Raw genomic sequence first — 55,000 nt, 5'->3', positions numbered from 1 at the left:
AAGCACTTGGCTGGGAAACAGGCAGTGACGCACTCAGAGCGGACTGTCTCTCGCTAGCGTTACAATTGTCCATGCCAACAAAGCAAAAGAAGGCGCTCAAAAGTACAGTAAGGCTCTACTTTTCAAAGTGCATTAACTCAATGCTAATTTACAATCGATTAGCATTAGCAATTTTACATGGCGAATGTAACACTTTCAAATTGAATAATGAAAACTACAACTAAAATGCTCGTTACAATCAAACAACTGGTGTGTGCTTGTAACACTTTGGAGGACTCAACAACAAAATAGCACTTTTTAAAAAACATAATTATGCATGAAAAACTTAATTGTCATATAACTTGGTACTTGACACATTCTAGCTGTAAGCATGCTAAGTTTTATATAGCTAATTTTGCAGGAATACACTTCAAAGTCATATAACTTGGTACTTGACACAGTCCGTGTGTTAGCATGCTAACTTTTTTATAGCTAATTTTGCATGCATACACTTCAAAGTCATATAACTTGGCACTTGACACATTCTAGCTGTTAGCATGCTAACTTCTTATAGTAAATTTTGCATGCAAACTCTTCATAGTCATATAACTTGGTACTTGACACATTCCGTGTGTTAGCATGCTAAGTTTTTCATAGCTAATTTTGCATGCATACGCTTCATAGTCATATAACTTGGTACTTGACACATTGTAACTTTTAGCATGCTAACTCTTTTTATAGCTAATTTCGCATGCATACACTTCATAGTCATATAACTTGGTACTTGACACAGTCTGTGTGTTAGCATGCTAAGTTTTTTATAGCTAATTTTGCATGCATACACTTCAAAGTCATATAACTTGGCACTTGACACATTCTAGCTGTTAGCATGCTAACTTCTTATAGTAAATTTTGCATGCAAACTCTTCATAGTCATATAACTTGGTACTTGACACATTCCGTGTGTTAGCATGCTAAGTTTTTTATAGCTAACTTTGCATGCATACACTTCATAGTCATATAACTTGGTACTTGACACATTGTAACTTTTAGCATGCTAACTTTTTATAGTTAATTTCTCATGCAAATACTTCATAGTCATATAACTTGGTACTTGACACATTCTGTGTGTTAGCATGCTAACTTTTTTTATAGCTAATTTGGCACGCATATGCTTCAAAGTCCTATAACTTGGTACTTGACGCAAACAACACTTTTGACGGCATAATATTGTCTTCCAGCAAAACAAAGCCACTCGAGTGTCAACAAAGCGGAGGCTGGTTCACCTCTTGCCAAACTGCTGAGAAGGTGATTCCGCAGTGGAGGGAGATGAGAAATAAGCTGCTCGGTGCACCCTGGGGACTCCTCTACGACACACACACCGCAAATAAAGCTGATGGTGTGAATGTAGAACGCAGCATAAAACCTGCAGCTTGCACGGGTATTATTGGGGAGAGCGGCAAGAAGAGATGAGGAGCACAAGAAAGGTGAGGGACGAGCGAGATGAAGCAAGGAGAGAGAGTGAAGAAATAATTACCTTAGGACTTGGCAAAGCCTTTCATCCCAAAACTGTCACCACACACACACACACACACACACACACACACACACACACACACACACACACACACACACACACACACACACACACACACACACACACACACACTCTTGTATTTCTTACCTTCTTGAGACCTGAGAAAAATGCCCCCCCCCCCTCTTTAGGACCAGCCTTTCTAGATATATAAAGATGTGTATTTACAACATTAATAATATATACATACTATGCAAATATAAAAAAGCTAGTTGTGAAAAATGAGTTGGAATTTCACAAGAAAAACTTTGAATTTTGGCAGTATTATAATAAAAGTCGTAATTTTACTCAACGCAAGTCAAAATTTTACAAGAAAAACTTTGTGCAATGTTATGATACAAATTGGGATATCACTCAATAAAAGTCGCGATTTTACATGAAAAGCTTACAATTTTGGCAATTTTATGAAAAGAGTCGTAATTTTACACGACAAAAGTCCCAATTTTATAAGAAAACTTTAAAATGTTGGCAATATTATAATAATAATCGGAATTTTACTTGGCAAAATGATGACAAAAAGTCATAATTTTACTCCAAAAATGTCACTGTTTTACAAGAACAACAAATGAAATTGGCAATATTGTGATAAAAGTCAGAGTTTTATACGACAAATGTCACCATTTTGCATTAAGAAGTAATCTTTTTACTTCAAAAAAGTAATAATTTTACGAGAAAATATTGCAATATTACAGAAGCAGAAAGAATATGAGAAATTGTTCCCGATTTTATAAGAAAAAAAGTCGACACATTGTGAGAAAAAGACTGCTTTTAGTTAAATTTTTTATTATTGGTTTTTAATCTTCATTATTTACTTCAAGTTATTACAGTATGTCTCTATATACATATTTTTATTATTTTTTTCAAATTAATTTTGGCCAAAAGGGGCGCATAACAATTTCTTAAACACACTTGTTATTACATATGTTGACCAGAGGGGGAGCCCTTCGAATTTTTACACACACTTGTTATTTCATATGTTGACCAGAGGGGGAGCACTTTTAAGAGCGACACACAGCCAATTAGAAAAATCCCTCCTTTTTTGGGACCACCCTCATTTTGATAGATGTCACCAGCAGGGGGTGCAAATGAGACATTCTCTATTAGATGCAATGTTATTGTGTCCATGATTTATGTCATCACTTGTTCACACCTCCTCATATGGAAGATACTTTTCCTTCTTCATGTCTCAAGAAGGCTAGAAATACAAGAACACACACACACACACACATTCTTGTATTTGTTACCTTCTTGAGACCTGAGAATAATGCCTCTCTCTTTAGGACCAGCCTTTCTAGATATATAAAGATGTGTATTTACAACATTAATAATATATACATACTATGCAAGTATAAAAAAGCTTGTTGTGAAAAATAAATTGGAATTTCACAAGAAAAAGGTCACAGTTTCACAAGAAAAACTTAAAATTTTGGCAATATTGTAATAAAAGTCATCATTTTACACAACGCAAGTCAAAATTTTACAAGGAAAACTGAACATTTGTGCAACATTATGATAAAAGTTGGAATTTTACTCAATAACGGTCGCAATTTCACAAGAAAAGCTTAAAATTTTGGCAACTTTGTGAAAAAGTCACAATTTTATAAGAACCCTTTAAAATTTTGCCAGTATAACAATAATAATCGGAATTTTACTTGGCAAAATGATGACAAAAGTCATAATTCTACTCAAAAAATGTCACTATTTTACAAGAACAACAAAAACATTGGCAATATTGTGATAAAGGTCAGAATTTTATACGACAAATGTCACCATTTTGCATTAAAAAGTAATAATTTTACGTAAAAAGAGTAATAATTTTACGAGAAAATATTGCAGTATTACAGAAACAGAAAGAATATGAGAAATTGTTCCCAATTTCATAAGTAAAAAGTCGACACATTGTGAGAAAAAGACTGATTTCCGTTCATTTATTATCATTTTTTGTTTGTAATTGGTTTTTAATCTTCATTATTTACTTCAAGTTATTACAGTATGTCTTTTTTATTTATTTATTTATATTTAATATTTATTTTATTAGTTTTATTAATTTTGGCCAGAGGGGGCGCATTTCAATATCTTACACACACTTGTTATTACATATGTTGACCAGAGGGGGAGCACTTTTAAAAGCGACACACGGTCAATTAAAAAAATCCCTCCTTTTTGGGACCACCCTCATTTTGATAGATGTCACCAGCAGGGGGTGCAAATGAGACATTCTCTATTACAGGGGTCACCAACCTTTTTGAAAGCAAGAGCTACTTCTTGGGTACTGATTAATGCGAAGGGCTACCAGTTTGATACACACTTAAATAAATTGCCAGAAATAGCCAATTTCCTCAATTTACCTTTAACTCTATGTTATTATTAATAATTAATGATATTTACACTTAATTGAACGGTTTAAAAGAGGAGAAAACACGAAAAAAATGACAATTAAATTTTGAAACATAGTTTATCTTCAATTTCGACTCTTTAAAATTCAAAATTCTACCGAAAAAAAGAAAAGAAAAACTAGCTAATTCGAATCTTTTTTAAAAAAATTAAAAAAGAATTTATGGAACATCATTAGTAATTTTTCCTGATTAAGATTCATTTTAGAATTTTGATGACATGTTTTAAATAGGTTAAAATCCAATCTGCACTTTGTTAGAATATAAAACAAATTGGACCAAGCTATATTTCTAACAAAGACAAATCATTATTTCTTCTAGATTTTCCAGAACAAAAATTTTAAAAGAAATTCAAAAGACTTTGAAATAAGATTTAGATTTGATTCTACAGATTTTCTAGATTTGCCAGAATAATTTTTTTGAATTTTAATCATAATAAGTTTGAAGAAATATTTCACAAATATTCTCTGTCGAAAAAACAGAAGCTAAAATGAAGAATTAAATTAAAATGTATTTATTATTCTTTACAATAAAAATTTTTTTTTTACTTGAACATCGATTTAAATTGTCAGGAAAGAAGAGGAAGGAATTTAAAAGGTAAAAAGGTATATGTGTTTAAAAATCCTAAAATCATTTTTAAGGTTGTATTTTTTCTCTAAAATTGTCTTTCTGAAAGTTATAAGAAGCAAAGTAAAAAAAGTAATGAATTTATTTAAACAAGTGACGACCAAGTCTTTAAAATATTTTCTTGGATTTTCAAATTCTATTTGAGTTTTGTCTCTCTTAGAATTAAAAATGTCGGGCAAAGCGAGACCAGCTTGCTAGTAAATAAATACAATTTAAAAAATAGAGGCAGCTCACTGGTAAGTGCTGCTATTTGAGCTATTTTTAGAACAGGCCGGCGGGCTACTCATCTGGTCCTTACGGGCTACCTGGTTGGTGACCCCTGCTATATTAGATGCAATGTTATTGGGACCATGATTTATGTCATCACTTGTTCACACCTCCTCATATGGAAGATACTTTTCCTTCTTCATGTCTCAAGAAGGCTAGAAATACAAGAACACACACACACACACACACACACACACACACACACACACACACACACACACACACACACACACACACAGACAATTGTATGTACTCCTATTTTTACCCCTCCCCAAGCCCGTGTCCTGCATATAAACTCAGCATCTGCACAGACTAACACATGTGCCTTTATCTCTCTCACACACACACACACACACACACACACACACACACACACACACACACACACACACACACACACACACACACACACACACACACACACACACACACACACACACACACACACACACACACACACACCCACACACACACTGAGTGCTCTCGTCAAACAAATGCAGTGGTGATGAAATATTAAAGGGTGCACTTCTAATGGAGTGAAAAGAAAGAAAGACAATGTCTCTGACAGAATGCAACCTGCCAACAGAGGAGAAGACACGATGAGAGCAAACACGTTGACGTTGTTTTAAGAATCATTACAAAGTTTGTGTTGTGCACAAACTCTTGCATGGACTCACTTTTTAGTCAGCATTTAAAGCGGTCATATTATGATTTAAAACCGTAACTTGTGGTCTACATCAGTGGTCCCCAACCTTTTTGTAGCTGCTTTATGAAAATGTGTCCCAGTTTTTCATAAAGAAATACAATCATGTGTGCTTACGGACTGTATCCCTGCGACTGTATTGATCTATATCGACATATAATGTATATATTGTGTTCTTTATGTTGATTTAATAAAAAATAAAAATATTTTTTTTGTTTTTTTTTTATTTCTTGTGCGGCCTCGGTACCAATCGTTCCGCGGCCCGGTGGTTGGGGACCACTGGTCTACATGACATGTCATGGAGCTTCTTCATGATGTTTTACAGACCCCCTTTTTGACCGTCTATTCAGGACGTCCTATTTACGTGCCTCCACTTCGACAGTGCCTTCTCCCCGCCATATGTACCGAGGATGTCGTTGTGGCTTGTGCAGCCCCGTGAGACACTTGTGATTTAGGGCTATATAAATAAACATTGATTGATTGATTGATCTTTGTTGTCGTTTTTTGGCGCTTCCATATGAAGTGTACTGACAGATGTAAGTCCAAAATATACACTCATTCATGTTAAAAAATGGAAACAGTGAAGGGGTATATACACACATATATGTATGTATATATGTGTGTATATATATACTACATATATGTATATATATATACATATATGTATATATATATATATATATATATATATATATATATATATATATATATATATATATATATATATATATATATATATATATATATATATATATATATATATATATATATATATATATATATATATATAGAGCTACCAGCTAACATCCATCCGCAGTCAGCAGTGTTTTAGCTACTTCTAAATCACTAATCCTCGCCTCCGTGGCGACAAATAAAGTAAGTTTCTTACAAGTATCATTATCACTGGAGGACGAGGAATAGCTAAACATGCTTCACTACACACCGTAGGAGGATACAATAGCTCTCAGGCGTCACAATGTAAACAAACGCCATGGGTGGATCTACACCGGACATCCACCGTAATGATACCAAGTACAAGAGTGTATCTAGTCGATGCTACTATGATGACATGGATATTTTTTATCGTCACCAAATTTTCAAATTCATATTATGTTCATAAAGTCAGGAAATACGTCCCTGGACACATGAGGACTTAAATTATGACCAATGTATGATTCTGTAACTACTTGGTATCGGATCGATACCTAAATTTGTGGTATCATCCAAAACTAATATAAAGTATCAAAGAAGAGAAGAATAAGTGATTATTACATTTTAACAGAAGTGTAGATAGAACATGTTGAAAGAGAAAGTAAGCAGATATTAACAGTAAATAAACAATATTTTTTTTTACAGTTTGTCCTCTATAATGTGTACAAAATAATAGGTGTATAAATGACACAATATGTTACTGCATACGTCAGCAGACTAATTAGGAGTCTTTGTTTGTTTACTTACTACTAAAAGACAAGTTGTCTAGTATGTTCACTATTTTATTTAAGGACTAAATTGCAATAATAAACATGTTTCATGTACACTAAGATTTTTTGTTAAAATAAAGCCAATAATGCCATTTTTTGTGTTCCCCTTTATTTAGAAAAGTATCGAAATACGGTACCAGTATCAAAATATTGGTATCGACACAACCTTACATTCTAGCGTGCAATAGGATCCTCTGGGTATAACTGCTGCAACATTGCCATCTAGCGGTACAACCAGTAAACTGCAGCTTACACTCAAGCTCCTGCCTTGTGAAATCCATGTTCATTATTGAATTAAAAAAAATACCTGCTTGAATGTGTAGTCCACACAAACTATAGTATTACATGTAGTCAACTTTAATAATAGTATTTATGTTTACACAATCATCTTTTACAACAATGTTTCTCTATTTTCTGTCACTTTAAATCACTATTGAAAACAAATAGTCCTTTTCCAGTTCATTCCGGTCCCAAACGTCTCCATTTTTACGCCTTTTAGCGCTGTACACAAGGGCTGCTGTGTACTTATATAGCTGGCTTAGATTGAGACCCGCCACCCGAACAGCTGCTGCAACAATCGGTTTGTATTAACATTGAATACCAGCGTGAAGACCCAAGTGATGAAATACTCCCCTGCTGCTCGCATTAATTGAGAAACACTGATTTATAAGAAATTATTCAGCTTCTAAAATCAAAACGGTTTGTTCTGATGAGACAGAATACTGTATGATACTTCCTGTACGTGCATCAAACACTACCCCAACATCAAAGATTTTCAGGTTAATCCTACAGTGATGACACTTTCATTTTCCCCGTGTGCTCAGAGAACATATTACACAAAAACAAAAATAAACCAACTTCCCCAAAAAAGGTTATTCATTGATAACGAAAGACTAAAATGAGGAAGAGTCGGTGGGGGTCGTAAATTGAACGATGACACAGCAATATTTGGACACAAGGATAGGGATGATGTTCGAAACCGGTTCTCCCGGTTGTTCGATAAGAAAAGAACCGTTCGATAAGAAAAGAACCGATTCCACAGACTCGAATCCCTTTTTGAGAACTGGTTCCCGTTATCGAGGCTACTATAGTAAAGAAAAAGAGTTGGTTCTTTATTCGAATCCCTGGGAACGAATCCTGTCCCACAAGAAATGCCCTGTGGGACATCACAGGAAATGACGTAGCTCAGTCATTAGACTGAGCTACGTCATTTCCTGTGATCAGGGCCGGCCCGTGGCATAGGCCGTATAGGCAAATGCTAAGGGCGCCGTCCATCAGGGGGCGCCACGCCAGTGCCACAAATGTTGGAGAAAAAAAATTAAAAAAAATAAAAGTTGGTACTATTATTTCTAAATACAAAAAATAATCCCACGTTATTTAAAATGCAAAGTAAAGCCTATTTAATAGAAATATTATTTGTTACAACATTACGGTGCACCCCTCCCTTCCCGTGTCATGACTCTTTTTGGACTCACCACGTCAAAAAATCAACACAAGATGTCAAAACGGCCAAAACTGTCAGGTACCTAGGGAAGAAAAAAGAGAAAAGAAGAGGAGAAACGAGAAAAAGACAGCGGTAGCAGGTAGGTAACGTTAGCCTACATTAAATTATTTGTCTGTTACAGAATTGGATAGTAACCTGGCTTTTTAGCATTAAGCTAATGCTACATGATTCGGCACTTGCTAATCAATAAATAGCGAGTTCTGTTTTAACGTCGGGTTAATATTGTGGAGGGGGCTAAATTGTTATGGAAAATAATAATGTAATGTTAGGTAATTACAGTACTACCACCTTACATTCCTCAGGGACATTTGTATTAGATCTTTTAAGCAGGTGTTTTTTGTTGACATTGTTATTGCCTTCTGGTTAGCTAATGTTTGCCCTGCAGGTAATAGTCACTTTTCCACCCCTTTATATATTAGGTATAGTTGTAAGCCTAGTTGTTAAAGTGCACATCATTAATGTTAATTAAGCAATATCACATGAGAGGGAATGCTGTTTTTTTTTATTTGAGCACTGCTGTGATTCGGTTAAAGATAATCCATAACATAACATTCTCATATAATATGTTAATTTGCTTTCTTTAAGTAAAAAAAAAAAAGGTCAAAGACAAAGCTGTTCGGTTTCTTGTGAGTATATACACTTCACTGCCGATGTGGGGGGGGGGGGGGGGGGGGGCGCCACCTAAAATCTTGCCTAGGGCGCCAGATTGGTTAGGGCCAGGCCTGCCTGTGATGTCACACAAGCAGCAAAAACAATGGACCGGAAAAAACCCCTCAAGGCATGGCTATTCACCTATAGTGATCCCGGAGACAGGTTGTTTTTGTGTTACTGTATATATTTGTTTTTCTGAAAAATCCCACTTAATATACTTTGGGTAACAACAGTCAATATTTATTTATTTTATTTTTTTAGGGGGGTAACAGTCAATATTTATTTTATTTTATTTTTTTCTTATAAAATAAAAGTGAGCTTTTGTTAAACCAAATATTGTGGTTTTTTCCCACATACAACCACCTATCTGGATTCGATAAGAGAATCGATAAGGAATCGGTTCGATAAGAGGAATCGATAATGGGCTCGAACTCGATCATTTCTTATCAAACATCATCCCTACACAATGAGGTGACATAAATGGGAAGAACGTCAAGCTATTTTAATTCCTCTCTCTATTACTGTAATAACATTTCAATAGAAGTGATAGGAACTGAAATGGAAAAACGGCTAGAAAGAGGAAAGTACAAAATAATGCTGAATAATTTGACCTGGATATGGGAACTGCAGCCTGGTCCAGACCCCGATGAGGACGACGAGCATGCAGATGAGCTTCCCTGGCACGGTTTCTTTGGTTATGCAGACCAATTGTTGCAGCAGCTGTCCGGGTGGCGGGGTCTCAGACGAGCATGGATGCACCTGCTGGACGTGGAGGTCTTGGGCTGGTGTGTTTGCGGTCGTGAGGCCGGTTAGATGTACTGCCAAATTCTCTGAAATGCCCGGTTTCTCACAGTTTGTGCAGACATTCTTTGGTTATGCAAACCAATTGTTGCAGCAGCTGTCCGGGTGACGGGTCTCAGACGAGCATGGATGCACCTGCTGCATGTGGAGGTCCTGGGCTGGTGTGTTTGCGGTCGTGAGGCCGGTTAGATATACTGCCAAATTCTCTGAAATGCCCGGTTTCTCACAGTTTGTGCAGACATTCTTTGGTTATGCAAACCAATTGTTGCAGCAGCTGTCCGGGTGGCGGGGTCTCAGACGAGCATGGATGCACCTGCTGGACGTGGAGGTCTTGGGCTGGTGTGTTTGCGGTCGTGAGGCCGGTTAGATGTACTGCCAAATTCTCTGAAACGCCTTTGGAGACGGCTTATGGTAGAGGAATGAACATTCGATTCACGGGCGACAGCTCTGGTGGACGTTCCTGCCGACTGCACGCTCCCTCAAAACGTGCGACATCTGTGGCATTGTGCTGTGTGATAAAACCGCACATTTCAGAGTGGCCTTTTACTGTAGGCAGCCTAAAGCACACCTGTGCGTTAATCATGCTGTTCGATGCCACACCTGTGAGGTGGGATGTGTCATGATCGCTGGTCTGGATCATGTTTTTTGTTATTTTCTGCTAGTTTAAGACTCCATTAGTTCCTGTTTTTGTGCACCCTTGTTTGTTTTAGTTTCCATGACGACTTATGATTTTCACCTGCCTCTTGCGTTCGGGTCACACCTGTCTCTAATCAGTGGCATTGCTTGTTTTCTGGAGATACCATAGTTCATGCTCATTGTTTCATGCCACAGTAAGTTTTGTTTGTTTCATGTCCATAGTTCAGGCCAAGTGTTAGCGTATGTTTTCTGTTTGAAGTTTTATGTCCCTTAGCCTCTCGTGCAATCGGCACGCTTTCCTTTTGTTTTAGTTCCTGACTTTTGTCCTGTGTAGGATTTATTAATTAATAAATATGTTCCTACCTACTACCTTTGTCCGGAAAAGTCAGTTTGCTTCCTGGGAGAACAAGCCTCGCAGTAAGTTGTCAAAACCCCCACGTTATGACAGGATGGACTATCTTGGCAAAGAAGAAATGCTCACTAACGCAGATTTAGAAAGATTTGTGAACAATATTTCAGAGGAATAAGTCTGTCAAATTTAGAACTTTGAGTTCAACTCCTGAAAAATGGGAGCAAAAGCGTTTATATTTTTGTCGAGTGTATTTATGATATGTGTCCTGACACTAAATATTCGTATATATCGGCTCATTATGAATTGTATTGGTGACCTTTTTAAATGTTCTTACGATATCAATATTGACTTTTTCCGATGATGACATTGGAGTTGTTGAAACATTCAGGTTTTGTTATTCATGTGAGAACTTGTATTCCCCTATTTGTACATCAACATATGTGAGATTAAACACACTATTTAGTTGTTTGTTCATTACTGTATCATATTCTTATTGAATGTGGATTATTGTACGGTTCATCAGCCTTGTGTATTTAACAGGATTTTTTTTTAGTGGGTGTTTTCTCTCACTGATGACATAAAATTAGCAGAATTAGTATCACGAGACAATTAACATTTTCATGTGGACTAAAGGTCAACCCAGACTAGAGATCAAGAGAGAAAATTCAAACGTGAGTCACATACAGTAAGTATATCAAACTATTTTCTCTTTTTCCTTTTCATCAGTGACTAAACCCTGAGAGGAAATGATTGTGAAGGCGTAACATTACAAAGGAGAATTAAAGTATTAAAGTAGGTGTGGTTTCAGACGCCATTGTTTACCACAGGTTTACAAGCACTACTCGACACAGGAAAGCTCTCTTGTGAGCAAGAGTTGTGGTTATTCACACAGAAGAACTCCTGAGGGTTTGGAAAGACAATTGCAAAAGTCATGCGCCAGACCCCGCGAAGAACTGTAAACAAACCAAGACCCAGTCAGAGGGGACGCAAGCTACGTAACACGAGTGCATATCCCAGGCTTAAGGTTACCGGGATCCTAAGGTTTCCCTATCCTAAGGATTTTAGGATCCTACGGTTCCCGTAACCTAAGGTTTCAGGGTCCTAAGATTTCTAAGATCCTCAGGTTTCACTATCCTAAGGTTTCTAGGAATTTATGGTTTCACTATTCCAAGTTTTTTAGGATACTAAGGTTTGAGTTTCGTAAGGTATCAGTGCCCTAAGATTTCTAGTATCATAAGGTTTCAGTTTCCTAAGAATTCTAGGATTTTACGGTTTCACTATCATAAGACTTTTTAGGAACCTCAGGTCTCACTGTCCTAAGGTTTCTAGGAACCTATGGTTTCACTATTATAAGGTTTCAGTGTCCTAAGATGTCTATTATCATAAGGTTTCAGTTTCTTAAGAATTCTAGGATCCTATGGTGTTACTATCCTAAGATTTTTAGGAGCCTCAGGTCTCACTATCCTTAGGTTTCTAGGAACCTATGGTTTCACTATCCCTAAGTTTTTTAGGATCCTAAGGTTTCACTCTCCTAAGGTTTCAGTGTCCTAAGATTTCTTGTATCCTAAAGTTTTTGTGTCCAAACAATTATAGGAACCTATGATTTCAGTATCCAAAGATTTTTAGGATCCTCAGGTCTCACTATCGTAAGGTTTCTAGAACCTATGGTTTCACTATCCTCAGTTTTCTAGTTTCCTAAGGTGTCACTATCCTAAGGTTTTCTAGGAGTCTATGGTGTCACTATTCCAAGTTTTCTAGGATCCTAATGTTTGACTATCGTTAGATTTTAGTGTCCTAAGATTTCTGGTATCATAAGGTTTCAGTTTCCTAAAAATTCTAGGATCCTACGGTTTCACTATCCTAGATTTTTTTAGGATCCTCAGGATGGTTGTAAGTTTTTTAGGTTCCTAAGGTGTCACTATCCTAAGGTTTCAGTGTCTTAATTTTTCTAGCATACTAAGGTTTTTGTGTCCAAACAAATTCTAGGGACCTATGGTTTCACTATCCTAAGATTTTTAGGATCTTCAGCTCTCACTATCCTAAGGTTTCTAGAACCTAAGGTGTCTCTATCCTAAGGTTTCTAGGAATCTATGGTTTCACTATTCCAGGTTTTCTAGGATCCTAAGGTTTGACTATCGTAAGGTTTCAGTGTTCTAAGATTTCTAGTATCATAAAGTTTCAGTTTTCTAAGATTTCTAGGATCCTAAGGTTACTAGGAACCGGTGGTTTCACTACCCTAAGTTTTTTAGGATCTAAGGTTTCAGTGTCCTAAGATTTCTAGTATCATAAGGTTTCAGTTTCTTAAGAATTCTAGGATCCTACGGTTTCACTATCCAAAGATTTTATCCTACGGTTTCTAGGAACCTGTGGTTTCACTATCCTACGTTTTTTAGGATCCTAAGGTTTCAGTGGCCTAATATTTCTTATATCCTAAGATGTTTGTGTTCAATCAATTCTAGGATCCTATAGTTTCAGTATCCTAAGGTTTCTACTTCCTTCCTTACCTACGGTCTTCAACCAGACGGGATGTCAATTATATACATGTATATGTGTAAAATATAGAAGTGTTCTGCGTGTAAAAATGTATGGTTTTGAATGAAAGGTTTTGGTGTCCCAAATTTGACACCCGGGCCTAACTGGAGACGTTCAAGGTTCCGATCATGAAGTTATCTCAAATAAATAAAACCGATATATAAATAAAAATGTCATGTCATGGTACAGCAGCTATGAATGAAATGATGTCAAAGGTACTTGATGACATGCAAGGAGGAACCACAACATTTACTAGTATCGTCATTACTCACACGAGTGGACGCCGGAGGGAGGAAGGTATGAGGAAATCCCTGCGGTCAGAAGAATATATAATGCCCGAGTAAATGTGAAGACAAGACAAGTTTTACTGGTCCAGGCGGTCAACATTAAAGGAAGCTCAACCCAACCAACGACACGACATGCCCACTGAAGCCCGTAAGTCACATTCTGACCGCAGTTCAGTTCTTCCTCTTTCAGTCCATTCATGCTCTTCTCCTGCCCTCGCAGACACACACTTCCTCGCCGTGGGGGTGATGGCCGCCATGCTGCTGTGTGCCTCAGGAGCCCCGCTTAGAGACACACCCACCGCGCTTCCGTCAGGTGAGGAGGAGATGGAAACCTCAGACCTGATCAGCGCATCCCCCATTTGGGACTCGGTCATCAACGCAGCAAAACAACACCAGAAAGCCGTACGTTTAACCTGAGTTGTGTTTTCCTCTTCGTTTTTGTCAACTGCATTGCTGATTCTTCTTCTTTTCTTTTCAGTTTGATGATGAATTCCAAAATCAGGTCTCGTATCATGTCCTGGAGAACCACAAAGTATCCTCGCTGCCAGCAAAATGCCCCATCTCTAACTTCAGCAAGGTAAGGAAGGAAGTAGAAACCTTAGAAAACTGAAACCTTTCGAGCAGAGAAACATTTGGATACTGAAACCTTAGAATCCTAAAAAAGTTAGGATCTTACAATCTATAGGATACTGAAACCTTAAGATCTTAGAAAACTTAGGATACTGAAGCATAGGATTCTAGAAACGTTAGAATGGTGAAAACCTTAGGATGATAGAAAACTTAGGATACTGAAATCATAGCTTTCTTGAAACCATAGGATGGTAAAAACCTTAGGATACTGAAACCTTTCGAGCAGAGAAACATTTGGATCCTGACACCTTACAGTCCTAAAAAAGTTAGGATCTTACAATCCATAGGTTACTGAAACCCTAAGACACTGAAACCTTAAGATTATAGAAATCTTAGGATACGGAAACGTTAGATCCTAGAAACCTTAGGATATTGAAACCTTGGGATCCTAAAAACCTTAGGACGATAGAAACTTAGGATACTGAAAACTTAGCATCCTTGAATTCTTACGATGATAAAAACCTTAGGATACTGAAACCTTGGGATCATAGTTTCCAGAGGATACTGAAATCTGGGGATTCTCAAAACCGTAGGATACTAAAACCTTTCGAGCAGAGAAACATTTGGATACTGAGACCTTAGAATCCTAAAAAGTTAGGATCCTACAATCCATAGGACACTGAAACCCTGAAACCTTACAATCTTAGAAAACGTAGGATACTGAAGCATAGGATTCTAGAAACGTTAGGATGGTGAAAACCTTACAATACTGAACCGATAGATCCTAGAAACCTTAGGAAACGGAAACCTTAGGATACTGAATCCTTAGGATCCTAGAAACCTTAGAATACTGAAAACTTAGCATCCTTGAAACGATAGGATGGTAAAAACCTTAGGATACTGAAACCTTGGGATCAAAGTTCCCAGAGGATACTAAAATCTGGGGATCCTCGAAACCTTAGGATACTAAAACCTTTCGAGCAGAGAAACATTTGGATATCAATCAATCAATCAATGTTTATTTATATAGCCCTAAATCACAAGTGTCTCAAAGGGCTGTACAAGCCACAACGACATCCTTGGTACAGAGCCCACATACATACTGAAACCTTAGTATCCTAAAAAGTTAGGATCCTACAATCCATAGGATACTGAAACCCTGACACCATACAATCTTCTTGGAAAACGTAGGATACTGAAGCATAGGATTCTAGAAATGTTAGGATGGTGAAAACCTTACAATACTGAAACGTTAGATCCTTAGGATCCTAGAAGCCTTAGGATGATAGAAAACTTAGGATACTGAAAACTTAGCATCCTTGAAACGTTAGGATGGTAAAAACCTTAAGATACTGAAACCTTGGGATCATAGTTCCCAGAGGATACTTAAGTCTGGGGATCCTCGAAGCCTTATGATACTGAATACTACTTTAAGTGCCATAATGACACAAAATGACAGTGTTTTTCTACCCATCTCTCTTTCAGGAGGCCTGCTTTCATAGGTTGGCCCAAGGTTTGTCCTTTTACACAAGTCTGCTGAAACACGTGGAGAAGGACTATCCCAGCAGTTCCATCCTGTCTGAGGCCAAACGCAACACTGTGCTCGCCCTCAGTGTCATCAGACAAAAGGTACGTGTACAATGTAGGATTTCTCTTGAAAAATACACATAACAGAGTGAGTTTATCTGAAGGGTGTCCCGATACTACTTTTTCACTTTCGATACGATACTGATATTGGAGCTTTGAAGTATTGGCTGATACCGATATTAATCCAATACACTTTGTATTTGTAAGTAATTAATTATAATGCAGCTGAGATAGGCTCCAGCACCCCCCGCGACCTCGAAAGGGACGAGCGGTAGAAAATGGATGGATGGATGGATTTGATATGAGTTTATATTGACTTATGTCATGTTTTAGACTGCAATACTGTTCAATTAGGTACACTTAATTATGCATGGACATGCAAAATAAGCTTGTTTGCTTAACTGATGTGTAGCTGCTAGCTCCTAGTAGCCTATAGCCTAAGGTTCCTGGTATCATAAGGTTTCAGTTTCCTTAAAATTGTAGGATCCTAGGGTTTCACAATCCTAAGATTTTTAGGATCCTCAGGTCTCACTATCCTAAGGTTTCTAGGCACCTATCGTTTCACTATCCTAAGTTTTCGAGGATCCTAAGGTTTCACTAGCCTAAAGTTTCAGTGTCCTAAGATTTCTAGTATCATAAGATTTCAGTTTCCTAACAATTCTAGGATCCTACGGTTTCACTATCCTAAGATTTTTAGGATCCTAAGGTCTCACTATCCTAAGGTTTCTAGGAACCTATGGATTTACTATACCAAGTTTTCTAGGATCCTAAGGTTTCAGTGTCCTAAGATTCCTAGGATCCTCAGGTTTCACTATCCTAAGGTTTCTAGGAACCTATGGTTTCACTATCCTAGGTTCGCTAGGATCCTAATGTTTCAGTGTCCTAAGATTTCTAGTATCATAAGGTTTCAGTTTCCTAAGAATTCTAAGATCCTACTGTTTCACTACCCTAAGATTTTTAGGATCCTGAAGTCTCACTATCCTAAGGTTTCTAGGAAACTATGGTTTCGCTATCCTAAGTTTTCTAGGAACCTGTGATTTCCCTATCCTAAGGTTTCGAGGAACCTGTGATTTCACTATCCTAAGTTTTCTAGGATCCTAAGGTTTCACTATCCTAAGATTTTCAGGATCCTGAGGTCTCACCATCCTAAGGTTTCTAGGAACCTATGGTTTCACTATTTTAAGGTTTCTAGGAACCTATGGTTTCACTATCCTAAGTTTTCTAGGAACCTGTGATTTCACTATCCTAAGTTTTCTAGGAACCTAAAGTTTTACTATCCTAAGATTTCTAGGATCCTAAAGTTTTACTATGCTAAGATTTTTAGGATCCTCAGGTCTCACCATCCTAAGGTTTCTAGGAACCTATGGTTTCACTATTTTAAGGTTTCTAGGAACCTACGGTTTCACTTTCCTAAGTTTTCTAGGAACCTGTGATTTCATTATCCTAAGTTTTCACTATCTTAAGATTTTTAGGATCCTGAGGTCTGACTATCCTAAGGTTTCCAGTAACCCACAGTTTCACCATTTTAAGGTTTCTAGGAACCTATGGTTTCACTATCCTAAGTTTTCTTGGTTCCTAAGGATTCACTATCCTAAGATTTTTAGGATCCTGAGGTCTGACTATCCTAAGGTTTCCAGTAACCCACAGTTTCACTATTTTAAGGTTTCTAGGAACCTATGGTTTCACTATCCTAAGTTTTCTTGGTTCCTAAGGATTCACTATCCTAAGATTTTTAGGATCCTCAGGTCTCACTATCCTATGGTTTTACTAGGATCTAAAATCGATTCATAATTTTCAAGAATTGTTTTTATTATTTTTTCTTTTAACAAAAAATGCTATAAAATATATATTTTTAGTTTAAGAATGTTGTAAATTTTTTTGTTTTTCAAAGGTTTCTCCGCGCTTACTTTCTGCCTGTTATAAAACTGTTTTATGATCGTTTTTACACCGAATAATATCTTGAATCGAGACCCATTTTGACATCCCCAGTACTGCAAATTGTGCCTGAGAATAGAAAAGAGCTGTGGTCACGTGACAATTAACGGGCTCTTATTCCGGCAGATGAAGAAGCCAGAACAGGTGAGCGGTCTGAGCAGCAGCGAGGAGCAGAGCCTGCTGGGCCCGCTGGACATCTCAGATACCTTCCACAGGAAGATGACGGCCCACAGCATCCTGCGGCAGCTCTACATCTTCCTGGTGGACGGCAAGCGGGCGCTGAGCCGCAGAGAGCGGCACAAGGGGAGACCGGCCAGAAACGGCGTCACGTCCATGCTTGCCTAAACACGTAGGAAAGTTGTGCAAAACAAACAAAAAAAAACGATCGAATTAGGGAAGTTGCTGCTTTCGTAATTCATTCACTGAATGACGCACTAAGACAGAAGTATTTATTCTAAGGAAAATTATTTATTGCTCACATATGTGGGATAACATGCCTTATTTATTACAATTATTGTATTTATTTTGAAGACCTATTTTCTACTTGACTGTATTTATGCATATTTATTTAAAACCTCATGCCGTTAAAATGTAATGAAAGTATTTTTTTTTATAAACAATGTAATAATAAAACACTTTTGCCAACATGTTTCTGAATGAAGCTCCTTGATGTCAGTAGTAATAAATCAACTCTACAATGCTGGGATCAGAAATCATCCAATAGTTAGAGAAGGGATTCTTATGTGAGTTAATCATTTTGCAATGCAGTCGGCTGAAAATGATGGAAAGCGCCACTCCTAATTCGTTATGTTTCATGTGTCAGGTAAACCGCGACATATGAATCCTCAGGTTTCACTATCCTAAGGTTTCTAGGAACCTATGGTTTCACTATCCCAGGTTTCTAGGAACCTATGGTTTCACTATCCCAGGTTTCTAGGATCCTAAGGTTTCAGTGTCCTAAGATCGCTAGTATCATATGGTTTCAGTTTCCTAAGAATTCTAAGATCCTACGGTTTCACTATCCTAAGATTTTTAGGATCCTGAGGTCTCACTATCCTAAAGTTTCTAGGAACCTATGGTTTCACTATTTTAAGGTTTCTATGAACCTATGGTTTCACTATCCTAAGGTTTCTAGGAACCTGTGAGTTCCCTATCCTAAATTTTCTAAGATCCTGAGGTTTCACTATCCTAAGATTTTTAGGATCCACAGGTCTCACTATCCTAAGGTTTCTAGGAACCTATGGTTTCACTATTTAAAGTTTTCTAGGATCCTAAGGTTTCACTATCCTAAGTTTTCTAGGATCCTAAGGTTTCACTATCCTAAGTTTTCTAGGATCCTAAGGTTTCACTATCCTAAGTTTTCTAGGATCCTAAGGTTTCACTATCCTAAGTTTTCTAGGATCCTAAGGTTTCACTATCCTAAGTTTTCTAGGATCCTAAGGTTTCACTATCCTAAGTTTTCTAGGATCCTAAGGTTTCACTATCCTAAGTTTTCTAGGATCCTAAGGTTTCACTATCCTAAGTTTTCTAGGAACCTATGGTTTCAATATCCTAAGTTTTCTAGGATCCTAAGGTTTCACTATCCTAAGATTTTTATAAACAATGTAATAATAAAACACTTTTGCCAACATGTTTCTGAATGAAGCTCCTTGATGTCAGTAGTAATAAATCAACTCTACAATGCTGGGATCAGAAATCATCCAATAGTTAGAGAAGGGATTCTTATGTGAGTTCATCATTTTGCAATGCAGTCTGCTGAAAATGATGGAAAGCGCCACTCTACATAGCAATGGCCTCAAAACACATTTTAAGATATTTTACACTCTCTGGATAGTGCATACTCCTAATTTGTTATGTTTCATGTGTCAGGTAAACCGCGACATATGAATCCTCAGGTTTCACTATCCCAGGTTTCTTGGATCCTAAGGTTTCAGTGTCCTAAGATTTCTAGTATCATAAGGTTTCAGTTTCCTAAGAATTCTAAGATCCTACGGTTTCACTATCCTAAGATTTTTAGGATCCGGAGGTCTCACTATCCTAAGGTTTCTAGGAACCTATGGTTTCACTATTTTAAGGTTTCTATGAACCTATGGTTTCACTATCCTAAGGTTTCTAGGAACCTGTGAGTTCCCTATCCTAAATTTTCTAGGATCCTGAGGTTTCACTATCCTAAGATTTTTAGGATCCTCAGGTCTCACTGTCCTAAGGTTTCTAGGAACCCATGGTTTCACTATCCTAAGTTTTCTAGGAACCTATGGTTTCACTATTTAAAGGTTTCTATGAACCTATGGTTTCACTATCCTAAGTTTTCTAGGATCCTAAGGTTTCACTATCCTAAGTTTTCTAGGATCCTAAGGTTTCACTATCCTAAGTTTTCTAGGATCCTAAGGTTTCACTATCCTAAGTTTTCTAGGATCCTAAGGTTTCACTATCCTAAGATTTTTATAAACAATGTAATAATAAAACACTTTTGCCAACATGTTTCTGAATGAAGCTCCTTGATGTCAGTAGTAATAAATCAACTCTACAAAGCTGGGATCAGAAATCATCCAATAGTTAGAGAAGGGATTCTTATGCGAGTTCATCATTTTGCAATGCAGTCTGCTGAAAATGATGGAAAGCGCCACTCTACATAGATATTGCCACAAAACGCTGGATAGTGCATACTCCTAATTTGTCACGTTTCATGTGTCAGGTAAACCGCGACATATTAATCCCCTACGTACGCAAAATGTCTTCTAAGGACATACAAACCCAATTTCCATATGAGTTGGGAAATTGTGTTAGATGTAAATATAAACGGAATACAATGATTTGCAAATCATTTTCAACCCATATTCAGTTGAATATGCTACAAAGACAACATATTTGATGTTCAAACTCATATACATTTTTTGTTGTTGCAAATAATCATTAACTTTAGAATTTGATGCCAGCAACACGTGACAAAGAAGTTGGGAAAGGTGGCACTAAATACTGATAAAGTTGAGGAATGCTCATCAAACACTTATTTGGAACATCCCACAGGTGTGCAGGCTAATTTGGAACAGGTGGGTGCCATGATTGGGTATGAAAACAGCTTCCCAAAAAATGCTCGGTCTTTCACAAGAAAGGGTGAGGCGAGGTACACCACTTCGTCCACAACTGCGTGAGCAAATAGTCAAACAGTTTAAGAACAACGTTTCTCAAAGGGCAATTGCAAGAAATTTAGGGATTTCAACATCTACGGTCCATAATATCATCAAAAGGTTCAGAGAAGCCATTTATCAACAACACCCAGAAACGCCGCCGGCTTCTCTGGGCCCGAGATCATCTAAGATGGACTCATGCAAAGTGGAAAAGTGTTCTGTGATCTGACGAGTCCACATTTCAAATTGTTTTTGGAAATATTCGACATTGTGTCATCCGGGACCAAAGGGGAAGCGAACCATCCAGACCGTTATCGACGCAAAGTGTAAAAGCCAGCATGTGTGATGGTATGGGGGTGCATTAGTGCCCAAGGCATGGGTAACTTACACATCTGTGAAGGCACCATTAATGCTGAAAGGTACGTACAGGTTTTGGAACAACATATGCTGCCATTTAAGCGCCGTCTTTTTCATGGACGCCCCTGCTTATTTCAGCAAGACAAGGCCAAGCCACATTCAGCACGTGTTACAACAGAGTGGCTTCGTTAAAAAAAGAGCGCGGGTACTTTCCTGGCCCGCCTGCAGTCCAGACCTGTCTCCCATCGAAAATGTGTGGCGCATTATGGAGCGTAAAATACGACAGCGGAGACCCCCGGACTGTTGAACGACTGAAGCTCTAAACCAGGGGTCACCAACCTTTTTGAAAGCAAGAGCTACTTCTTGGGTAGTGATTAATGCGAAGGGCTACCAGTTTGATACACACTTAAATAAATTGCCAGAAATAGCCAATATGCTCAATTTACCTTTAACTCTATGTTATTATTAATAATTAATGATATTCACACTTAATTGAACGGTTTAAAAGAGGAAAAAACACGGAAAAAAATGACATTTAAATTTTGAAACATAGTTTATCTTCAATTTCGACTCTTTAAAATTCAAAATTCAACTGAAAAAAAAGAAGAGAAAAACTAGCTAATTCGAATCTTTTTGAAAAAATTAAAAAAATAATTTATGGAACATCATTAGTGATTTTTCCTGATTAAGATTAATTTTAGAATTTTGATGACATGTTTTAAATAGGTTAAAATCCAATCTGCACTTTGTTAGAATATGTAACAAATTGGAAGCTATATTTCTAACAAAAACAAATCATTATTTCTTCTAGATTTTCCAGAACAAAATTTTTAAAAGAAATTCAAAAGACTTTGAAATAAGATTTACATTTTATTCTACAGATTTTCTAGATTTGCCAGAATATTTTTTTTGAATTTTAATCATAATAAGTTTGAAGAAATATTTCACAAATATTCTTCGTCGAAAAAACAGAAGCTAAAATGAAGAATTAAATTAAAATTTATTTATTATTCTTTACAATAAAAACAATCAATTTACTTGAACATTGATTTAAATTGTCAGGAAAGAAGAGGAAGGAATTTAAAAGGTAAAAAGGTATATGTGTTTAAAAATCCTAAAATCATTTTTAAGGTTGTATTTTTTCTCTAAAATTGTCTTTCTGAAAGTTATAAGAAGCGAAGTAAAACAATTAATGAATTTATTTAAACAAGTGAAGACCAAGTCTTTAAAATATTTTCTTGGATTTTCAAATTCTATTTGAGTTTTGTCTCTCTTAGAATTAAAAATGTCGGGCAAAGCGAGACCAGCTTGCTAGTAAATAAATAAAATGTAAAAAATAGAGGCAGCTCACTGGTAAGTGCTGCTATTTGAGCTATTTTTAGAACAGGCCAGCGGGCTACTCATCTGGTCCTTACGGGCTACCTGGTGCCCGCGGGCACCGCGTTGGTGACCCCTGCTCTACATAAAAGAAGAATGGGAAAGAATTCCACTTTCAAAGCTTCAACAATTAGTTTCCTCAGTTCCCAGAGTGTTGTTAAAAGGAAAGGCCATGTAACACAGTGGTGAACATGCCCTTTCCCAACTACTTTGGCATATGTGTTGCAGCCATGAAATTCTAAGTTAATTATTATTTGCAAAAAAAAAATCAAGTTTATGAGTTTGAACATGAAATATGTTGTCTTTGTCGTGCATTCAATTGAATATGGGTTGAAAATGATTTGCAAATCATTGAATTCCGTTTATGTTTACATCTAACACAATTTCCCAACTCATATGGAAACGGGGTTTGTAAAACATTTTGGAATCCGATTCATTTCCGTAAATTTCCCAATAAATCAGTCTTAAACAAAACAAAAAAAAAAACGTATTTTCTTGAAACGTCGACCCTTTTGAAGACATTTTGATCAGATGTCATAGGTTTGTATTATTCAAAATAAATCACGTTATGCAAATGTGTACAAATCGTGACATCAAAAGGCCTTTAAAGGGTTTGTTGCCTGAGACCGGTCTTCCTCTCAGGGAATAAAACACACTGGTCAATCCCAAATTCTTTTGGATGACATATGTTGAGTAAGAAGGACCACCAAGACGGAATAGTACTCGGTCAAGTTTTAGGAGACCAGCCCTTACAATGCAACAATAGCATCAGCAAGAAGAGGTCTAAATCCAAACAAAAGGAGTCAGCTTATGTAGAGCAAAAACAGGCCCTGTCGCCCAGACTGGAGCGCAGCTGCTGCTTCAAAACAGATAAAGAACTGGCCAAAACAGCTGTGAGCCGACAAACGTGAGCCCTTACCTCTAAAGGCTTAGTGGCCACGTGCGTGGACAGCACCTTTTAGCTCTTATTTCCTAAATTGTGTACACTACTGAATTGGGGTCTTATGGCCGCTTATGCGGACACGTATACTGCCATCTGGTGGTGTCAGAAGAGTATAACATACAATGGAATTTGGAAAAAATAAGTGTAAATATAAGAATTAGCATGTCACTAAACATGAAGTACACGTTTGTGTACTTATGGACTAAGTACATCATATCAAAAGATGATTCTTATTTTTTATTCTAATTAGTAGGGATGTCTGATAATGGCTTTTTGCCGATATCCGATATTCCGATATTGTCCAACTCTTTAATTACCGATACCGATATCAACCGATACCGATATCAACCGATATATGCAGTCGTGGAATTAACACATTATTATGCCTAATTTGGACAACCATGTATGGTGAAGATAAGGTACTTTTTAAAAAAAATAATAAAATAAGATAACTAAATTAAAAACATTTTCTTGAATAAAAAAGAAAGTAAAACAATATAAAAACAGTTACATAGAAACTATTAATTAATGAAAATGAGTAAAATTAATAGTTAAAGGTTAGTACTATTAGTGGACCAGCAGCACGCACAATCATGTGTGCTTACGGACTGTATCCCTTGCAGACTGTATTGATATATATTGATATATAATGTAGGAACCAGAATATTGATAACAGAAAGAAATGGGGGGAGGGAGGTTTTTTGGGTTGGTGCACTAATTGTCAGTGTATCTTGTGTTTTTTATGTTGATTTAATTAAAAAAAACAACAACAAAAAAACAACGATACAGATAATAAAAAAAACGATACCGATAATTTCCGATATTACATTTTAACGCATTTATCGGACATCCCTACTAATTAGGGTCAAATAAGTCCAAATAGCAAAGAGAAATAAAAAAATACATGTAAACAAACAGCTTGGGCCTTAAGAGGTTAAGACAAAACAAAGCGTTTACTAGCGGACATAAGATAAAAGCAAGGAGGTCACGACATGAGAAAATACTAGCTGCTTTAAACATGACTATGGATTAAGAAAGAACACTTAAAAATATCTCGTTCTTCACAGTTAAAAAAAAATACATGATAGGTTTGGGTTTTTTTCTTTTTAGGGCTGAAGTTGTTTGGGCAAAGGAAGCAAGAAAAAAATCCATAATGTTTAAATGCCCTGAAAAATTAAGTACTTTTATGTCCTGTTTGGCTTTGTGGCAACCGTCAGTGTGTAGTACACCTGGGAAAAAGTACAACTTTGAAATGTAAACATTTGTAAAAAACATATCCAGAGTAATTGAGTAACACAACAAATTTTATCAGCAAAACTACACGTACTGAAAGGATTTCCACCCATGACCCCCAAATCAAGTCCAATTATATTTTAGTCATGTTTTTATTTTTCCATCGGAGAGAATAAATGTATAAATAACATGTGCTGATACAGAGATGATGCTGCGGTGTCACTTGGGAGACATTTAACCGTGCCTAATGGAGCAGGTAGTGGTGGTCTTTGGAAGGGCATTATTGATGGTCCTCATCCCCAAAGTAAACTAGAGAAACAAGAAAACAAAGTCATTTGGTTCCTTCAATCCATGGGTGACATGCAGTGTGTTGCAGTTAGCTCCATATATATCATAATTATGATTGACACTAGAATTATTAGCTCCATGTATAGCATAATTATGAATGATACTAGAATTATTTCAAAACAAGTTAGGAAGACTTCTAATTTAGCGGCTAACTTAACATTTTCAGTTGTATTGTTTTCTTAAAACTATTATAATATCTGCTAACTTTCTGTTTTAAAATGGTTCACTTCTGTTAAAGTGCACTTAAACTTATCATTTTTATTGGTTTTGGATATGTATTGTAATCCACAGGAAGATTTTGTCGTGACCCGAGATCTACAAAGCGGAGAGGAAGCAGGGCCTGACTCCCCTCTAGGCACCTTTTCTTTCAACTGTATTGTAACCAAAGGCGATGGCTGTTTACGACCCCCCTCCCTTAGAAACAGCTGTTGCCATGTAATCAGGGAAAGTCCAAATAAAAGAGGAGGCGTACAATCTTTCGTCAGAGCGTGGGACGACGCGTTACTCCTCAATTGAGCTAAATTGAATTCTGTCTCTGTTTAATTCCTTGCTTCTTGTCTTTTAGTTGCCAGTCTTTTACTGTCAAATATATGGTGTTATTTTATTATTGTTATTTTTACAACATATTATTGTAAATAGAAATACTGTACCGCTGTTTAATTTTATTTTGGCAACTCAGATGCCAGTTTTTTACCATAATAAAATGTGGTATCATAAAATCATCAACCGTAAACAATAAACTGACAGCTCAGTTGAAAGAATTTTACTGTAAAAAAACAAACATCGGTCGGTATTTTTTCAACTTACAATACTGTGCTGTAAAAAACTCCCTAAATTTTACAGTAAAATCTATTGGTCATTTTTATAGTGTACAATTTTGATTGATAACTTGCTTCAAAACCATAAATCAAGCAGATATTTAAGTATTTATTTGGATTTTGACCAACAAAGTTAGATAATATAATATTTGTTGCAATATTGGACACTATTTTTTCCCCTGTCAAACTAGAAAAAAAAACGTAATACCTTTAGTAAGAAAATAAGAAAGTACAGAAAGAAAATATAAGGTATTTTATTGACATATTATTTCCAGGATTTTGCGGGCCATGTAAAATGAGGTGGAGGGCCAGATTTGAGTTTGACACCTGTGCACTAGACACACCAATAAGCTTGTTTATAGATGTACTAGATAAACTCCTCATAGGAAGTTGCCATTTGTTCTAACTTTGTGACATGATACAATGCACATTAATGGACATATCAAATAGAAATGTGACAGATTGTAGCCAAAGGCTGATTTCCGTCATTGCAAAGAAACAAGCCCAGGGCTCCCACTAAATTCAGCGTTATAGTGACTTGTATTTTTCACAAGTGGGAAGTCGGTCCCTGAAAATAATGCCTACATTAAACCGGTCCCTGGTGGGAAAAACGTTGGGGACCACTGCTCTAAGGGACCAGCGGCAGCAAGAGGGGGTCCCAGGTTCCCAACCAAGGCTAGGTCAGCCACTGATTCACATCATCCCATTTATAACAAATGTGGTCATGATTTATTTGTTTTGAACATTTGTAACAAGTTATATTTACACCATTTGTACACAAAAAAGGAGTAGGAAGAAGCAGACTATATTTAAGCCTACCATAATGTCTTTTTGATGAGAAAAAAAATGCATAAAAATGGAAAACAAGAATGAAAAACAAAGAAAATCCAACAAGTTACGTAAGAAAAGGGATTACAGACGTAGCATGACATGTTAAGAAGAGAAAAAATGCTGACACAGGCAGATGATGACATCAGCAGTGGAATCACGTCACTTGTGGGCCCTTCAACAGAATTATTAGGACATGTCCGTGGTATTTTCCACTCCAATTGCAACACAGGGTATCTAACCCTGATGCAACTTTACAGAGACGCTGACATGGTTTAGAGGTCACGGTTCGGTTCATTTTCGGTACAGTAAGAAAACAACAAAATATACATTTTTTGGTTATTTATTTACCAAATTTGTAAACAATGGCTTTATCCTTTTAACATTGGGAACACTATAATAATTCTGCCCACGTTAATCAACATCAAACTGCCTCAAGTTGTTGCTCAGATTAAATAAAAGGACAAAACTTTTCTTCTATATATAAAAAGTGCAACATTTCAAGTCAACTCATCATGCTTAATTTATTACAGCATTTGGGAAGCCTGTAGTTGATTTTTATTATGTAAATGTTATATTTGTATCAACATGTGATAGCAGGGACCCTGCCATTCAAAACTAGGCTGCTGCATTACTAATGATTAATGTAACTATGGCTGGAAAAATAGTACAATAGCAATATGAGAGACTATTCATCCCTGAACACCATGGAGTTCATTAGGCTTAATGATGCACTTACATTATTATATCAACTATCAGAGACAGAAACTCTTCATTTAACATAATGTCCTTTTTTGCTGCTTCAACACAGCTCAATCAACACAGGAAAAGGTAAAGTGAAATAACAGACAGACAGGGCTTTGCTGTCCGTAACACGCACGCACATACATACATACATACATACATACATACATACATACATACATACATACATATATATATATATATATATATATATATACATACACATGCATGCATATTAGGGCTGCAACAACTAATCGATTAAATTCGATTATAAAAATAGTTGCCGATTAATTTAGTCATCGATTCGTTGGATCTATGTTATGCGCATGCGCAGAGGCTTAAAAAAAAAATTTTTTTTAAAAAAAATAATTATTTATTTATAAACTGCAACATTTACAAACAGCTGAGAAACAATAATCAAAATAAGTATGGTGCCATTATGCTGTTTTTTAAAAATAAAATACTGGAAAGGATAGAAATGTAGTTTGTCTCTTTTATCCGATTATTAATCGAAGTAATAATCGACAGATTAATCGATTATCAAATTAATCGTTAGTTGCAGCCCTAATGCATATATATATATATATATATATATATATATATATATATATATATATATATATATATATATTAGGGCTGCAACAACTAATCGATTACATCAATTAAAATCGATTATAAAAATAGTTGCCGATTAATTTAGTCATCGATTCGTTGGATCTATGCTATGCGCATGCGCAGAGGCTTTTTTTTAAAAAAAAATTTTTTAATAAAATAAACCTTTATTTATAAACTGCAACATGTACAAACAGCTGAGAAACAATAATCAAAATAAGTATGGTGCCATTATGCTGTTTTTTTTAAATAAAATACTGGACAGGATAGAAATGTAGTTTGTCTCTTTTATCCGATTATTAATCGATTAATCGAAGTAACAATCGACAGATTAATCGATTATCAGATTAATCGTTAGTTGCAGCCCTAATGCATGTATATATATATATATATATATATATATATATATATATATATATATATATATATATATATATATATATATATATATATATATATATATATATATATATATATATATATAGTGGTGCGGCTTTATAGCTTACCAAAGTCCTACTAAAACATTTTCATAGGTTTTTGAGCGCCGTGTGTAATGTTCTATATTTTCAATGGAACATGTAAAATGTTGGTGTTGTTTACTTGAGTCATATTGCAGTCTACACGTATCTCTTATGTTTGACCGGTCATACTTATTACGCCATGTACCAAATAAAATAGCTTCCAGGTCGGTAAGCAAAACCAGAATTATTTCGTACATTAGGCGCACCGGGTTATAAGGCGCACTGTCGAGTTTTGAGAAAAAAATAAATACATTTAAGTGCGCCTTGTAGTCCGAAAAATACGGTAGTTTGCTTCTGCATTGTGTTAGGGATACATAACAGTTGTCATATTTAAAAGTCATGGTCGTTCTTTCCTGCACGGTGTGTCTAACATACCTCAACACTGTGGGATCTGGCATTCCTGGATCTGCTCCCCGTTTGAAGCCTGTAAGAAAAAAGAAGAGGAGCATATCAAAACGCTCCTTTGTACGACGATACAGGAAAAGGTCTACGCATACTGAAAAGTCTAAGGATTCAGAGAGCGTATTTCAAGGGAATTACTCCCCCATTTTGTAAACATTACCAAGAAATTCTCTCTCTCTCTCTCTCTCTCTCATTTTGTTAATTTCCTGTTAATGTCTCATTGCTTTCTTCTGCAACGCGGTTCCAACTACACTTCTTAAACTTTATGAAACACTGGTGTTGTGTAACATGTTTAGCCTCATCCTCCGGTGATAAATGATACTAAAAATACTGAGAAATGCAGTTTATTTGCAGTAATGGAGGTGAATATTAATAGCTTGGGGGAGCGGCTCCACAATGCTAGCCGCTGGTCAGCCGGGGGACTAAAAAAGCAAAGCAATCTTTAAAAAGTCGTATAAAGAGGTGACTTTTCCATTCATATCAGCAGCCTTTACGCTAAAAATCATTTGGAAAAACACATCAAATCGACCCCGCCAAACAGGGGGAAGGTAAAGGTGAAGGTACGGAAAAGGCATGCAAAGGCAACACACGCCTGGTAGAAAGTCCAAATACTTTTGTCACACAGTGTTTTTTGAAGAGCTTTAAAGGGGAACTGCGCTTTTTCTTTGGAATGTTGCCTATCGTTCACAATCATTATGAAAGACAAGTCGAAGGAGGTATTTTTTGTAATGCATTCTGACTCGTATATACGTAAAAAATAAAAGTTTGCTTACATTTTCCCGCCCATAAAACCCACACAATAACCATCCGAAACGTGCCAATAATACTCCAGCTACACTTCTTAAACTTTATGAAATACTCATTGCTTGGTGTTGTTTAAAGCTAGCTTAGCGGTTAGCTTAGCTGCTGCTGGCTTGCTCTAAGTGTGTAACATGTTTAGCCTCATCCTCCGATGATAAATTGTACTTAAAATACTAAGAAATGCAGTTTATTTGCAGTAATGGAGGTGAATATTAATAGCTCTGGGGAGTGGCTCCACAATGCTAGTTGCTGGTCAGCCGGGGGACTAAAAATAAATAGTGTCAGCCAGAGGGGATCGACATCATCCCAATTATTAATGTTAGTGGAATTACCATTGCAACTCTTTCTCCTCGCATTACACATTTTTATTATTTTTTACTCATTTTTGCTGCAGTGTTTACATTTCCCAACTTGAATACTAACCGAGTATTAGTGATGTTATTATAAGCGCTGACGCCGTGATCACCGGCTTGTGTGCCAACGTTGACGTCTGCTGCTTTCTCACGCCAGAGCTGGTACGAGTTTATTCTAGATCATAAATAATGTCTCTCACCTGCATAGCGGAAGGACGAGGACGTATTCCGACAAGTTGGTACACTTTGACAGCCAGTTTAGACCCGAAAATGGCGAGTAAGACAGGAAAAGACGCTCGGTTCCACCCTACTGTTTTTTTGCGAGGATTATATATGACATAATTCTATCAGTTGGCATCCCAGTGAGAGCAGACATTGTACAAAATGCGGAGGCACACCATCAGCAGAAATCATTAAATAAACGAAACTCAGTTGACAGTAAAAAGTTGTCGCAATTGTTGGGTATGACTTTAAAGTCCTACTGAAAGCCACTACTACTGAGCACGCAGTCTGACACTTTATATATCAATGATGAAATCTTAACATTGCAACACATGCCAATACGGCCGGGTTAGATTAGTAAAGTGCAATTTTAAATTTCCCGCCGAAATATCCTGCTGAAAACGTTTCGGTATGATGACGTCACGGATTGTAGAGGACATTTTGGGACAGCATTGTGGCCAACTATTAAGTCGTCTGTTTTCATCGCAAAACTCCACAGTATTCTGGACATCTGTGTTGGTGAATATTTTGCTATTTGTTCAATGAACAATGGAGACAGCAAAGAAGAAAGCTGTAGGTGGGAAGCGGTGTATTGCAGCCGGCTGCAGCAACACAAACACGTAGCCGGTGTTTCGTTGTTTACATTCCCGAAAGATGACAGTCAAGCTTTACCATTGGCATGTGGAGAACTGGGACAACAGAGACTCTTACCAGGAGGACTTTGAGTTGGATACGCAGACGCGGTACCGTGAGTATGCGGCTGCGGCTTCCAAACATTTGATCGCTTGCCCGTACGTGCGTGCCGCTATGTGCATGTCACGTACGTAACTTTGGGGAAATATATGTGCTGTATGAACTTTACGGAGGTGAACGGTACTTTGGGCTGGGTGTGTTGTGTGGGTGTTTGATTTGTATTGGCGGGTTATATGGACGGGAGGGGGGAGGTGTTTGTTATGTGGGATTAATTTGTGGCATATTAAATATAAACCGGGTTGTGTTGTGGCTAATAGAGTATATATATGTCTTGTGTTTATTTACTGTTTTAGTCATTCCCAGCTGAACATCAGGTCCCACCCGCCTCTCACAGCATCTTCCCTATCCGAATCGCTCCCACTGCCCTCTAGTCCTTCACTCTCACTTTCCTCATCCACGAATCTTTCATCCTCGCTCAAATTAATGGGGAAATCGTCGCTTTCTCGGTCCGAATCGCTCTCGCTGCTGGTGGCCATCATTGTAAACAATGTGCAGATGTGAGGAGCTCCACAACCTGTGACGTCACGCTACTTCCGGTACAGGCAAGGCTTTTTTATCAGCGACCAAAAGTTGCGAACTTTATCGTCGATGTTCTCTACTAAATCCTTTCAGCAAAAATATGGCAATATCGCGAAATGATCAAGTATGACACATAGAATGGATCTGCTATCCCCGTTTAAATAAGAAAATCCCATTTCAATAGGCCTTTAAAGCATAACCAAGCATGCATCACTATAGCTCTTGTCTCAAAGTAGGTGTACTGTCACCACCTGTCGCATCACGCCCTGACTTATTTCGACTTTTTTGCATTTTTCCTGTGTGTAGTGTTTTAGTTCTTGACTTGCACTCCTATTTTGGTGGCTTTTTCTCTTTTTTTGGCGTTTTCCTGTAGCAGTTCCATGTCTTCCTTTGAGCGATATTTACTTTGTTTTAGCAATCAAGAATATTTCAGTTGTTTTTATCCTTCTTAGTGGGGACATTGTTGATGGTCATGTCATGTTTGGATGTACATTGTGGACGCCGTCTTTGCTCCACAGTAAGTCTTTGCTGTCGTCCAGCATTCCGTTTTTGTTTACTTTGTAGCCAGTTCAGTTTTAGTTTCGTTCTGCATAGCCTTCCCTAAGCTTCAATGCCTTTTCTTAGGGGCACTCACCTTTTGTTTATTTTTGGTAAAAGCATTAGACACCTTTTTACCTGCACACTGCCTCCCGCTGTTTCCGACATCTACAAAGCAATTAGCTACCGGCTGCCACCTACTGATATGGAAGAGTATTACACGGTTACTCTGCCGAGCTCTAGACAGCACCGACACTCAACAACAACACATCATTTACAGACTATAATTACTGGTTTGCAAAAAATATTTTTAACCCAAATAGGTAAAATTAGATAATCTCCCACGGCACAGTGGTTGAAAAACACTGCAGTAAATGATGTTTTATTATCCGTCCATTTTCTGCCGCTTGTCCCTTTCGGGGTGGCGGGGGGTGCTGGAGCCTATCTCAGCTGCATTCGGGCGGAAGGCGGGGTATTGTTATGTTTCATCCAAAAAGCGCCAATAATACTTGTTTAATTGTATAAAATAGAACATGCAACAATATACTGTACATTTTAGTGGCCTAGTGGTTAGAGTGTCCGCCCTGAGATGGGTAGGTTGCGAGCTCAAACCCCGGCCGAGTCATACCAAAGACTATAAAAATGGGAGCCATTACCTCCCTCCACTCAGCATCAAGGGTTGGAATTGGGGGTTAAATCACCAAAAATGATTCCCGGGCGTGGCCACCGCTGCTGCTCACTGCTCCCCTCACCTCCCAGGGGGTGATCAATGGTGATGGGTCAAATGCAGAGAATAATTTCGCCACACCTCGTGTGTGTGACAATCATTGGTACTTTAACTTTAAGATGTGTTTCTATAATGTAGAATTGAGGGGGGAAGGTTATTTCAGAATCAGAATAGTTTTTACGGAAGCAAAACATCCGCTTTGGCGTTTCCAAAATGAAGGTGGCAGTGGGGCGTAATTTCCCACCGGATGTGATGACACGAATATGACCGCATGAACTCCCCCCGTCTGTTTGACACATTCAGCACAAGTGACTTTTATTAGAATTCTCACGGTGTTTACATTATATTTAAGCGCCTTGTTGTTTTGTTTTGAAATCACAAAATGACTTCCGGGACGGGTGACCACCACACTAGATTACATGACTACTCAGCGCAGTTAGTATTATCAAGTTAAGCGAATTAAACTAAATTAATAAACTTAAAACATATTGTTTTATTATATGACAATAAGGACAATAAGGAGTAGCTACTGACTCGGAATAACTGTGAACAAGTAAAGCTAACCAGCTAGCATGCTAACACGAGAGCAGCATGTCTCTTCCTGACCTCCTCTAACGTCGTCATACTGACCCAAGTACAGCACGGTGGGAATAAAACCCCATCGGATGACGAACTGGCCGCACTGGAAGAGCTGCTGGAGCCGCTGCTTGGTCTCTTTGCTTATTTTCGTCATAATGTCTTCAGCCGTGGAGCCAAGAAGCCGCTGCCTGCTACCAAGGACACGGGAAGAGGAAACACGTGATCACAACCGCAGCGAAAACACGCTGTGATGTGTCGCCATCTTGTGGCCAGATTATGCAACTGCGCTTTTGTGACGCTACACTTGGAAGGATTAATAATTATTTATTATTGTGTGAACACTTGTACGATTAAACATAATATTGGTAATGTTTTTTTATTTTGTATTATTTTTATTACTATTTCCATTAACTGTATGATTGTCTAAAATCAATCATATGGTTCTATTTGTATAATAATTATTTATTGGTCAAAACCCATCTTTTTAAACAAGTTTATATTTTATTTACCTTATTTTTTCATTGTAACTATATTACATTTTTTATATGGGTTATTATTACATTATTAATGTATAAATATTATATTATATTATAATATAATAATATATATAATATTATATATATATATATATATAAAATATCGTAATAATATTATATTATTGTAATTTATTGTAATTATTAATGTGAAGTTAATTATATTTATATAGCACTTTTCTCTAGTGACTCAAAGCACTTTACATACTGAAACCCAATATCTAAGTTACATTTAAAGCAGTGTAGGTGACACTGGGGTCGGGTGGGTAAAGTGTCTTGCCCAAGGAAACGGCAGTGACTAGGATGGCGGAAGCGGGAATCGAACGTGGAACCCTCAAGTTGCCAGCACGGCCACTCTACCAACCGAGCTATGCCGCCCAATAAATAAATATGTTTTAAAACTTTCCCCCCAAAATGATACAACCCCATCAATTGACAAAAATAACATGTTGCTTTATTTAGATTTTTCATGAGTATCATTAGCAGTGAACCAGCAGGTGGGGAAGGTCAGAGCTTTTCTTCCTGCCACTCACATGCAAGAGATTATACACTGTTGACCCAAAAAAGGCTGTTCATCTGAAATTTGGGGTGTAGATTTTTACAGGCAAACCAGGAGGTGGCGCAGGTGAGAGCTTTTCTTCCTATCACTCACACACTGCTGGCTTATTGTCCATTGCAGAGTTGATTGATTGCAGAGGACGCTGGTTCTCAGGAGATTATACAGTATTGACCCAAAAAAGTCCTAAATCTGGGTAGCATATTTTTACAGGCAAACCAGGAGGTGGCGCAGGTCAGAGCATTTCTTCCTATCACTCACACACTGCTGGCTTATTGTCCATTGCAGAGTTGATTGATTGATTGATTGAAGAGGACGCTGGTTCTCAGGAGATTATACAGTATTGACCCAAAAAGTCCTAAATCTGGGTTGCATATTTTTACAGGCAAAACAGGAGGTGGCGCAGGTCAGAGCTTTTCTTCCTATCACTCACACACTGCTGGCTTATTGTCCATTGCAGAGTTGATTGATTGATTGATTGCAGAGGACGCTGGTTCTCAGGAGATTATACAGTATTGACCCAAAAAAGTCCTAAAACTGGGTTGCATATTTTTACAGGCAAACCAGGAGGTGGCGCAGGTCAGAGCATTTCTTCCTATCACTCACACACTGGTGGCTTAGTGCCCATTGCAGAGGACGCTGGTTCTCAGGAGATTATACAGTATTGACCCAAAAAAGGCGGGTTGTCCTAAATCTGGGTTGTAGATTTTAACAGGCAAACCGGGAGGTGGCGCAGGTCAGAGCTTTTCTTCCCATCACTCACACACCGGGGTCTTATTGTCCATTGCAGAGGACGCTGGTTCTTAGAAGATTATACAGTCTTGATCCCCTAAAACTGGGTTGCATATTTTTATAGACAAACCGGTGGCGCACTTCAGAGGTTTTCATCCTGCCACTCCCACACTAGATTTTATTTTGCAATGTCACTCATTTATTTATTTTGGATAAATGTATTTAAAAACGTTATTAGTTAAAAAACAGGCACAAATTGATGAAATGTGCGCTCGTGAAGTCAAGCCTGCAAAATAAGAGCACCACGATAGACACAACTGCCCTTATTTCCAAATTAAAATATTGACAAGAATACATTATAAATGTGCCTGGGAGGCGAATCTCTTCACATTATCACTGAGCACAACAGACTTGTTTACGTTCCGTTCTCGTATTATTGTTGACTAGACTGAGCAGCCAGGTCAAGTTCTACATGGCAATAACTTCCTTACCATCTTTTAGAAATGTAAACTTGGTAAATATGTACTGTCAGAAAATTTGTATTTAAATTATCAAAAAACTTTCCGCTCTGAGTTCCCAATGAACAGACAAGAGGCTGTCTTTGTTGCACCAAGCAAAGGCTTGGAAAATTTCATTGTGTACGATGGGAGAAGACGGGAGGGGTTATCTATTGTCATCGAAGACCTGCTCAAGCTGAATCCAGGACTAACCCAAGCCCGAGGCATCTTCTTCTTTTGTTTTCAATGTGACCAAAAACAAGAGCTGTTTACATACACCACAGATGTTGTGGTGTAAACAGGCAGTGTCCAAATAAAGGAGGAGACGTAAACCTTTTTCGTCAGAGCGTGCTGAGATACTGTACAAGGGTGAAGTGTGTCTAGGCGTGTCTCCTCAATTGAGTCCAAATTTAATTCTGTCTCTGTTTAATTCTTTGCCTCTTGTCTTGTTTAATAAATGTCATCAGTGTTTGAACCTGACATGTTCCAAGTCGACTCGGGGCAGAATTGAGTGGCCAAAGACTAAAATCAGGCCTACTTCATGGGAACATCCAGAAATATCACCAGCTTTAAATGACCTGCATATTTTCCCCATGACATACCATTCAAGAGTGAGTCAAAAGAAACACTTTATTTCCAGAAGTGACATAAAAAAGGCCAATAAAAACATCTTTAGTACAACAAGAGCAGAACCAGTCACATTCTGTAAAGCAACTTACCAAAACACCAAGATTGTCCCACCAAAATATGTACTGTATATCAATGGTTAGTAGCACAGACAAGGGTACACCTTAGTGTTTGAATTAAGAATAGGAATTTTTTTGTTTTGTTTGGAAAGAAAATCGCAATGTTCTGCAATGTGATTACCACAAGGGAAAAACAGGAAGTAAGTACAAATATGGTGGGAATCTTCACTTAAGAGTACAACCCAAATATGGGTTGCTGGTACACCACAACTGACAGTTCATTCCAAAAAAATATATATTTTCTCTCAGTGCAATACTTCCTTGTTATTAGACTTTGTTCGCTGCGCCGTTGTAAACATCAAGAACTGATCTGCATCCTTATTGGCGAGTGGTTTCTCCCTCCATATTTGTACAAAGTGGCGTCCAAAAGAAGGGAAACACTGAAGGTAAAATGTGTATTGCTATGGAGGAAAACAAAGCAATCTTTTAAAAAGTCGTACAAAGATTTGACTTTTTCCCATTCATATCAGCAGCCTCCACGCTAAAAATCAGTTCGGAGGACTAAACACTTAACATTGACCCCGCCAAACGGGGGGAAGGTAAAGGTGAAGGTACGGAAAAGGCATGCAAAGGCAACACACGCCTGGTAGAAAGTCCAAATACTTTTGTCACACAGTGTTTTTTCATGAGCTTTAAAGGGGAACTGCACTTTTTTTTTGGAATTTTCCCAATCGTTCAACGTTTTTTTTAATGCATACTAACTCGTATATACGTAAATAAAAGTCCGCTTACATTTTTCCCGCCCATAAAACCCACTAAATAACCATCCAAAACGTGCCAATAATACTCCAGCTACACTTTTTAAACTTTATGAAACACTCGTGTTGTTTAAAGCTAGTTAAGCTTTTTTTTTTTTTTAAATAAAAATAAAATAAAATAAAAAATAAAGCTAGTTTAGCGGTTAGCTTAGCTGCTCCTGGCTTGCTCTAGGTGTGGAACATGTTTAGCATCATCCTCCGATGATAAATTGTGCTTAAAATACTAATAAATGCAGTTTATTTGCAGTAATGGAGGTGAATATTAATAGCTCTGGGGAGTGGCTCCACAATGCTAGTTGCTGGTCAGCCGGGGGACTAAAAATAAATAGTGTCAGCCAGAGGGGATCGACATTAAAAGGCATTCATCAGCAATGGGGATTGTGTACTTTATCATGAAAATCACTCATTTTTGCTGCTGTGTTTACATTTCACAACTTGAATACTTACAGAGTATTAGTGATATTGTTATTATAAGCGCTAACGCAGACAAACCATTTATAGCGGCGCCGTGATCACCAGCTTGTGTGCCAACGTTGACGTCGTCGGCTGGTGAGCTCCTTTCTCGCGTCCGCACTTCCATCCATTTTCTACCGCTTGTCCCTTTTGGGGGCGCTGGAGCCTATCTCAGCTGCGTCCGCACTTGTGAAAGTTCATTCTAGATCATAAATAATGTCTCTCACCTGGATAGCGGAAGGACGAGGACGTATTGCGACAAGTTGGTACACTTTGACAGCCAATTTAAACGCGAAAATGGCGAGAAAGACAGGAGAAGACGCCCGGTTCCACCCTACTGTTTTTTTTTGCGAGGATTATATATGACAACATTGGCATCCAAGTGAGAGCAGACATTGTACAGTAAGTGATGTTTTATGATGTTTCATCCAAAAAGCGCCAATAATACTTGTGACAGTTTATTCTAGATCATAAATAATGTCTCTCACCTGGATAGCGGAAGGACGAGGACGTATTCCGACAAGTTGGTACACTTTGACAGCCAATTTAAACGCGAAAATGGCGAGAAAGACAGGAAAAGACGCCCGGTTCCACCCTACTGTTTTTTTGCGAGGATTATATATGACATAATTCTATCAGTTGGCATCCCAGTGAGAGCAGACATTGTACAAAATGCGGAGGCACACCATCAGCAGAAATCATTAAATAAACGAAACTCAGTTGACAGTAAAAAGTTGTCGCAATTGTTGGGTATGACTTTAAAGTCCTACTGAAAGCCACTACTACTGAGCACGCAGTCTGACACTTTATATATCAATGATGAAATCTTAACATTGCAACACATGCCAATACGGCCGGGTTAGATTAGTAAAGTGCAATTTTAAATTTCCCGCCGAAATATCCTGCTGAAAACGTTTCGGTATGATGACGTCACGGATTGTAGAGGACATTTTGGGACAGCATTGTGGCCAACTATTAAGTCGTCTGTTTTCATCGCAAAACTCCACAGTATTCTGGACATCTGTGTTGGTGAATATTTTGCTATTTGTTCAATGAACAATGGAGACAGCAAAGAAGAAAGCTGTAGGTGGGAAGCGGTGTATTGCAGCCGGCTGCAGCAACACAAACACGTAGCCGGTGTTTCGTTGTTTACATTCCCGAAAGATGACAGTCAAGCTTTACCATTGGCATGTGGAGAACTGGGACAACAGAGACTCTTACCAGGAGGACTTTGAGTTGGATACGCAGACGCGGTACCGTGAGTATGCGGCTGCGGCTTCCAAACATTTGATCGCTTGCCCGTACGTGCGTGCCGCTATGTGCATGTCACGTACGTAACTTTGGGGAAATATATGTGCTGTATGAACTTTACGGAGGTGAACGGTACTTTGGGCTGGGTGTGTTGTGTGGGTGTTTGATTTGTATTGGCGGGTTATATGGACGGGAGGGGGGAGGTGTTTGTTATGTGGGATTAATTTGTGGCATATTAAATATAAACCGGGTTGTGTTGTGGCTAATAGAGTATATATATGTCTTGTGTTTATTTACTGTTTTAGTCATTCCCAGCTGAACATCAGGTCCCACCCGCCTCTCACAGCATCTTCCCTATCCGAATCGCTCCCACTGCCCTCTAGTCCTTCACTCTCACTTTCCTCATCCACGAATCTTTCATCCTCGCTCAAATTAATGGGGAAATCGTCGCTTTCTCGGTCCGAATCGCTCTCGCTGCTGGTGGCCATCATTGTAAACAATGTGCAGATGTGAGGAGCTCCACAACCTGTGACGTCACGCTACTTCCGGTACAGGCAAGGCTTTTTTATCAGCGACCAAAAGTTGCGAACTTTATCGTCGATGTTCTCTACTAAATCCTTTCAGCAAAAATATGGCAATATCGCGAAATGATCAAGTATGACACATAGAATGGATCTGCTATCCCCGTTTAAATAAGAAAATCCCATTTCAATAGGCCTTTAAAGCATAACCAAGCATGCATCACTATAGCTCTTGTCTCAAAGTAGGTGTACTGTCACCACCTGTCGCATCACGCCCTGACTTATTTCGACTTTTTTGCATTTTTCCTGTGTGTAGTGTTTTAGTTCTTGACTTGCACTCCTATTTTGGTGGCTTTTTCTCTTTTTTTGGCGTTTTCCTGTAGCAGTTCCATGTCTTCCTTTGAGCGATATTTACTTTGTTTTAGCAATCAAGAATATTTCAGTTGTTTTTATCCTTCTTAGTGGGGACATTGTTGATGGTCATGTCATGTTTGGATGTACATTGTGGACGCCGTCTTTGCTCCACAGTAAGTCTTTGCTGTCGTCCAGCATTCCGTTTTTGTTTACTTTGTAGCCAGTTCAGTTTTAGTTTCGTTCTGCATAGCCTTCCCTAAGCTTCAATGCCTTTTCTTAGGGGCACTCACCTTTTGTTTATTTTTGGTAAAAGCATTAGACACCTTTTTACCTGCACACTGCCTCCCGCTGTTTCCGACATCTACAAAGCAATTAGCTACCGGCTGCCACCTACTGATATGGAAGAGTATTACACGGTTACTCTGCCGAGCTCTAGACAGCACCGACACTCAACAACAACACATCATTTACAGACTATAATTACTGGTTTGCAAAAAATATTTTTAACCCAAATAGGTAAAATTAGATAATCTCCCACGGCACAGTGGTTGAAAAACACTGCAGTAAATGATGTTTTATTATCCGTCCATTTTCTGCCGCTTGTCCCTTTCGGGGTGGCGGGGGGTGCTGGAGCCTATCTCAGCTGCATTCGGGCGGAAGGCGGGGTATTGTTATGTTTCATCCAAAAAGCGCCAATAATACTTGTTTAATTGTATAAAATAGAACATGCAACAATATACTGTACATTTTAGTGGCCTAGTGGTTAGAGTGTCCGCCCTGAGATGGGTAGGTTGCGAGCTCAAACCCCGGCCGAGTCATACCAAAGACTATAAAAATGGGAGCCATTACCTCCCTCCACTCAGCATCAAGGGTTGGAATTGGGGGTTAAATCACCAAAAATGATTCCCGGGCGTGGCCACCGCTGCTGCTCACTGCTCCCCTCACCTCCCAGGGGGTGATCAATGGTGATGGGTCAAATGCAGAGAATAATTTCGCCACACCTCGTGTGTGTGACAATCATTGGTACTTTAACTTTAAGATGTGTTTCTATAATGTAGAATTGAGGGGGGAAGGTTATTTCAGAATCAGAATAGTTTTTACGGAAGCAAAACATCCGCTTTGGCGTTTCCAAAATGAAGGTGGCAGTGGGGCGTAATTTCCCACCGGATGTGATGACACGAATATGACCGCATGAACTCCCCCCGTCTGTTTGACACATTCAGCACAAGTGACTTTTATTAGAATTCTCACGGTGTTTACATTATATTTAAGCGCCTTGTTGTTTTGTTTTGAAATCACAAAATGACTTCCGGGACGGGTGACCACCACACTAGATTACATGACTACTCAGCGCAGTTAGTATTATCAAGTTAAGCGAATTAAACTAAATTAATAAACTTAAAACATATTGTTTTATTATATGACAATAAGGACAATAAGGAGTAGCTACTGACTCGGAATAACTGTGAACAAGTAAAGCTAACCAGCTAGCATGCTAACACGAGAGCAGCATGTCTCTTCCTGACCTCCTCTAACGTCGTCATACTGACCCAAGTACAGCACGGTGGGAATAAAACCCCATCGGATGACGAACTGGCCGCACTGGAAGAGCTGCTGGAGCCGCTGCTTGGTCTCTTTGCTTATTTTCGTCATAATGTCTTCAGCCGTGGAGCCAAGAAGCCGCTGCCTGCTACCAAGGACACGGGAAGAGGAAACACGTGATCACAACCGCAGCGAAAACACGCTGTGATGTGTCGCCATCTTGTGGCCAGATTATGCAACTGCGCTTTTGTGACGCTACACTTGGAAGGATTAATAATTATTTATTATTGTGTGAACACTTGTACGATTAAACATAATATTGGTAATGTTTTTTTATTTTGTATTATTTTTATTACTATTTCCATTAACTGTATGATTGTCTAAAATCAATCATATGGTTCTATTTGTATAATAATTATTTATTGGTCAAAACCCATCTTTTTAAACAAGTTTATATTTTATTTACCTTATTTTTTCATTGTAACTATATTACATTTTTTATATGGGTTATTATTACATTATTAATGTATAAATATTATATTATATTATAATATAATAATATATATAATATTATATATATATATATATATAAAATATCGTAATAATATTATATTATTGTAATTTATTGTAATTATTAATGTGAAGTTAATTATATTTATATAGCACTTTTCTCTAGTGACTCAAAGCACTTTACATACTGAAACCCAATATCTAAGTTACATTTAAAGCAGTGTAGGTGACACTGGGGTCGGGTGGGTAAAGTGTCTTGCCCAAGGAAACGGCAGTGACTAGGATGGCGGAAGCGGGAATCGAACGTGGAACCCTCAAGTTGCCAGCACGGCCACTCTACCAACCGAGCTATGCCGCCCAATAAATAAATATGTTTTAAAACTTTCCCCCCAAAATGATACAACCCCATCAATTGACAAAAATAACATGTTGCTTTATTTAGATTTTTCATGAGTATCATTAGCAGTGAACCAGCAGGTGGGGAAGGTCAGAGCTTTTCTTCCTGCCACTCACATGCAAGAGATTATACACTGTTGACCCAAAAAAGGCTGTTCATCTGAAATTTGGGGTGTAGATTTTTACAGGCAAACCAGGAGGTGGCGCAGGTGAGAGCTTTTCTTCCTATCACTCACACACTGCTGGCTTATTGTCCATTGCAGAGTTGATTGATTGCAGAGGACGCTGGTTCTCAGGAGATTATACAGTATTGACCCAAAAAAGTCCTAAATCTGGGTAGCATATTTTTACAGGCAAACCAGGAGGTGGCGCAGGTCAGAGCATTTCTTCCTATCACTCACACACTGCTGGCTTATTGTCCATTGCAGAGTTGATTGATTGATTGATTGAAGAGGACGCTGGTTCTCAGGAGATTATACAGTATTGACCCAAAAAGTCCTAAATCTGGGTTGCATATTTTTACAGGCAAAACAGGAGGTGGCGCAGGTCAGAGCTTTTCTTCCTATCACTCACACACTGCTGGCTTATTGTCCATTGCAGAGTTGATTGATTGATTGATTGCAGAGGACGCTGGTTCTCAGGAGATTATACAGTATTGACCCAAAAAAGTCCTAAAACTGGGTTGCATATTTTTACAGGCAAACCAGGAGGTGGCGCAGGTCAGAGCATTTCTTCCTATCACTCACACACTGGTGGCTTAGTGCCCATTGCAGAGGACGCTGGTTCTCAGGAGATTATACAGTATTGACCCAAAAAAGGCGGGTTGTCCTAAATCTGGGTTGTAGATTTTAACAGGCAAACCGGGAGGTGGCGCAGGTCAGAGCTTTTCTTCCCATCACTCACACACCGGGGTCTTATTGTCCATTGCAGAGGACGCTGGTTCTTAGAAGATTATACAGTCTTGATCCCCTAAAACTGGGTTGCATATTTTTATAGACAAACCGGTGGCGCACTTCAGAGGTTTTCATCCTGCCACTCCCACACTAGATTTTATTTTGCAATGTCACTCATTTATTTATTTTGGATAAATGTATTTAAAAACGTTATTAGTTAAAAAACAGGCACAAATTGATGAAATGTGCGCTCGTGAAGTCAAGCCTGCAAAATAAGAGCACCACGATAGACACAACTGCCCTTATTTCCAAATTAAAATATTGACAAGAATACATTATAAATGTGCCTGGGAGGCGAATCTCTTCACATTATCACTGAGCACAACAGACTTGTTTACGTTCCGTTCTCGTATTATTGTTGACTAGACTGAGCAGCCAGGTCAAGTTCTACATGGCAATAACTTCCTTACCATCTTTTAGAAATGTAAACTTGGTAAATATGTACTGTCAGAAAATTTGTATTTAAATTATCAAAAAACTTTCCGCTCTGAGTTCCCAATGAACAGACAAGAGGCTGTCTTTGTTGCACCAAGCAAAGGCTTGGAAAATTTCATTGTGTACGATGGGAGAAGACGGGAGGGGTTATCTATTGTCATCGAAGACCTGCTCAAGCTGAATCCAGGACTAACCCAAGCCCGAGGCATCTTCTTCTTTTGTTTTCAATGTGACCAAAAACAAGAGCTGTTTACATACCCCCCATTCTTTTGGAAGCAGATGTTGTCGTGTAAACAGGGAGTGTCTAAATAAAGGAGACGTAAACCTTTTTCGTCAGAGCGTGCTGAGATACTGTGCAAGGGTACAGTGTGTCCAGGCGTGTCTCCTCGATTGAGTCCAAATTGAATTCTGTCTCTGTTTAATTCTTTGCCTCTTGTCTTGTTTAATAAATGTCATCAGTGTTTGAACCTGACATGTTCCAAGTCGACTCGGGGCAGAATTGAGTGGCCAAAGACTAAAATCAGGCCTACTTCATGGGAACATCCAGAAATATCACCAGCTTTAAATGACCTGCATATTTTCCCCATGACATACCATTCAAGAGTGAGTCAAAAGAAACACTTTATTTCCAGAAGTGACATAAAAAAGGCCAATAAAAACATCTTTAGTACAACAAGAGCAGAACCAGTCACATTCTGTAAAGCAACTTACCAAAACACCAAGATTGTCCCACCAAAATATGTACTGTATATCAATGGTTAGTAGCACAGACAAGGGTACACCTTAGTGTTTGAATTAAGAATAGGAATTTTTTTGTTTTGTTTGGAAAGAAAATCGCAATGTTCTGCAATGTGATTACCACAAGGGAAAAACAGGAAGTAAGTACAAATATGGTGGGAATCTTCACTTAAGAGTACAACCCAAATATGGGTTGCTGGTGCACCACAACTGACAGTTCATTCCAAAAAATATATATTTTCTCTCAGTGCAATACTTCCTTGTTATTAGACTTACTTTGTTCGCTGCGCCGTTGTAAACATCAAGAACTGATCTGCATCCTTATTGGCGAGTGGTTTCTCCCTCCATATTTGTACAAAGTGGCGTCCAAAAGAAGGGAAACACTGAAGGTAAAATGTGTATTGCTATGAGGAAAACAAAGCAATCTTTTAAAAAGTCGTACAAAGATTTGACTTTTTCCCATTCATATCAGCAGCCTCCACGCTAAAAATCAGTTCGGAGAACTAAACACTTAACATCGACCCCGCCAAACGGGGGGGAAGGTAAAGGTGAAGGTACGGAAAAGGCATGCAAAGGCAACACACGCCTGGTAGAAAGTCCAAATACTTTTGTCACACAGTGTTTTTTCATGAGCTTTAAAGGGGAACGGCACTTTTTTTTTGGAATTTTCCCAATCGTTCAACGTTTTTTTTAATGCATACTAACTCGTATATACGTAAATAAAAGTCCGCTTACATTTTTCCCGCCCATAAAACCCACTAAATAACCATCCAAAACGTGCCAATAATACTCCAGCTACACTTTTTAAACTTTATGAAACACTGGTGTTGTTTAAAGCTAGTTAAGCTTTTTTTTTTTTTTTTAATAAAAAAAATAAAAAAATAAAATAAAATAAAGCTAGTTTAGCGGTTAGCTTAGCTGCTGCTGGCTTGCTCTAGGTGTGTAACATGTTTAGCATCATCCTCCGATGATAAATTGTACTTAAAATACGAAGAAATGCAGTTTATTTGCAGTAATGGAGGTGAATATTAATAGCTCTGGGGAGTTGCTCCACAATGCTAGTTGCTGGTCAGCCGGGGGACTAAAAATAAATAGTGTCAGCCAGAGGGGATCGACATTAAAAGGCATTAATCAGCAATGGGGATTGTGTACTTTATCATGAAAATCACTAATTTTTGCTGCTGTGTTTACATTTCACAACTTGAATACTTACAGAGTATTAGTGATATTGTTATTATAAGCGCTAACGCAGACAAACCATTTATAGCGGCGCCGTGATCACCAGCTTGTGTGCCAACGTTGACGTCATCGGCTGGTGAGCTCCTTTCTCGCGTCCGCACTTCCATCCATTTTCTACCGCTTGTCCCTTTTGGGGGCGCTGGAGCCTATTTCAGCTGCGTCCGCACTTGTGAAAGTTCATTCTAGATCATAAATAATGTCTCTCACCTGGATAGCGGAAGGACGAGGACGTATTCCGACAAGTTGGTACACTTTGACAGCCAATTTAAACCCGAAAATGGCGAGAAAGACAGGAAAAGACGCCCGGTTTCACCCTAGTGTTTTTCTTGCGAGGATTATATATGACAACATTGGCATCCCAGTGAGAGCAGACATTGTACAGTAAGTGATGTTTTATGATGTTTCATCCAAAAAGCGCAGATAATACTTGTGACAGTTTATTCTAAATCATAAATAATGTCTCTCACCTGGATAGCGGAAGGACGAGGACGTATTCCGACAAGTTGGTACACTTTGACAGCCAATTTAAACGCGAAAATGGCGAGAAAGACAGGAAAAGACGCCCGGTTCCACCCTACTGTTTTTTTGCGAGGATTATATATGACATAATTCTATCAGTTGGCATCCCAGTGAGAGCAGACATTGTACAAAATGCGGAGGCACACCATCAGCAGAAATCATTAAATAAACAAAACTCAGTTGACAGTAAAAAGTTGTCGCAATTGTTGGGTATGACTTTAAAGGCCTACTGAAAGCCACTACTACCGACCACGCAGTCTGATAGTTTATATATCAATGATGAAATCTTAACATTGCAACACATGCCAATACGGCCGGGTTAGATTAGTAAAGTGCAATTTTAAATTTCGCGCCGAAATATCCTGCTGAAAACATTTCGGTATGATGACGTCACGGATTATAGAGGACATTTTGGGACAGCATTGTGGCCAGCTAATAAGTAGACTGTTTTCCTCGCAAAATTCCACAGTATTCTGGACATCTGTGTTGGTGAATCTTTTGCAATTTGTTCAATGAACAATGGAGACAGCAAAGAAGAAAGCTGTAGGTGGGAAGCGGTGTATTGCAGCTGGCTGCAGCAACACAAACACAGCCGGTGTTTCGTTGTTTACATTCCCGAAAGATGACAGTCAAGCTTTACCATTGGCATGTGGAGAACTAGGGAAAATAGAGACTCTTACCAGGAGGACTTTGAGTTGGATACGCAGACGCGGTACCGTGAGTACGCAGCTGCGGCTTCCAAACATTTGATCGCTTGCCCGTACGTGCGTGCCACTATGCGCATGTCACGTACGTAACTTTGGGGACTTTGGAGAAATATATGTGCTGTATGAACTTTACGGAGGTGAACGGTACTTTGGGCTGTGGGATTGAGTGTGTTGTGCGGGTGTTTGATTTGTATTGGCGGGTTATATGGACGGGAGGGGGGAGGTGTTTGTTATGCGGGATTAATTTGTGGCATATTAAATATAAGCCTGGTTGTGTTGTGGCTAATAGAGTATATATATGTCTTGTGTTTATTTCCAGTTCCACCCTACTGTTTTTTTTTTGCAATTATTATATTCAATCATAATTCTATCAGTAGGCATCCCAGTGAGAGCAGACATTGTACAGTAAGTGATGTTGTATTAGGTTTCATCAAAAAGTGCCAATAATACTCCATTTATCTGGGTATTAGTGATATTATTATAAGCTCTAACGCAGACAAACTATTTATAGCGGCGCCGTGATCACCGGCTTGTGTGCCAGCGTTGACGTCGTGGGCTGGTGAGCTGCTTTCTCACGTCCGAGCTTGTCCAAGTTTATTCTCGATCATAAATAATGTCCCTCACCTGGATAGCGGAAGGATGTACATGCAAGTTGGTACACTTTGACAGCCAATTTAGACCCTGAAATGACGAGAAAGACAGAAAAAGACCCTACAGTTTTTTTGCCAGGATTATATATGACAACATTCTATCAGTTGGCATCCCAGTGAGAGCAGACATTGTACAGTAAGTGATGTTTTATGATGTTTCATCCAAAAAGCGGCAATAATACTTGTGACAGTTTATTCTGAATCATAAATAATGTCTCTCACCTGGATAGTGGAAGGACGAGGACGTATTCCGACAAGTTGGTACACTTTGACAGCCAGTTTAGACCCGAAAATGGCGAGAAAGACAGGAAACAACGCTAGGGTTCACCCTACTGTTTTTTTTGTTGCAATTATATTCAATCATAATTCTATCAGTTGGCATCCCAGTGAGAGCAGACATTGTACAGTAAGTGATGTTGTATTAGGTTTCATCAAAAAGTGCCAATAATACTCCCATTTATCTGGGTATTAGTGATATTATTATAAGCTCTAACGCAGACAAACTATTTATAGCGGCGCCGTGATCACCAGCTTGTGTGCCAACGTTGACGTCGTCGACTGGTGAGCTGCTTTCTCGCGTCCGCGCTTGTCCAAGTTTATTCTCGATCATAAATAATGTCTCTCACCTGGATAGCGGAAGGATGTACATGCAAGTTGGTACACTTTGACAGCCAATTTAGACCCTGAAATGACGAGAAAGACAGGAAAAGACCCTACTGTTTTTTTGCGAGGATTATATATGACAACATTCTATCAGTTGGCAGCCCAGTGAGAGCAGACATTGTACAGTAAGTGATGTTTTATGATGTTTTATCCAAAAAGCGGCAATAATACTTGTGACAGTTTATTCTAGATCATAAATAATGTCTCTCACCTGGATAGCGGAAGGACGAGGACGTATTCCGACAAGTTGGTACACTTTGACAGCCAGTTTAGACCCGAAAATGGCGAGAAAGACAGGAAAAGACGCTAGGGTTCACCCTACTGTTTTTTTTTGTTGCAATTATTATATTCAATCATAATTCTATCAGTTGGCATCCCAGTGAGAGCAGACATTGTACAGTAAGTGATGTTGTATTAGGTTTCATCAAAAAGTGCCAATAATACTCCATTTATCTGGGTATTAGTGATATTATTATAAGCTCTAACGCAGACAAACTATTTATAGCGGCGCGGTGATCACCGGCTTGTGTGCCAACGTTGACGTCGTCGACTAGTGAGCTGCTTTCTCGCGTCCGCGCTTGTCCAAGTTTATTCTCGATCATAAATAATGTCTAGCGGAAGGATGTACATGCAAGTTGGTACACTCTGACAGCCAATTTAGACCCGGAAATGACGAGAAAGACAGGAAAAGACCCTACTGTTTTTTTGCGAGGATTATATATGACAACATTCTATCAGTTGGCATCCCAGTGAGAGCAGACATTGTACAGTAAGTGATGTTTTATCATGTTTCATCCAAAAAGCGGCAATAATACTTGTGACAGTTTATTCTAGATCATAAATAATGTCTCTCACCTGGATAGTGGAAGGACGAGGACGTATTCCGACAAGTTGGTACACTTTGACAGCCAGTTTAGACCCGAAAATGGCGAGAAAGACAGGAAAAGACGCTAGGGTTCACCCTACTGTTTTTTTTTGTTGCAATTATTATATTCAATCATAATTCTATCAGTTGGCATCCCAGTGAGAGCAGACATTGTACAGTAAGTGATGTTGTATTAGGTTTCATCAAAAAGTGCCAATAATACTCCATTTATCTGGGTATTAGTGATATTATTATAAGCTCTAACGCAGACAAACTATTTATAGCGGCGCCGTGATCACCAGCTTGTGTGCCAACGTTGACGTCGTCGGCTGGTGAGCTGCTTTCTCGCGTCCGCGCTTGTCCAAGTTTATTCTCGATCATAAATAATGTCCCTCACCTGGATAGCGGAAGGATGTACATGCAAGTTGGTACACTTTGAAAGCCAATTTAGACCCTGAAATGACGAGAAAGACAGGAAAAGACCCTACTGTTTTTTTGCGAGGATTATATATGACAACATTCTATCAGTTGGCATCCCAGTGAGAGCAGACATTGTACAGTAAGTGATGTTTTATGATGTTTCACCCAAAAAGCGGCAATAATACTTGTGACAGTTTATTCTAATTCATAAATAATGTCTCTCACCTGGATAGTGGAAGGACGAGGACGTATTCCGACAAGTTTAGACCCGAAAATGGCGAGAAAGACAGGAAACAACGCTAGGGTTCACCCTACTGTTTTGTTTTGTTGCAATTATTATATTCAATCATAATTCTATCAGTTGGCATCCCAGTGAGAGCAGACATTGTACAGTAAGTGATGTTGTATTAGGTTTCATCAAAAAGTGCCAATAATACTCCATTTATCTGGGTATTAGTGATATTATTATGAGCTCTAACGCAGACAAAGTATTTATAGCGGCGCCGTGATCACCAGCTTGTGTGCCAGCGTTGATGTCGTCGGCCGGTGAGCTGCTTTCTCGCGTCCGCGCTTGTCCAAGTTTATTCTCGATCATAAATAATGTCTAGCGGAAGGATGTACATGCAAGTTGGTACACTTTGACAGCCAATTTAGACCCTGAAATGACGAGAAAGACAGGAAAAGACCCTACTGTTTTTTTTGCCAGGATTATAAATGACAACATTCTATCAGTTGGCATCCCAGTGAGAGCAGACATTGTACAGTAAGTGATGTTTTATGATGTTTCATCCAAAAAGCGGCAATAATACTTGTGACAGTTTATTCTAAATCATAAATAACGTCTCTCACCTGGGTAGCGGAAGGACGAGGACGTATTCCGACAAGTTGGTACACTTTGACAGCCAGTTTAGACCCGAAAATGGCGAGAAAGACAGGAAAAGACGCTAGGGTTCACCCTACTGTTTTTTTTTTGTTGCAATTATTATATTCAATCATAATTCTATCAGTTGGCATCCCAGTGAGAGCAGACATTGTACAGTAAGTGATGTTGTATTAGGTTTAATCAAAAAGTGCCAATAATACTCCATTTATCTGGGTATTAGTGATATTATTATAAGCTCCAACGCAGACAAACTATTTATAGCGGCGCCATGATCACCAGCTTGTGTGCCAACGTTGACATCGTGGGCTGGTGAGCTGCTTTCTCGCGTCCGCGCTTGTCCAAGTTTATTCTCGATCATAAATAATGTCTAGCGGAAGGACGTACATGCAAGTTGGTACACTTTGACAGCCAATTTAGACCCTGAAATGACGAGAAAGACAGGAAAAGACCCTACTGTTTTTTTTTGCCAGGATTATATATGACAACATTCTATCCGTTGGCATCCCAGTGAGAGCAGACATTGTACAGTAAGTGATGTTTTATTATGTTTGTCGGCAGTGAGTAGTAATCAGTGATGTTGCCGAGGGGAAAAGCGAATGTCGTGAATGAGCAAAATATGTTAATATTAAATGTTATTAAACATATATACTTAGTGTGTATATAAAACCTTAATTGGATGTTTTTTTAAGGGCTTTGTTGGCAGAATAGAGCGAGTCCACTAGGCTCCATTGTAAGCGGACTTTTGATGACATTTATTAGCTATTTAGAACGCATCGAAAAAAGAAATGTGTTCTGGTCTTACCTCAGGATTGTGAATGATAGGCAAAATTCCAAAAAAAGGGCAGATCCCCTTCAAGTGCACCTATTTAGACGAGGTGAGGAGTGCAATATGATCCTGACAACCGGACCAGTCGGAGAAAGCTGCAAGGTGGCTTTTTTTTTGTCCCAGAGAACACACGTCTGGGATGGACGCCGTTTGCGTAGAGAAACCACCACAGTGTTCCTCGCCAAGGATCCTGGTCCCTCGGAGTGGTCATGGCTGGCAGGTCCAGGTGTGTAGACTGGCAGGGTCGGTTAGGAAAGGTTCATGTTAAAATACCTCAAAGGTCCGAGCCAAGGTGCACACCGATGCTGGGAGAGCGCTGCGTGTGGTTGGGACCTGGACTTAAGTACCCCATCCCTTCCTCTTGAAGACTGCATGGATAGTGGCCGGATTCTGAGGCAGTGTGGTTACTGGGGGGCGGGGCGGGAGCGCCGGCGACCTGCTCAAAGGAGCGGGAGAATACGGCGCTGGCGGTGCGCGTCAGGTTGGTGAGCGCCCCCGCCTTGGGCACCGACTGGCTGGAGGTCAGCGTGAGGCGCTTGGCGGAGACCTCGGCGTGCTCGCTGGCCGCCCGGCCGCCGCCGGCGGGGGGGCCGGCCTCTTTGTCCTTGCTGCCGCGCCCGCCCAGACGACACTTCTTCATGGCCTTGGCGCCCAGGTTTAACGTGGTCACGCTGTTGCTGATGGTGATGGTGGGCGGGTTCACGTCGGGCCCCGCCCCGCCTGGCCACACCCCCTCGTCCGCCTCGGAAATATCCATCAGCTCGTCCGGGGAACCCAGATCCACTGCGTCTGTGGCGAGCCAAGCACTGGGGTTAACAACATGGACACGCAGAGAATGACTGCTGTCAATATTAATATCAGGGGTGTCGCTTTTTTTCACTTATCTGATATTAATCCGATACGATATCAACACAAACCATAGCACATACTTTTATTTTGTAGTGTGGAATGGTACAAAAGGCACAGAACAATGCCATGTAAAAAAACACTAACCTTATGAAAGACATAATTAACTAAATCAAGCAAGCACATGATGCATTAAGTTGAGTGATGCGGACACGCTTGTTACTGGATACCTTCTAATAGGCTTTGGAACTTCGTATCTATACGTAATATAAAACTAATTATTTGATACTTTTTTTACATTGACAAATGTCATGTTTTAGATTAAGCACACTTAGGTATGTTTAGCTGGTGTGCCAGAGTGGTTGTCTTATATTTGGGGTGCAGATTTTTACAGGCAAACCTAGCAGGTGGTGCAGGTCAGAGCTTTTCTTCCTGCCACTCACACACTGGCGGCAGAGTTTCCGGTGTCGAAGTAGCCGGTTTTCGGGAGATTATACAGCGTTGACCCGAAAAAAAGTCTGGTCGTCTTATATTTGGAGTGTAGATTTTTACACGCAAACCAAGCAGGTGCCGCAGGTCAGAGCTTTTCTTCCTGCCACTCACACACTGGCGGCAGAGTATCCGGTGTCGAAGTAGCCGGCTTTTGGGAGATTATACAGCGTTGACCCGAAAAAAAGGCTGGTCGTCTTATATTTGGGGTGTAGATTTTTACACGCAAACCTAGCAGGTGGCGCAGGTCAGAGCTTTTCTTCCTGCCACTCACACACTGGCGGCAGAGTGTCCGGTATCGAAGTAGCCGGTTTTCGGGAGATTATACAGCGTTGACCCGAAAAAAGGCTGGTCATCTTATATTTGGGGTGTAGATTTTTACACGCAAACATAGCAGGTGGCGCAGGTCAGAGCTTTTTTTCCTGCTACTCACACACTGGCGGAAGAGTGTCCGGTGTCGAAGTAGCCGGTTTTCAAGAGATTATACAGCGTTGACCCGAAAAAAAGGCTGGTCGTCTTATATTTGGGGTGTAGATTTTTACACGCAAACCTAGCAGGTGGTGCAGGTCAGAGCTTTTCTTCCTGCCAGTCCCCACACTGGCGGCAGAGTGTCCGGTGTCGAAGTAGCCGATTTTCGGGAGATTATACAGCGTTGACCCGAAAAAAAGGCTGGTCGTCTTATATTTGGGGTGTAGATTTTTACACGCAAACCTAGCAGGTGGCGCAGGTCAGAGCTTTTCTTCCTGCCACTCACACACTGGCGGCAGAGTGTCCGGTGTCGAAGTAGCCGGTTTTCGGGAGATTATACAGCGTTGACCCGAAAAAAGGCTGGTCGTCTTATATTTGGGGTGTAGATTTTTACACGCAAACCTAGCAGGTGGCGCAGGTCAGAGCTTTTCTTCCTGCCACTCACACACTGGCGGAAGAGTGTCCGGTGTCGAAGTAGCCGGTTTTCGGGAGATTATACAGCGTTGACCCGAAAAAAGGCTGGTCATCTTATATTTGGGGTGTAGATTTTTATACGCAAACCTAGCAGGTGGCGCAGGTCAGAGCTTTTCTTCCTGCCACTCACACACTGGCGGCAGAGTATCCGGTGTCGAAGTAGCCGGTTTTCAAGAGATTATACAGCGTTGACCCGAAAAAAGGCTGGTCGTCTTATATTTGGGGTGTAGATTTTTACACGCAAACCTAGCAGGTGGCGCAGGTCAGAGCTTTTCTTCCTGCCACTCACACACTGGCGGCAGAGTATCCGGTGTCGAAGTAGCCGGTTTTCGGGACACACAAAACACCCAAACTGTTTTTCCATTTACAGTAGTGTGGTGGGAGATTGTAACTGAGTGTGCAGCCCCAAACGTCTCTCCTCATTGAGCCAAATTGAACGCTGTCTCTGCATGATTCCTTGCTTCCTGTCTGTTTAATAGATGTCATCAGTGTTTGAACCTGACAATTCTGGCCACTGATTGGCTCAGCCTTAGCCAGCATTAAAAGAGTGTAAAGGGGATTGAAAGGTGTTATTTCATGTCTAGAGTACTATCATATTGTTGAAAAAATTATTTAGAAGGTAGTTAACAGGTTTTTTTTAATGCTAAAGCTATGAACATTTTCAATGTATAATTAATGAGTCCAACTTTATTTATTAAAGTCATATCTGGATGCAATAAAGGAGGGATTACTGTACTGTAGTTGTTTATCTAAGTAATTTAGATTAATATCAGATCAGGACACCCCTAATTAATATGTTAACGATCAAATATTTTGTGTTGATGGGCTGCATGACCAGGGAGTTGTACTGCAGTATTCCAGCAGGTGGCGCATGCGCATTCATCACCACAACTGGAGAAATGCTTTATGGCAGGGGTCTCAAACTCACAGCCTGCAGGAACATTGTTTGTAGGGGTTAAATTTAAGAGCTCACACACCCCAACTTGGCGTTAAATACACGGAGGCCACCTTAAACTGCAGTGTCAACAAACAAAAATGACAGCACAACAAACACACATAGGACTCTCACTATTATGTTAGATCCACTATGGACTGGACTCTCACTATTATGTTAGATCCACTATAGACTGGACTCTCACACTATTATGTTAGATCCACTATGGACTGGACTCTCACACTATTATGTTAGATCCACTATGGACTGGACTCTCACTATTATGTTAGATCCACTATGGACTGGACTCTCACTATTATGTTAGATCCACTATAGACTGG

The 55,000-nt window shown here is 39.0% G+C and overlaps 2 protein-coding genes and 1 long non-coding RNA gene across 8 annotated transcripts in view; 1 reads left to right on the top strand and 2 right to left on the bottom strand.

Moving 5' to 3' along the window:
- The first annotated feature begins 13,893 nt into the window (after positions 1–13,893).
- LOC133635601 (interleukin-6-like) lies at positions 13,894–18,476 on the top strand. The gene is made up of 5 exons (XM_062028826.1): positions 13,894–13,955; positions 14,028–14,209; positions 14,286–14,384; positions 15,863–16,006; positions 18,026–18,476. Exons 1-5 carry the CDS (start codon positions 13,940–13,942, stop codon positions 18,242–18,244), a joined length of 660 nt encoding a protein of 219 aa, XP_061884810.1. The 5' UTR covers positions 13,894–13,939; the 3' UTR covers positions 18,245–18,476.
- Positions 18,477–25,060: 6,584 nt separating this feature from the next.
- Positions 25,061–33,930, bottom strand: LOC133635600 (uncharacterized). Its single transcript, XR_009822084.1, has 3 exons — positions 33,753–33,930; positions 29,184–29,232; positions 25,061–25,246 (listed from the first exon to the last, which is right to left on the bottom strand). It is a non-coding gene; the product is annotated as an uncharacterized LOC133635600 (long non-coding RNA).
- Positions 33,931–51,051: 17,121 nt separating this feature from the next.
- The window catches only part of hycc1 (hyccin PI4KA lipid kinase complex subunit 1), an 86,424-nt gene continuing 82,475 nt past the window's right edge, over positions 51,052–55,000 (bottom strand). For 4 of the 6 annotated variants that reach the window (XM_062029469.1, XM_062029470.1, XM_062029468.1 and 1 more), the window contains one exon: positions 51,052–52,237. In XM_062029469.1, coding sequence (XP_061885453.1) covers positions 51,723–52,237 — 515 coding nt within the window. In that variant the 3' untranslated portion in view covers positions 51,052–51,722. The remainder of the gene's footprint in view (positions 52,238–55,000) is intronic. The other 2 variants (XM_062029472.1, XM_062029473.1) reach the window with 1 other exon arrangement.

Source organism: Entelurus aequoreus, linkage group LG20 (assembly GCF_033978785.1).
Source record: "Entelurus aequoreus isolate RoL-2023_Sb linkage group LG20, RoL_Eaeq_v1.1, whole genome shotgun sequence".
Classification (NCBI taxonomy): domain Eukaryota; kingdom Metazoa; phylum Chordata; class Actinopteri; order Syngnathiformes; family Syngnathidae; genus Entelurus; species Entelurus aequoreus.
Note: the sequence above shows the minus strand (reverse complement) of the source record. Positions and strands in the feature narration are given on the sequence as shown.

Excerpts from the sequence above, each read along its gene's own strand:
- LOC133635601 (XM_062028826.1), top strand. Across the intron at positions 14,385-15,862 it reads CCATCTCTAACTTCAGCAAG|GAGGCCTGCTTTCATAGGTT; the intron begins GTAAGGAAGGAA and ends TCTCTCTTTCAG. Across the intron at positions 16,007-18,025 it reads TCAGTGTCATCAGACAAAAG|ATGAAGAAGCCAGAACAGGT; the intron begins GTACGTGTACAA and ends TTATTCCGGCAG.